The sequence below is a fragment of the Phymastichus coffea genome, unplaced genomic scaffold, assembly GCF_024137745.1.
Source record: "Phymastichus coffea isolate CEN01 unplaced genomic scaffold, Cenicafe_Pcof_1.1 PCOF00010, whole genome shotgun sequence".
Lineage (NCBI taxonomy): Eukaryota > Metazoa > Arthropoda > Insecta > Hymenoptera > Eulophidae > Phymastichus > Phymastichus coffea.
In genome coordinates, this window is record NW_026706821.1 from 7,344,213 (window position 1) to 7,416,301 (window position 72,089).

The following is a 72,089-nucleotide window of genomic DNA, read 5'->3' on the forward strand; positions in this document are numbered from 1 at the left end:
TTTTTATAAAAAAATTATCTATGCATGTTCCACTGTTGTTGTTGTCCAGCGAAGGTCTGGTAATCGTATTAAATCCTGGATGGTGTCCTTTTTCCATTAACATTTGCAAGAATTCTTGATCCCAAGGGTCTTGACTTAAAATGTCGCAGTTGAAATCGCCTATTAGTATTGAATTTTTTTTCTTTATGTGTTGAGTTATGTATGTTTTGATTGATTGTATGAATTGTGGTTTGTGTAGGTCATGTGATCTGTATATAGCCGCTAACAGTATAGTTTTTTCATTTTCTAACTGTATTGTAGTTTGTAAAATTTTTAAATTTTGTATTTGAATTATTTCTGTTGATTCAATTATGTCGTCTCTGATGTAGGTCACAACGCCATCAGCCTTGTTAATACTACTATTGTTATAGTACATACTGTATCCTTCAATATTGAAGACTAGGAAATGTTGTAAATTCCATGTTTCAGTACATATTATAACACTTGGTTTTTTTTGTAGGTTGTTTATAAATGTTAGAAGTTTGGTGTAATTGGCATTCAAACTTCTGATATTGACAGATAATAATTTCCTTTTCTGTTATTATGTGCTCATTTAATTCGTCAGTGTTATTAATAATAATTTCGTTGCTAATATTTTCATCGATGGGATGCATTTTTATTTGTATTTCGTATTGTTGTTACCATGTAAGTTGAGCGAGGATATGGAGGCTAATGACGCTAATGATGCGCCGCTTGATAGAGCAGGACGCGCGTTAATTGTTGGTTTTTCTGCAGCCGAGCGTTCTATTTTTCCGAAGTAGCGTTGGTGCGTTGGCATTATCGGATAGTCTGTCATTTCAATGTATTTGTTTATTTTTGTTTTTAAAATTTCACAAGATTGGCTGTCAATTGCACTGTGTTGAGTATCAAATTTAGTTTTGTATTTAGTATTGTGGTATGTGCAATTAGGACATGTTTGTGTTTTATTATTACATTGACTACCAGTGTGAATTATTATTATTATTATTGATTACCGCCGCATTTGTAACACGTGGCTTCATTTTTACATCGGCTTCCACTATGTCCAAACCTAGCACAGTTATAACAAGGGCTTGTATTTATAATGTCATAGACTTTGCAGTTTTGGCAACCAACAAAAAGTCTGCTTTTATTCTCTCTAATGTGTTTGTACAAATTAGCTGATACCTCCATTATAACTGTCATAGTTTGCAATTTCTCATTAGTGTATGAGTGTATTACTTTACCTTTGTCATCATAATTGTGGAAATTTCTTTGGTTTATATCTGACTCAATGTCTCGCATATTTTGAGTGAAAGATTTGCTGATGCCAGTAATTTTAACAGTTGGTTTCCTAATTTGCTCTTTTTCAATTTTAGCAAACGTGTGTATTTTTTTGTGTAATGTTTTTTCTATATTGTTAATACTCTCTTCATTCATGCAGTTAATTATGATAGTATCATTATTTACTATTTTAATTTTTTTTGTTTGTATTGTTTTATCTTTGATCAGATAATGAGCTACGGTATTTTCTAAATTAGTGGTATCATTTTTATTAGTTCGTTTGATAATAAGTCTTGGTACTTTTTTTGGCTTAGGCTTTGGTAAACTCAATGTTTCAGCATATGAATTTTTAAATATGTTATTTGGTTTATTTTTCTTTTCTTTTGTTTATAACTCATTCCTATTTTGCTTTTCTTTGATGAGTAATTCATTTAGTAATTCATTTTTTTCCTTTGTTTCTTTGTAGAGTTCTTTTAATAAGTTATTTTCAGCTTTTAGTTGTTGTATTTCATCTAATTCACTTACTTGTGTTAAATCCATATGTTCATCGTTATCATTCATTATTTGTTTCTCATGCACGAGTTCATTTAGTATTTCTTGTTTTATTTCCTCTCTGCTTACAAGTTTGAACTGTGCTATGAAAGCACTTGCTTGTTCACTCAAGTTACCATATGGTAAGTTTGAAGTTAGTGCAAAATTTGGATGTTCCTGGCATATTATGAACGAACTATTTATCAATTTAATTGCATTTCCTGCATTGATTTTTGTTACTATTTCACTCGTATGATAGAAATTTCCACATACTAGACACACAACTGCTCCTACTTTTAAATATGTTTGAAAAATTTAATTTTCTCCTTAGAGATTTTTTTAATTTTTTCATTTTCTGTTGTGATCTTGAATTTTTGTTTACGATCTAAATATTTTGCATGTTATCAACAACTAATTATTCAGTATATTATTTATTAGAAATTATGAGGAATCGGCGAAATTATACTTTTATGACGTTTCTTCGTGGGGATGTATGTGTAAAGATGTGAATGTGTTCCGTCAATTAACATGACTTTTCTACTTAATGGATTGACAGGAATGTTTTTCTATGTATTCAAAAGTGCTATGGCTTGTTTTAAAGTTTCGGTCAAAAATTCTCATAACAATGGTCGGTGCAGCGACCCGCGGCATGAATATAGGAGGTGGTAGCTATACCCGACGCAATTCTATATACAAAGGCTTCGAATGCACAAATACAATATTTTTATTTATATGTATAAATTCTCGTCAAATTTTACAAAACATCATCCTCTATTTATTCATACAAAACATTATTGGGTTAATTGAATTAGATAATTCTATTTATTGATTTTCAAATTTTATATCAATGTTTTAGTTTATTTAATAAAAGATGGTTCAATCACATGCTGTCATAAAATTTTTTTGTTTTACTGTAGGAAATCGTATCTGCTACGTTATTTACTTTGACAAGATAGATAATCACTGGTTTAAAGTTACTGATATATATATATATATATATATATATATATATATATATATATATATATATATATATATATATATATATATATATATATATATATATATATATATATATATATATATATATATATATATATATTAAAAAGAAATAATGTTCTAAGTGCGTTAAAGGTGCATGTATAATTGTGCTCCGAGTAATAGCTAAATCGAAATATATAAAATAATAAAATATATGTTAAAAAAATACATAGAGCTTCAGTGATAATAATACGTATACCTTATGTGACATTTTTTCCCCTTCCCTCTCGTTCGCATATATTTCAAGAAAGGTAGGACTGCCTGTCAAATAGCCATTGAGAATCGTCGAAATCCAATATGTCTATTCAAATATAACAGTCCGCTATTTCTACATACATTTTAGATTCGATTTAATGATTTCCCCTTATAAAAAAGTGATGGAAGCCATATTGAAGCATTTTATTCGTGGCCTGATTGGCCCAAAAGAAAAAAACCGCGAGAATTCAAATTGATTTTAGTTGATTTTTTATTTCAGATTTAATTTAATTTGTTTTTAGCAAAAAAATATAATATAAAAAATATAAACTTTCATTCATCATTTATAATCATAATGTAGTTCATTGTTTATCAGTTTTATCCTTTATAAAAAAAGTGATGGATGTCACGTTGAAGCATATAGTGATCTGATGGCTGAGATATAATTGCGTGATATACTTATGTGGCGGAAAATAAGTATATAGGTGTGGTTTTGAGTTGAGATTTTACTAATAAAAATTCAAATCATCATAATTTATCATACGGATAATTTTGAAGATAAGGAAGTAAAAAAGTAGACTGTAATATTGTTTATACACTCATAATATGAAACTAACAACGAAGAAATCGTTTCATACAAATAATATAGGTTGAAATTGCTCTAAATATTTTCTATTAATAATCGAAAATTTTGTTTTTGAATGTGTAAAATAAAAGTTGTAATGTTGCAATCTTCTTTATTCAAAAAGTAGAATAAAAATTTAATAATAAATTAACCCGTTGAGAAAAAAATAGTATAAGATTATATTTATTTCAGTTTTTGATATAATAAATCATAAATTTGAAAACGTGTTTCATCACTAATACACATTTTCCGCTGTGATACGGGTTTAAAAAAAAAATTGAAAAATCTACCTTTGAAAAAAGTAATTTGTTAAATATATTAATATTGATGTAACAATAAGAAATAAAAAAGAAGGTAAAAACGCGTAAAGCTTATCTCAACCTATATATTTTTATTTTCCTGTATGAAAAAGTGATGCTGAGTGAAGTAATTTTATTTATGACCTGGTTGACTGAATTTCGTCACGTGTGTCACAATTATGAGTAAATCGGTCATAATAATAAATCGAAGTACTTTACATCTATCAATACAAATAAGTATAATAATTTGTTGGCATTAAACTGTAAAATACTTCCACATTCTCTCAATGGCCTAACCTTAAAAAAATACGATAAAGTAATCTTGATGCTCTTCAATTGCATTTATTTATTGGACATATAAATTAATTGAATATATCTTTATTGTAAAGTTTAGCTTCGGATAAATATGATCAATATTGAGAAGAATAGTAAATTGATATTTTATATGAAATTCTGCGAATTTATTTCGGTGCAGTCGGCACCGTTGATTTATTTTAAATAAATTTTGAAATTTAATTTATAAATGTAAACAAACTCTCCAAATGGTTTCAGATGAACAATGGAAAAAACAGTTAAATTAAAATAATATATCTGTTGATATGCAGAAATCCTATGGAAAGCTTAATACCATGAACCAATACGTTAAAAAAGAAACAAAATTAAATTGTTAGGCGCAGCTGATGGTTCTATCCTATTCTTATCCTTGCCTTATATTTATTTTTATACTTTTTACATATTTTATTCCTATCTTATCTTTAAAAAAAGATGAGTCGCTGACATCCAGCGTTGTGATTCGTTGATGCAAAAATAGAACGCGAAATTTTGAATTTTCCTATACTTTGAAATATTATTATTATATATCAAAGAGTGTAAGATTTCTATTTTAGTGATAAATTCAATTTATGAATAATTAACATAGATACTAAACTGCAAGAATGGAAATATGTTAGTAAATTGGTTTAAGAACATAATACGTTATGTTTTGAAATTATTTGTACAAATTGTTAATTTTATAACCATCTCCGATACTACAATCAATATCGTTGTGTTAAAATTTGGTAGAAAGAAAAAAAGAATGAATAAAAATAAAATAGAGACTACATATTTATCTTTTGTATATTTTAAATTAAAACGTATGCGAACAAAGGAAATTAATTATCAAAATGTTAAACCCGTTAAATTAGAAGAATATTCACGAGTGTTTTCATAGTGGCAGCAAAAAGTACACGATGTTAAATGTATTACTCATACTAATATAAGATTGGAGCCATAATCACTACTATTGAATATGTAAGTTTAGTGTTGTATAATAGTATAATAGTATAATAGCATTATTGATCTTAGGTCGAATTAATCTTTTGAATAATTTTTCCGATATATCCTGAAATGAGTAAAAGTTCATCGATTTTTGCGAAAAAATGGGTGCATGTTCTATTTTTATTCATCAATAAATATTAACGTATGTAGTCTATTTTAAACAGCATGACTTATTCGTGTCCATTGAAATCTTAAAGTTGACATGTAAAAGGTTCAAATAATGTAATAAATAATAGTAAAACATTCAAAAAAAAGCGCGCGAAGCGCGCTAAATAACACTAGTATTATTTATATAAAAGAGCTGATCGATATTCTCCATGCAATCGACCGAACAATTGATTGCATATAAGACAATGTGGTAATAAATGAACAAAAATATAATTAATAAATGTGAAAATGAAGAAATAATTTGTTCATTAATAAATTGCAATATTAAAAGAAATATGTGTGTGTGTGTGTGTGTATATATAAAAGTATGTGTGTGAGTATGTATATGTATATGTATATATATGACGTATGATTTTATTTATTATATATTACGATGGCAGGACTTACCTGGGTTATTCATTATCAAAGGAATATTATTTCCAACTCTTACTTTCGTTGATAAATATCTTCCTATTAATCTCACTTTTTTCATATTATTTCATTTAAATTGATTTTGTAATTATTGAGGATATCTTGTATGGAAGTTGTAGAAATAAACTTTAAACACAATATTTAGAAACTTTAGTAAAATATTTCGCTTTATTTAATAAATAAGATTCACTCCGTGAGCGATAATTAAATTAATACAATAGAATTGTCGCACGTCACGAATCAACTGACTAAAAAAATCGGTACGCTCTTTTATACATTGACTTATTAGCCTACATTGATTTGTCGAGTAATCAAGAGTCAATATGTCAGTGTTTTGATTTCTGGGTTGGAATTCCACTGAGTTCGTTTGGTTTGACAATTTTGTGTTTCGTAAAAGGCGAAATACATTTAGTGCTTAATTTACTACTTTGAGCTTGCTTGATTGCCGTTGACTTCAAAATAAGTAGAGTTTGCGTATCAGGAGGTAACAATCTACTGTATCGTAAAACTTCTTAATGTGTGACATTGAAGATAAAGATAGTTTAGCAGATAATGTGCTTGAAAATTTTTCAAGCATTCATACTTTTTATTTATGAAGAAAGCTAACCGATTATAGTACGATGCTGATCCCCCGTAAAAACGTGATTTCAGAGCTTTACTAGTAAGCATCGTAATTAAATTTTCATTTTTATTGTTTGATGTTCTAGCTGCAAGTTTGTTTTGCTCGAGTGTTAAATAAATATTTCAAAGCATCAAATAATTTTATTTCTGAAAATTCTTTTTCTACCATTGAATCCTTATATTTTTCTGAATCCTTATTGTAGCCATACCAATCACCGTAGTTTGAATGGTCACTAAGGCAATGAAACGAAATATTTTTTATCGCACTACTCATTTTTTTCGTCAACATCATTCTGGGACACGCAGTAATTAGAGCATCGTTTGAAGTACTTTATTAAATTGTTTGTCAGTTCTTTGTGATCTTTTTTAATTTATAAAACCCTTTTGACACTCTTTAGCTGGTATGATTTTTATTATAATGTTGAATAACTTCATGATTAGAGCCTGCATGAATAGTTAATATTATACTACTGTCCTTATCTCCAATCATAATGCCAAGTTCGACGTTTTATTGCTTAAAAATTGGATTTTGATTATCTAATACAGCAAAAGTTGCAACGGTCATTGCTTTTACTTAGCCTTCAAAATTCATTTTACAGTCATGATCCCTATGCCCTGCTTGATCACGTCCTGTGTCACATAAACGACAGTTTCGATTTCTTAATATGTATAAAAGAACTTTTTTGAAAAAAAATCCAATTATACATACCACTCCAGACAGACTATCCTAATCACGATCAGTTCATATGTCGTAAGTAACAACTATATATGAACTGTCCTATCTGATGAAACATTTGTTACATCAGCATGATCTATATGACTTATTGTAGAAAAAATAAAATGATTTTTTAAGTTTTCAGGTCTGTAAGAAGAAATACAGGATGTGCCAATAAAAATAAATACACATAAATCGTCATTTTTTATTGCATGTTTATTATATAAACATATGGTATACCATAATTTTAATTACATTTTACTTAAGCTACTTATATTATACTTATATTAATTTAATTTTATTATAGTAAACTTTAATTTATTACTAAAATTATTTGAAACAATTTTATTTATATCTATAACAATATAATTGTGAATAATTGATAATGGTTAAAATTACATTACAGAAAGATATATAAATGAATTCCTTAAAATACGATTTCTTTTACAAAAATAATGTTTTATAAAATTAAACTTGTATAAGTAAATCTCAAATTCATGATAGTGTATTTTCGTCCTGATAAAGATACATCAAAATTTGTATGAAAAAAATAAAAAATTGTACTTAAAACTGTAATGCAGTGTATTACAAGGCTTTACCTGAGAGTGTTACACTGTTTGCAACACCTCAAGGGAGCCATTCTCGTCCCTTGCCGCCCCATAATCAATCTAATAATTATACCCGACTCGCGCTCTAACCGGCACACTGTTTTATTTTCATTTTCGTTCACCCACACCCGGGAAAACAACGCAACTAGTCAAAGAACGCGATCCGACGAATGAGTGAAAAACGGAGCGCACAACGAGAAAAATAGAGCGCGCACACACACACACTCCCGACCACGTGTTGTCGGCTGGAGGAAAAACACGGGAAACTTGACTAAGAAATGCAACGGAAATGTATGTTAGCGAAGCCCGTGGACACATTACACACCCAGGCACTAGCACAGACACTCTGAAGAAGGTGACACACCTGAGGCTACCAGAAAATGGTCGATGAAGCGGCAGCCAGCAATCAGCTATGTCAGGCTGCTGCGCACCATCGACGAAATCCTGAGTCCCACACACTGGTGAACACCCGGAGACACACACACAACACTCGGATACACACATACACCACACGACCGAGAGGGAGCGCTCCAGGAGGCGCTCCAGAGACCAGCAGCAGAGCACAAGGTTTACACGCGGGAGCTAGGGCCGCCATTTTGAAGCGCCGAGATAGACTAAGCGGGAGCGAGCCAGATAGACTAAGCGTGAGCGAGCGAAATATACTAAGTAGGAGCGAGTAAGATAGACTAAGCGGGAGCGAGCGAGACAGACCATATGACGGCGAGCGAACTAGAATAAATAGAATACGAATTCGAACGCAAACTCGATGATAAGGGCGCTACGAAAATGAAACTGACCTACTGTACTATTGTGTTGCAAAACACCTAGCGATGAGATTAAAAATGTGTAACTAATGAAAAATTGGAAATACTTGTACGCGACCGCTACAATCTCCTAAGCGTACTCATAAGCGACAATTAGCCTGACAAATTAAATTGATATAATTGATTGATGAAATTTGAACCTCCGACGAAACTTGCCGGTGACGTCACGACCAATAAGCGAATTAGATTAAATTTAATTTCCGTCCGCACCGAAAAATAAATAGAAGTAGATCTTTTTTATCTATCAATGCTGACCGACTTAATGGACGGTGAGAGAGGTAAATAGCGACGAAGTAGATAAAATTAGGGCACTGTTACTTTTCTAATATGCATATTGATCAATGACGGAATATTCGGGAAGCGCTACCAATATCCAAATTAACATATTGGCCAATAAAATGATTTCTTCTCGGAAAGAGGAGAAGAAAAGGATCTTTGATCGAGTAGAGCCGTTTTTCGTTCATTTTACCGTTGATCGTGAACTCCGATACACGCAATTCCGAGAATAGATGAGATCATTGAAGGACTTTGTATTTTTACCGAGTGAGTCTGTAGCTGTAATCTGTAAGTAGGCAAAGTGCCCCTCAGTAGTATTAGTTATGGGATGCTGTGCGTGATTCGTCGTACCCATAATTCCGTCGTGACGTGTTGATCCGTCGACGCCGGGAATAGAGTGCTCCGACCGAGTCGCGCTGACCAACCGCCATGTCTCTGACTAGCTCTAGTGTAAGAAGTATGGGATTTAGATAGCTAGGTGAAGTACTAATCGCCGTCACGAATTAGGGATCGCCCGTATAATTCGTCGCGTGTTTGATTCGCCGGGATGTGTGGATCCGTTACCGCAACGTGTAAAATCGCGTCGAACCACGCTGATCATCCGACATTCTGACCGACTCTGTACTCTAGCCATCGAATAAAAGAAATTGAAATGTAACCGATCTCTGTTATTTACGCCTCGTTGACTTTTCCCTCCCTGTATGCTAATTTTATTTTCAGCCGTGGGTGGTATGTAGCGACGATTCTTTTTCATTACTAGTTTAGAACGTTAGGTGACCTACGTGATAGATCTAGCAAACCCCCGACCAGAGACAAGGAGTTGCATCCTGAGCTGCCGGTACTTCCAGGACGCGAGAGTACGGAGAAGATTAATTATTGGTTGGTATCACGGCCTGAGGGAAAGATATCGGAGTGAGGTCATCAGCTTGCTCGCTCTGCGCAGTCGCACAGTGGGCAGATAAAGCCTACGCTCCGATTTCCGACCCTATCCCCGATGATCGCCGTAACCTAGGAAAGGTGGTCTGGCGCCCTTATTACTAGTCGGGGAAATGGTTCAATCAGGCCTTGTGGCGGAAGTATTTCGAGTGCGCGGCTGAGACCCCCCAAATTCCCCGCCACCAACTTCATTGAAGCCACCAAAAATTGTCTTAAAATAACCTTTTATATATCTACTTTCTGTGCCCTGTTGCCACTTCCTGGTAATAGCTAACCTGACAATCAGAAAAAATTTTAATTGTAGTGAATTATAAATATTATTAATTTAGCATTAATTAAGCATTCAGAATACGAACGATTTTTTTAAATGACAGCTCTCTCACTAATTAGTATTTTTTAACTTTTAGACCAGTTACTACTAAATAGTATCCACCAAAGAAAAAGAATAGCTAAATGATGTATTCAAAGTGCCTTACTACCAATCAGTTTGATGTATGCTGTATAACTTTATCAACAAAATCATAATCTTAATCAATTTTTTCTAGATATCCTGGAAAAATTGGTGAAAATATAATTATCAAACACTTCAAATTCAATAAAATTTTACGTATCATTCTAGCCTACTTTGGTAATTTTATAAGCTTTACTTATTATTATTATAAATAAAAACCTTATTTCTTGTGTTATCTTGTTTGTTTATATGCATAAAACTTTGCAACTCTTATAAGTATTTTATTATTACAAAGTACATTTATATACAATCATTATTTCTAATTTTTTATGCTTTCGTAAATCTTTTAGCTAGCATCAACCAGTAACATTTTATTTTGCAACAAAAATTATTTAAGCAGTAGTATATAGTAATTATTATATAGATATGATTACCAAATACTTTACTACAGAAACTTGAAATGACGAGTACCTGAAATTACAATCAGTTTGCAATCAACTCTGCTCCAGCTTCTTGTAACGCTTAAATTCCAAGTTGATCTTTACGTATAAAGATGTACAAAAAAGGCACATGGGTAATAAAGCAATGATGTTGGTTACATTTCGACGTCCACACAAAAATGCAGTTTCCATAGAAACGTGTTATAGGAGATAACTTAACATAACGTCACTCGTATGTATGCAAATATTCTAAACTAGTTTATTATATTTTATACATAAAAAATTATGTATTATTATTATTAGCCTACCTAATTATTCATATTAGCCTACCCGTCCAAGAGATCTAAGTCTGTTCGGTATTTTTTAAACTGACCAGTTTAGTGATAATAGTGATCGATCAATCTTGGAAATTAATGATCAGTTTAGTGATTATATTGATTCATTAATTCTTGGAAGTAATTGGTGATAATTAATGGTTTATAAGGAATTTAATTATTGATTAATGGTTTATAACAAAATATTTATGTAAATATGTAAGTAAACATAACTAAATATTTTTCTAAAAATAAAGAAGAATCGTGGACTGCACTGTTGATCGATCGACGATCCACATTATCGCGATACCGTTCTTATTAGAACTAGCTTCGAAGTTTCTTAGTCAGAAAAACGAGGTTGGTATCTAGGTAGAGTATATGAGTGACTGAAAGTCAACTATACATTTTCTACTGATGTAATGCGTAAGTTTTTTTCATCTTACATCAATTATTAGTTAAAAAATATAAAAAAACGTAATTAAAAATATTTATAATTGATAAATTACTACACGATACATATATTACTGAAAAATGAAGAGATTGAGAACTATTGAATGGCGGAGAAGGAAGATGCGCTATGAAAATTAAGATCCTAGTACCGAAGATATAACGAAGAAGATAGATTGTATCGAGAAGTGAGTATTTTTTGCTATAAAAAATTATTTCAATACAAAACATTAGCTAAAATTATCGAAGACTTTCATATTATTATATAGAAGATTAACTTTGTAGCATATTAAGTTTGTTTACCCTATAATTCTAATATAATTTACAGTAAGATACTGTATTTCTTATAATTATAAAATTATTACCTTGTGTTAGCTTGAGCGAATAACAGTCATTCAGTCATGAATGTTAAAATTCTTATTGGACAACAGTACTTTTTTGCTTCCTTGAAAAGGAAGCATTGGAATCGCAGTTTCGTAAATTTTTACATTTTTTATCCGAACTTAAATTTTTTTTTATTCATATTTTTTTATTAGTTTCCATACTAAGTAAGAACTGCTAAAACAGTGACTGCTACTATGTGGTTGGGAAAAACTAAGCCCAATATGCACGTTTTTCTTTGACCATATGTTGACATGATGAACATGTTATCGAATATTCGTGTTCATATCCGACTAAAGAATATAATTCAATTTATTAAAATACATGATGTTGCTGTGTTGATTTCGGTACTCGCGCTCCGATGCAGGGTATTGTTCAATACAACGGTCATTTTGGCTGTCCGTTGTGCTTGCGCCGAGATGTTTATGTACCAACCGTCAGAAAAAGTCGGGTAATGTACGTTTTATTAGCCGAACTACCACCTAAAATAACAAAACTGGAAATGTATCGACATATACAATTAGCATTACAATCTAACTCTACAAAGTTTAGTGTAAAAAAACCTACGTGCTCATAAATCTTGAAAAGTGTAACGTAACCTCAGAGTTTATACCTGATACTATGCATTGCTCGGATGAAAATATTGGTTAATAATTCGCAGGATATTGGGTTGGGTTTATACCAACAATTTACTATTTTCATTATCAAATGACGATATAGCAGTAGTTGACCGAATTTTTATGCAAATCAAATCGCCTAACTAAGTTACGCGCTTATTTAGAGGAATAAAAGACCGAATTTGGTGGAAAGCCAGGGAATGGCATAATTGGATTTAGTTTTATAGTATTCCAATTTTATCACAATTTTATCATATGGGAATTTATTTACAACACTGGTATTTTTATATTGAAGCTTACTATATTAACAATGAATATTGTGAACGTCTAGATCAATTGCAGTGCGCTCATTAGCTGTTTCTACAATTTAATGCTCAAACAGAATTGTTATATACACAACATAATATGACTTACAATTTACTTTAGTCTGAACACATAACTCAAAGTTTCGTTGATTGGGGACCGTCTTACAACCACAGTAGTAACTATTTAATTAATTAATTAAAGCGAAAATGGACAATTATTGCCAAAAATTCAAGTAGCAAAGGGTGTTTTATTTCAGTCATGCAGATCTATCAGTATGATTCAAAGTGAAATTATTCTTCGTCAGCATTTGGAAGCACAAAGATTCACACACCTGCGTGCATATATAAACCATTTAGAAAGTAAAAACGCTGTATGTTCATTAAAAGAAAATGAGTCAAGATGTTTTATAGGTGCTAATTTGTGTGTGTATAGACCCTTTTAGCAGTCGAGCGATCTCGGACACGGGCGGTTGCCAAACTCTACGGACACACCGACCCGTGCACGTACTTCAAATGTAAAATATTCATTTATAAGTGAAGCGGACAATATCACGATCCAGATCTTTTGACTTTATTTATTTTATTACTTATCATTAATACAAATAAATCGGGATTTTTATTAACTTAATAATTTAGAATTACGCGGTCCGGATTAATTAATAATCATTAATTTCGGACACAAACACGTGGATATCACTCATGCTTATAGAGCTATATGCAGTCGAATGTTAGAGAGAGAGAGAGAGAGAGAGAGAGAGAGAGAGCGAGAGAGAGAGAGCGAGAGAGAGAGAGAGCGAGAGTGAGAGAGAGAGAGAGAGCGAGAGAGAGAGATGTATATAATTCCGCTAACGAGAGTCTATTACACAGAAAAACTAGGTGAGTACTTGCTTCTTTTAATTATAGTTTAGATAGTATGTAGTACAGGGATCTAATGTATTTTTATTCGTATACTGTGCATAGGTATTCAATGCAGTAATTTTAATTTATTAGAATCCAATAAATTGAATAAATCAAGTAAGTGCAATAAATTCTATAAATCCATGAAATGCAATAAAATCTGTTTTTTTATACTGTATTTATATTTAACGTGATTCCTTCTATTTATTATAATCCAATAAACTCGCATATACAGGGCGAGGAAAAAGTATGGAAACCCTGGAAAATTCGGAAAACCGCATGAGGTTAGTCATGAAACAATACCCTATGTAACTTTCAACGAGGAACCCAACGGTGACCTCTGATTTGAACTTGAACCTCATTTTCAAGGTTATTTCAAGGTCAACCTTATTTTTTCATCTGTGAACCCTTATTTTTTATACTTGTGATGTTCGTATCACTTATAAATAATAATTCGTACTCTCGTATCTAGTTGCGTTAATGAGTAAGAATCCGTTTCTAGTAAAATTACTCTAATTGTCAATAAAATAAATTGATAAATCAAATATATGAGAATATGAACAAGGTTTCAAGGAAAGTCAGACTATGCCCTAGTTTTTTATAGTGCGAATTGTCCCATAAGCAGAGCTAAAGTCTTCCTTGGAGAGGATATAATTCAGCCCAAGTTTCTTACAGCGCGAGATATTCTTTAAGTTAAGCTCGAATTATAGGAAAGGAAAAGTCTTGCTCAGTTAATCACAATGAGAGAAAGAACTTAGGTATTAGCCAAGTTTATTTAATCTCATGCGCTCACCTTGCAAGGCTAGAAGTGAATACCAGCCTGTGCAATAGTGGGCGTATTTATACATAGATTTTCCCGCCTATTTTCGCAGGAGAGTTCTCTTCGAGAAGTTTTCGAATAATCGAGAAACATTCGTGAGTTTTGAGAAATGAATTTTTTTAATTTACAAGTAAATAAACATCACTACTGAACTTTCAACATATGTGAAGTTTACAGAATTAGTTATTGGTCGATTTAGTGTAATTTACAATTATCACAAATAGTATCGTCAAAAGTTATTAACTAATAAAGTTAATTAATGTAATATTACAATATTTACAATAAAAAATTATTAAAATTTTATATAACTTTATCGTTTATTAATTTTAGAAGTAATTTCCAAAAAGAAGTATTCAAATTAGTTAATAACATTTGAATTATAACAAATTTTCATATTTGTAACGGTTTTTTCTATAATCTTATAACGTAATTACTAGATTAATTATCTAAGATTTATAAATTATAGAGGTATCATTATTAAGTATAAAATAAGCGCTTTCGTTCTATATACAACTTATTGTTTAAATAAATTATTAATTATTTATTTATTAATAATAGTTATTATTAAGCTGTTATAAATGAAACTAATTCTTACTCATGTTCTTTAGTTATTCCTATTGAATATGGACTATTTACATTTTTCTAATAATTCATATTTATAGCGTAATAAATAAATTAACTTTGCATATTAAACTTATTATTATTTAATAATTAAACGCAATTCGTATTACTATATTCTAAATCTACATACTAAAATCTATATAAGAAATACTTTGTTATATCAAAATTGCATTTAATTAACATATTTTTCTCAAATAACAAAAATTATTATATCTATATCTATTACTTTGTGACGTCACGCTCCTTATTTGCTTATGAAATTAGACTCTTGTACTAAGACAATCGAATAATCGGTGAGGTGGCGCCGTTTAATGTGCTAATTTGTGTAAACAGATAGATGCGTTTTACGGGTTGCGGTGATTCAGTGACATAATAAACTAGCTCATAGATAGGACCGTTACATACTGGAATCAACAAAAGTGATAAATTTTACAGGTGAGAACGATTCAAAGATAGCGTGACCCCTAATCCTCCTTGAAACCATGTATTTTTAAAATCATCACACCTTAACGCTGGATAGCTGAAGGAATCTGATTCTACAAAAGTTATAGCGTTCAAATTTCCTATGATAAAAAGGGACCTATTATTATACCGCCTACCATTTATGCCGACATGTTTAATTTTTGAGGATATGTGTGTCTTTCTCTTATCCAATGAGAATTTTGTCGTACCAATATCTAAGGTTATGCCGATTGACTTCGCCATTTAATTGACATGTAGCTTCGTCTGAGAAAACAATATTTTTGTAAAAATACAAAAACAGGATTAATTTTTGCTAGAAAACGAATAAAAAGCAATTTGAAGATCTGTCTTTCTCCTCTTTTTTTAGAATTTTGAAAAAAGAAGACAACTCTTTTTTCACACTGCACAGTTAATCTGGATCTCATTTTTTTCGAAGTCTTCATATTTCATTTTAGAAAATAGAAAGTCACTACTTTGAGCATAAAATATCATTAAAATTGTCAAAAACTGAAAAGTCACGTTTTTTTTCGTTAAAAGTTACGTTTTCTCCTCTTTCATGGGCTGTAAAGCTAATTGTTTATTAGAAATGCAAAATTATTTTAAAGATATTTGAAAGAAGTGAAAATTTTTAAATAAAATAGAAGTGCTTTTACAAATAATAATTAAAAAATTGTTATCATTTAGATTCTTAAATCTTATTTATTCTTAACTTTTACTAATTAGAAGTTGAAACCATATTTTGTTGTTTTCATAGTAAATAGGCTCTAGAAAAAAAATACTTGATCAATAAAAAAAAACAAATTCGACAAATTCGTCAAATATTTCATAGTTTTTTTTAGTTTTTTTGTTTTTTTCAAACTTTTAAAATGTTTCATTTGTCTGAAAGCGAACGAATATCTCTTCTAATGATGAGGGGTTGGGGTGATCAGCAAAGGTCGTATACTAATGTTAATCTATTTAATAAAACGTTTCGAAACGGTGATGGCGAAACTCCTTCGTCTAAATCCACAATTTTAAAAACCTTAAGACGTTTTCAAGAAATGGGGTCTATTAAAAATCGTTCTCTTACTGGAATCATCTCGATCAGTAGCTTAACAATAGGAGATCGATCAAAAATCTGTTCTTAAAATTTTAAAGGTAAACAAGTTTCATCCTTATAAAATGAAACTTGTGCAGGAATTGAATAAGGATGATCCTGATCGTCGAGTAGAATTTTGTGAGATAATGATGCAAACGATTACTGAAAATCTAATATTTTTTCAAATTATTGTTTTTTCAGACGAAGTGACATTTCAATTAAATGGCGAAGTCAATCGTCATATCTTTAGATATTGGTCCAACACAAATCCTCATTGGATTAAAGAAAGGCAGACTCAATATCTTAAAAAATTAAACGTGTGGGCAGGAATAGTAGGCGATACAATAATAGGTCCCTTTTTTATCGAAGGAAATTTGAACGCTGTAAGTTATGAACAACTTTTGCGAAATTAAATTGTTCCAGCTATCCAGGCCTTAACAGGTGATGATTTTGAAAATACATTGTTTCAGCAAGGTGGTGCTTAAGCTCATTACGGTGTAAATGTGAGATAATACCTCAATGAAACATTTTTTGATAGATGGATAGGTAGAAGAGGTATAGTAGAGTGGGCTCCAAGATCTCCAGATTTGGACTATTTTCTCCCTTTGGACTATTTTTTGTGGAGATATTTAAAAGATCGGATATACAGAAGTAATTCACAAAATCTTGAAAAATTAAGACGTAGAATAGTTCAAGAAATGAATGCCATTCCACGGTAGATGATCCAAAATGCAACTCAATCATTCTACAATAGGATTGGTTACTGTCAAGAAGCGAATGGAGAACAATTTGAACATCTGTTGTAAATTCATTTACGTGAAAGGCAAGGGGAACTTACTAGTAAAAAGTACCCCGAAGTGAAAAGCAAGGGCAATTCACTATTAAAAAGCACCCCGAAGTTAGAGGCAAGGGGAACTCACTATTAAAATGCACCCCGAAGTGATAGGCAAGGGAAACTCACTATTAAAAAGTACCCCGAAGTGAAAGGCAAGGGAAATTCACTATTAAAAAGCACCCCGAAGTTAGAAGCAAGGGGAACTCACTATAAAAAAGCACCCCGAAGAGAACAGATTCCTTCTACGTCCACGTCTTTGTTCCTGGATAGCGCTAAAAGGAGGATTAGGAGTTACGATATCTTCGGACATGAATCGTTCCTACCTGTAAAATTTATCGCTCTTTTTGATTCTAATATAAAAAATAGTACAAATTCTGTATATTTCAGCACTCTCATGAACTCTCGCCATAAACAGACATGCGACAAGCTGAAGTCCTACTCTGCAAAATGCGATGAAGCAAACAGAACCTATGTAAAATTGCGGATATCGAAAACTGAAGAAAATTCGGGAGCTATAAGAACCTTGCAAAGTGTCGTAGCGAGAATTCGTAAGATTTCAAGTCAAAGAATGCATCTCAAACCTCTGTTCCACACCTATACGTAAATTTGGTGTATCTATATAGGTGTAACTATAGTTGTAAACGTGTCTAACATATTTTGTTAATTTTTAAATTGTAACGGAATTATTTAAGCCGACTATTCAAGGGAATATTTTGCTCGCGGCCGTCCGCACAGTATTTATCAAAAGGAGGGCTCGGGAGGCACGAATGCTCCCACGACTGAATGGCACACCGAGCGTGTGTGCCAATCGCGCACGAATTAAAGGAAAGTCGGAAAACAAACGGGTTGACGCAGTAACATATGACACATATATATATAACAAAATTTATTAATACAACACAATAAAAGAAAATAAAAGAAAAAAAACACAAAGTAATAAATAGACGGAGCACGCACGCTCCGTCTCACAAATCGGCCTAACACAAAATTCGCTAATCCGCTTAATCCGCTCAATCGGATTATCGGCAATCACTGCCCGATAATCCGACTAAGCCCATTCGCTCGCGAACGCACCCGCGACCTCAAAACCCGGCAACGGGGGCCGGCATCACTGCCCGACCTGCACCGTTGCACCCGCGAACACCCCCGGACATGCAAGAGAGCGAGAGAAAGAGAGGGAGAGAGAGAAAAAAACCGGCACCGACCTCGCCGACGGAGACTGTAACAAAAAATGGCCGCGCCCGGCCACCGGCTACTGCTGGCTACTGCTACTACCGCTGCTACTCGCTGTTGTTGCTGTTGTTGGCAACCGGCTGCTGCTACCCCTGGTTGTTGCTGCTGTCGACCGTTGTTGCCAACCGGCCGCTGCTGCTCGCTGCTGCCGCTGCCGTCGGCTGTTACCCAGCCGCTCGCCGAACGCGTGCGCGCCGGCGGTACGGGCTTCGCCGTTACCCGCGCACACCGGTGCTGGACAGCAAGGCTTGGCTGGGCGCGACTCAGCCACTCACTCCACGCACGAGAAACAAAACCACCGATGCGCGCCCACACACCGGATGCGCATCCACAAACAAAACGACGACGAAGTACCGCACCGCTTCCAAAACCAACGGAAAACCAACAAAATCGGCGACGAACGAAAACAACGCGCGCACGCGATCGGCCAGCCCAAACGATACTGCCGATTTTCCCCCCCGGCCGCGCACGCGTCGGATGCGTGCGCAGCCCGCGCTCTCTCCATCCCGCTCGCCCTCCCGCATGACGATCCTGGCAACGGATCATCGCCTCGTCGGCCGCCTCCAGCTCCGTCAATGTCCGTTCACCGCACCTCAAACAAAGAAAATGCAGGCATGAGAGTGTATACAAACACATTCTCAGCCCAGGCGCAACGAACGGACGAGAGAGAGACAAAGGAGAAGCCGGCAAACCGAAATTCTCCGTCACAAAATAAACTCTACTTGTTCAAAAAATATTAAATCAGTCCGTTTCTGTATCTTATAAACCTGATCTAGAAAACATCTCTACGACAAGATACCAGGCATTATAACAATTATTCATCGATCTCTCTGATTTCTTTTTACCAATATTTCTACACCGTATCTAACATACATATATAGAAAATATAATTGAGCTTTGTTTATAAAATTACATGTTGTTATGTCTTAAATGTTAGGCTTCACGGGTAGTTATCGCCCAGGACGTAACAGTTAATAATTTCTCTGAACAATATGGATCTAACTATAATGCTAAGATTCAGAGCGTTCACTTTGTGGCGTCAATAAAGCAAGTTTCTTTACACTCAGAAGCCTTTTATTACGTCAATTCTAAAACTCAAAAGCTTGAATCTATTTTATTTCACACAGCGTCAGACTGTCTCCACTGTGACGTCGGGGTCACTCTCAGGTACGCTTGGAGTAAGCGTAAACTCAGGGTTGCTCTGATTTGGCTATCGTGTAACACATAAGCCGGGACGAGCAATATTGTTGCGTTGAGAAAACTGTTTGTTAGTGCGGAATGTAATAACCAAATGTTCTTACGAACACACCAGACTCACGCTTAATGTGTTCTTAAGGGACTTTAATGAAAATTCACCAGACTCACGCTTAATGAATTTCCAAAAAAAGAGGGCGGATTGTTTAAAGAAAGAAAAGGATAGCCAGATATAAGATTTTACTTACTTTTATTTTATCAAATCACTTATTATTAAGGTAGCGCTCTCTCTGCTCTTTGGCCTCTTTCTCTCTCTATATACTCTGGATATACTTGGGTAACTTCTTAAATGAATTTTGGCTGACTTTTCTTCTTTGATGCTTCCTCCGGGACTCACTCACTGGTAAACACTTCTTATTAGGGACTTCCTGGTGCTCACTCCGCACTTCCACACTCTCTTTTCCAGTCTTGTACAGAGCTTTTTATAAGCCGTGGGTGGTTGGGTGGAAATCCCTTTCCTCAGGCCCATGAGGCGATAACGGCCAAATTTTGTATTGGTGGGAAATTTTCTAATCATATCCAGAATTTCTTTATTGGTCTGTGGACGTGAATTTTCAGAGAGAGAAAGGGCGGTCCCTTTTTAACTTGGGCCCTTTTCTCCAGAGATGGCTCTCGGAGTGCCACTTTTAAGAGCAAGAGTAACGCTATAGTTTATAATTCCTTATACATAATCGTACTAAGCTTAATTAATTATAACGATACATAGTGATTATTATAAGCATTCAGAAAAATTCAAACATTTTACGATGTATTATAAAATACATTATTGTTCTATTTATTGGTTATTCGGTGACAAAAAGATGCGAGTAGGTAAACTAGAGGGGCATCAACTCAGAGGGGTACTAGCTCACTGAGTTGAAGCGTGTGAGTTGAGGTGTGTGCATATTCACCTCACCCCCCCCCCTCCCGATCGGCCCGTGCACTGTCGATTCACCCCCCCCCCCCCTCCTACTGAGTTATACCGATGCGTTCTACGCACTCCCCCCTCCCCTACTGAGTTGATCTGATGTGGCGTATACCGGTGCGTTCTACGCACTCCCCCTCCCCTACTGAGTTGATCTGATGTGGCGTATCCGGTGCGTTCTACGCACTCCCCCTCCCCTACTGAGTTGATCTGATGTGGCGTGCGTTCTCTGCATTTCCCCCTCTCCCACTGATTTGATTCCTATGCACTACGCGCGTGTTCTGTGTTACGCGTTTTGATTGTTTTATTGTGTGTGTGTGTGTGTGTGTGTGTGCGCGCGTGTGCGCGCGTGTGTTAAAAATTTTTAGATTTATCTGAAAAAAAAACGGACGGATCGGGGGATCGAACGCGCGTCCTCCGGATCCGCAGGCCGATGCTCTACCGCTAGAGCTACAGCCACTGTTACCACGGGCAATACCGTATTGTGTATACTGGCTACACACGCGATTGATATGTGGGGGACGGCGGCGCCGGCGGCTGCTGCTGCTGCTGCTGGGGAGGGCCCAAGCGCTAATACATACAAATGATAATAAATTTTAATAAATATTTATTATAATTGGTATATAACGAATAATAATTTTTTATGTTCGATGTGTGCGCGCGGGCGCGCGTGTGTGCGTGCATGCGTGTCTCATCTACCGAAGATGGTTTAATAGAAAAAAACGTGCAAGTACCTGCTTACTTTCTTTTATTTGTAGACTTCGTGGTTGTAAGCTACTATAAATAGCACAGTGTAAGAATTATCGAATCTTTCATCAACCAGCATTCCAATAAAATGGATCGCTACTCTAAAGTAAAGTACTCTCGTCTTCCACAGGAAGACCCGGACGAAAAGAAGAACAAAGAATCATCGACATGGAAACAAAGTATTTCCAAATTTTCGAGCAATACTAAAAATTTTCCTGGACAAAAAGGCTATCAGCAGTTCAATAACGAAAAGAAGAAATAATCATATTTATACATGTCATCATTGTACACCACCTCAACTAATAAATAAACATTTTTTTGTCTAAATTCTATGTTGTATAAATTTTTTTTTGTTGATAAAAAAATACAAAATTTATTATAAAAAAGATGAACTGCTGCTGCTGCTGCTGCTGCTGTCATCGTCAGAGTCAGCGAAGAATTTCGCTTTTTTTTTTTTGTTGGATGGTTTAATAAAAAATAAAAGAATATTTTTTTGTATCAATTGAAACAAAATTTTTTTATTGATAAAAAATATATCTTATTCTACATGTTCTTAAAAAAAAATACATATTATTCTACAAAGTATTTACTTAAAAACAAAATCACTATAGAAATCCTTCAACGACTTCATCGCTCTCTTCCCAATCCATACAACAGCCATCAATATAAAACTTTTTCATTATTTTAACGTTTTGATGTGCACATGTCGTTACGTATTTGCCGTTATGATTAGGGCACACGGTAACTGATTTTAATTTTTCGAAAGGCGAATAGCCCCAATCATTCAAATCGAAAACTTTGAGGCCATATCGTTCTAACCACTCTTTTTTCAAATCTCCAGAAACGAAAATTTTTGTGGCATCTTTGAGTGTATCCGTGATGATGAATTTATGCTCTTCGTATTTATAATCGCCAGAGTTCCATGTTAATCCATGATAGTAGAGTTCTAACCAGAGATTTTCTCGCTTATATTTCTCCGTTAGCCTTCGCCATGGAAAGGGAGGTTTGAACAAGCGTACGAGCGGTTCTTCGTTGTAGTTTAGTGGGAGTATCGCTAACTCTTTCACGGCATAAGTTTTGCCAGGCATCATGAAGCCTTGCATATCCACTACGTACTCCATTGCGATAGAAAGCTACTACTGAGCTGCTTAAGGAAAGAGTCAATTCTTTAATACCCCCCCCCCCTCCTAAATAAGTTTCTTCACATCTCCATTTATCGGATTATACTGAACGATGCGATCGTGTAGAATAAGACAATACGCTGTAGTTCCTTCGGGAATATTTTCTCTGGTTTCGAACTCCAAGCGCACATCTACTGGAGCTGTCTTTAATGATTCGTTTTGTTTCGAACAGTCAATCACTACGAGTGGCATGTAATTTTTATATTCGAGTTTTTTGAGCATCGGTTCGGCATCCTTACCGTAGTATACGTTTTGAAAATTGGCATACATATCGTACAACATTGCGTACTGGTTCTTACTGAAATCAATGTTGAGATTACCGTGTGGATAGCACTGAGAGTTGAGGTACAGTTTTACATTTCTGATGTTACAATGATCAAATATACTAGCGTTAGAGTTTGGTTCATTTTTTCGATTGATTTGGAAGGCTAAGATGACGTAGCGTGGTTTCTCCAACTGATTTGTCGTTTTAACTGTCCAGACGTGATTTGTGTTTGCAGGCAGCGCTGGATATTCGTACAGTTCCCAACTACGAAAACTCATTGAAATACTTCGTTCGCTTTTTAGAAAGTCGAGTAGACGTATTTTCTTTGCATTCGATGCAGTCACATAGGGCATAAGCCATTCGGGACGTGTTACATTAATCTTGAATTCTTCGTAAGCTTCAACGTTGGCCACGGTCTTCTTCGTTTGATAAACTGCATTTAAATCAGTACTCGATCTTACGAGAATTAATTCATGTTTCATATTCACTAGCACTTTGCGATAGTCCTCAGCGAATCCAAGTATGAAGCTCAGAGGAATCAAAATGTCAAAGTCGCCATTCGCATTAGTTATTTTACGGTCCTCTTGTTCTAAGGTATTTATCCATCCGGCATTTTCCGCAATCAAGGTTTGACTTGGAGTGAGAGATAACCAGTTCTTCATAACGGTTGTGAGACCAACGTTCTTACATTTATCTATTTCTATAGCATTCAGCTCATACCTAATTTCTTCAAACATGTGACAAATGGCATTATTAACAAAATCAGTATTCGTTAACAAAGTGTTATTGTTGCTGCGTAATCGTCCACAAATGTGTAACGAGCTGCGAGATGGTAAAAGGCACAAGTCTTGATGTTGAATTGATATACGAATCTCGTCACTATTTTTGAACGATGAATTGGTGTAAGGTTGATGAGCGTGGATCTCGTAATGAGCCAAAGATTCATCGAAGACGACAGGTGACTGTATTTCGAGAATGTTCTCCATTGTTTCGTTGAAAGCAGCAGCAAAAAGAAAATATTAGGCAATTTATTTTCCACCTGGAACTACTCTTAACCCAAGACTTTTTAGGAACTTTATGCTTTGACGTGTTAAAGCTTTCGCTTTCCGATGACGATTGATGACTGGAGTTCGTCGTGTTGACGTTTTCAATTTCAGTCGACGACTGATGATGGGTTTGCATTTTTCAATGCTTATATAGTCCCTACCACTCTTTGAATCGTAAACAATTCCCATTATACGCTTTTGAGGTGTAATCTGATGGTTATGACTTCACCGCGAAAATTAATTAAATTTCCGTCTTGATCGACGATGCGTAATTGTAAATAATCTATAGACTTTTTCGTAACTGGAAGATAAATCACGCGAGAGGGAATTTCAATAATTTTATATCCAGGCGGTACTGCTGGAAAAAATTCGTGAATATCGTGAACGGTGTTTCCGTTCAAGTAAGCTCCAGCGGTTATATTACACTCGACTCTCACAGCGTTCACTCTGAGAATACTGACGGGAAGATCAGAGTTGTGAGAAACGTTTGCCTCTAATGTACGTTGTGAAAAACCCAACAATCGTCCGATAGAATTCTGCGGACGAAAATCGATAGGTTCGGAACACTTGATTGTACAATGTAAGGTGTTGTTGTTTGGTTTCAAACTAAATATTATATTATTATTATTATCAGTACGGAGAGGCTGCACAGCTTTGCGAAGAAATTTATCAATGTCGTCGATCTCGTAGGTCCCGACAGGTATGTCGATAATTTGATTTGCGACGTAAAATTTATTATTATGTACGTCGATATTAGGTATCGAGTTGAACGTTAGAAACTCGACTAAGCCCAACTTGTAATGTTTATGCTGTGATAGTTCGATTGGTGGGAAATAGTGCGCTTCCAACAGTGAAGAATTACCCGAGAGTGTCAGAGTTAACGAATCCTCCATGACTGTGTGAACATGACTACCGATATTTTCACGTTGCCTTTACTTTTATACCCTCGCACAAAAACTGTAAGCAAAGATGACCGCATACGTGAGAATTGAAATCTTGATATCTTTTCGTATTATATTTGATCTCAATATCGCCAAGATACATCATTAAATCAATAGGTGGTCTAAGATCTCCAAAGCTATCGAAATATGTGACGTTTTTTCCGATTTTGCGATAAGCCACCCAGTGCGTTCCTGCTCCTTCGACGCCGTCAAGATTGACTATAGCTGATTCGTGATAATATGGTCCAGAACTCGGTAAGTCATTTCTCATGAAGACTCCGCGAAAATTTGGTATACTCAAAACTTTTGCATACTTCATCAAGTCGGCATTTGTGAGGGCTCTATCTGGTAAATTTATTTCGAACTTTTTTTTTTTTTCAAACCTGATCCCAGATAAGGTTTGAGATAAAGTCCATACCCTTTTTTATAAGGTTTGAGATACAGACCTTTTCCCAGAGTAATGGTCTCCATCGTTTTGTTGTGTCTCTTGTTCTCTTCCAATTGCTGTTTTGCAGACTTTGCATCGTTCACGGCTTTTGCGATTCCCGCGGCGCCACCAGCTAGAGCGCCAGTTGCACTCAAGCCTGCAAAAAGTGGTATGAGGAAGGGCAAAGCTCCACCCATCTTAGTTGATATTGGCAGAATTCGTGGAACATTGATGTTTGCTTTTCCACCAGCTTTTTTAACGGTTGTACGAGCTTTTTTCAAAGCAGAACCGATGACTTTGCGCGCACATTTACCCTTGGACCATTTGAATGTGGCCGCTTTGATCACGCTTTTCAAATTAACTAACTTTTTCGTTTTCTTGCGTCCTTTCGTCTTGGTTTTCTTTCTTCTCTTCGCGAGACCCATACCAAACTTTGATTTTAATTTCATGGCGTTAGATATAGCGTAAGCAGCTGCTTTCTCATCAAAACTAGAATCCTTAGCGAAGACTCTTTTGATCGCTTTTTCAGCTAAAATTTTGTCTGCGATATTTCTAGCCTGGATATTTTCTCGATTTTTCGAGTACGCTATATCGTGTTGCTTGCAAGCTGCGTCGAGAGGATTGATTCCTGGATCGCCGCGAGCTAAACGTGTCTGTAACTTAGTTCCTGGTCCGCAATATTGATAGCCTGGAATATGGAGTTCAAACGGAAGTTTATTAATGATATTATTGACGAATCCTCGTCCTTTCTTTGCTCTTTGACGTTTGCATATGATCATCCCTCGACCAAGTCCAACACACGACTAACGTTTTAAACTATAAAAACAGGTATATATATAGCCATGTGGTCAGTTATCGTTCGAACTCTGTCTCGTGAGTATGAATTTCAAGAAACAAACTGTGAAACTTCCCGTAGAAAATTTTGACGTTATCGTGCGGGAGGATAAGCAACCAAAGCGTCATGGAGATTTACTGCCGAATAGCATCAGAGCTATTTTTTGTGGTCCGTCCAACTGTGGCAAGACCAACAGTCTTTTGGCGCTTATCACTCACCCCAATGGCGTTAGATTCGAAAATGTTTACGTGTACTCGAAATCGCTCGATCAGCCAAAGTATAAATTATTGGAAGAGATGTTAAAGCCGATAGACGGAGTGAAGTATTTTCCGTTCAAGGAGCACGAATCCGTGATCGATCCCGAGCATGCATTGCCTAATTCAATTATGATATTCGACGACATCGCCTGTGAGAAACAGGACAATGTACGCGCTTTCTTTTGTATGGGCAGACATAGGAGCGTCGACTGTTTCTATCTCTCGCAAACGTACGCGCGTATTCCTAAGCATCTCGTGAGAGATAACGTCAATTTATTAGCAATTTTTCGACAAGACGAAGCAAATATGAAACATATATACGACGATCATGTGAATTCAGATATGACGTACAATCAATTTAAAGAACTTTGTGCAAAATGCTGGTTGGATGATAAATATGGGTTTTTAGTGATCGACAAAGACAGTACTATAAATTGTGGAAGATATCGAAAGGGCTTTGATTGTTTTGTTATAAATATATCACGATAGTAATGCGGTACACAGTCTCTCGATGATCGTCGAAGCGTTAACATGGCTGATCATCAAAGGGAAAAACATGTGCTTTCTCAACTCGTAAAAGCGCAAGACGCGATAAGACGAAAATATAGTTTATTGAAGCATAACCGAGAGTATACCGACGAAGTCTTGAATAAGACATTCAAACCAATAGTCGATCCTCTTAAAGTCATAATAAGTGAGAAGGAACAAAAAAAAAATCTTCCCCCCGAAACTCCCGTTACAGTTATTAAAAAGCCGAAATTTCTAAACAAAAAAAAATTAAAATACGAAATCAATTCGGCTGATAATGTCGACAAGTACGAAACCGCTCAGTCTAGTGGCGGAGATAGCGATGCTACTGTCACGCACAATACTACACAATTTTATAACAGTTTATCCGACGAACCGAGCGAGGATGAGCATTTAGCTGGCGACAAGTACACGAATGCATTGGATAAAAGTGATTCGAATTTTGTGGACTTGATTTATGGAGTACGTAAAGAACGAAATCGATCATACACGCTTGGTAAATCTACGGTGATTTTTGACAAAGATAACGTAGACGTCGATGATTTCAAGTATCCAAAAACACAGGGTTTGATGGAGTTACTGGTTGCAAAGCAACCTGATCAAAGTTTAATCACTTCCAATGATCTCAAGAGCTACAAAGAAATCTTGGAGATATCTAATATTCATAGGAAGAAAAATAATCCAAACGAGGCTATACGAGCGCACAATAGTAATAAATTCAATAACATAATTGGTCCGTTATTTGGTTTGACTAAAAAAAATACAAAAGGAGGCGAGGGGCTGCTACAGACGACTGATACGTCTTTGCCTACCTACAAGATTGCTCGAAACAATACTTCTATGGATTACATATACTGGGATGATCCGAATGAGCTCGTTGATCGTCTTCGATTGTTATTGGCTGAGCAATCAGCTGGTAACAATAATCACATCAACGAAATTCATTCGATAATCGAAGAATTACGCGAGGGTGGATATATATATACTAAGAGCACACCTATCGTTCGAGCATTATCAAAATGAACGTCGACGTATTCGGACGTAAATATAAAGAGCAAGGAGTTCACGGTCTTCGCGGTCCGCCCGGTATTGGGTTCAAGCTCACGAGCGAGTACCATTACGATCTAGAGAATAAAAGATTGGAAAATCTTGCTCCTCCGCGGAAGGCTAAAGATGCTATAAATTGGGAAACTGCGGAAAACATTGTTCAGATGGCAATCAAATCTACGAGAGACGTGATCGCACGATTAAGGAGTGATCTTGAGGATTTGGATGCAATTATCAAAGAGGAATTACCACGAATAAAGTCAAGTGTTGAAAATTTAGAAAACAGTCGATTAGATGGAAGCGGTGGTGGAGGAGTTGCACAAACCAACGGTGGTGGAGGAGTTGCACAAACCAACGAGACGTAATTATCCAAGACGAAAGTACGACGTTCGAGGTATCGATGAGACGTGGCAAGCCGATCTCGTCGATATGCAGGCCTATTCTAGACAAAATCGCGGCTATAATTGGCTTCTCACGATAATTGATAATTTTTCCAAGCACGCGTGGACTGTGCCAGTGAAAAGGAAAACCGGTCGCGAAGTGACAGCGGCCATGAAATCTATTTTAGCGAAAGGTAGACGGCCAAAGAATCTTCATACGGATAGAGGCAAGGAATTCTACAATGCAGATTTTCAAGCTCTCGTGAAAAAATATAATATCAATCTGTATTCTACCAATAGTTCGCTCAAAGTTTCGATATGCGAACGATTTAATCGCACGTTGAAGAACGCTATGTGGAAAAAGTTTAGTCTCCGTGGGAACTACAAATGGTTCGACGTACTACCGGAGCTCACAGCTGCTTACAACAATCGCAAACACAAAACTATTGGTATAAAACCTATCCAAGTTACAGCGGCGAATCAAGCTCAAGTATTAAAAAAATTTATACAATACGTGGGAAGAAGAAAGCCAAAGTTCAAAGTTGGCGACAAAGTCAGAGTGAGCAAAGCGAAGCGAGTATTTGAAAAGGGATATACACCAAATTGGTCAACGGAAATATTTACAATTGTGCGCGTGGCACCAACAAATCCAACTACTTATCATTTGAAAGATTATCAAAATAAGCCTATCCTAGGTGGCTTCTACGAACAGGAACTTCAGAAAACCAAATATCCCGACATCTATCTAGTGGAAAAGGTTATTAAGAGGCGTGGTAATCGAGTTTTCGTAAAGTGGTTAGGATTTGATGATTCGCACAATAGTTGGATAAATAGAACCGTATTGTAGAGAAAAAAAGAAAAACTATGTAGATTGAAGAATTAATAAATAAACACACACACACACACATATTTTGATTTGAAAAAAAATATAAAGGAAGTTTATTCTCTTCTTTTTTTTCTTGTTATGCGTACATTGATATACATATATTTATGCAGTTGTAAATTCTATACAACCATTACCCTTATGGCTGAGAAATAATTTAAGTTTATTAGCGTAATCCGACATATCGTTGTACAGCTTTTCATTCACGATCAGCGCACTCGATACCTTGTTTGGTAGAAACAGCTGAAACTCCTCGTTCACTTCGGCTACGATTTTTGCACCGTATCGTGTTTCAACTTGTTTGAGTCTGGTGATCATATACTTGGATTCTGTGTCCAATTCACGAATCTTCATAGTGGGTTTGAATTGATTACAAGCTAAATTATTCAGCTGCGCGAGATCCATCTGTAGAAAAAAACAATGATATTTAAACTCAGTCGACTTGAAACAAAACACACACACACACACACACACACACACACACACACACACACACACACACACAAAATCACAATTACCTCGTGTAATTTTTTTATTTTTTTCTAATTTTATCGACGAACCGAGCTTCCAGTAACTTTCTTTTTCTCGGTGCAAGTTGACTAAGAATGAAATTCGAAGACTGCTGCTCGCTACTCGTCGTCGTCGTCAACGTTGCTGGTAACTTTGTCTCGATGAGAATGAGCTGCGAAGCCTCGGGCGTCGATTGATATAACCCGTCCCCCACTCCGCTCTTTTTCGGCGACGGCGGCTCGACAGCGGCGGCGGCGGCTCGACGGCGGCGGTCGGCGGCTCGACGGCGGCGGTCGGCGGCTCGACGGCGTCGGTCGGCGGCTCGACGGCGTCGGTCGGCGGCTCGACGGCGTCGGCCGGCGGCTCGATGGCGGCGGTGGCGGCTCGACGGCGGCGGTCGGCGGCTCGACGGCGTCGGTCGGCGGCAGCAGCGACCGTTGGCTCGACTGCGATCAATCCCAACGCCTCTATCCGCCCCTCCCTCTCCACCAACGGAATGCCGTAATGGCCCCAAGGAAGCGTATCGGTGGTTCCGGGCAGCAAGAAGCGTTTATCGTCGTGCGCGCTGAGCGCGATCTTTGTTTGTCTCTCGCTGTACAATTGATGATGACGCGATCTGATGAACTTTTGCTGTCGGCTCATAATCACATTTTCTCGGAGACATTTGACGTAGTCGGCGAACGTAATCGTGGTATTCAGCACCGAATTCTTGATCCCCTTTGCCTTCTTTATCGCATCTCTATTCCGAACTCTCACGCTGTACATTTTGCTTCTGAGTCCCACGAACTCGAGCATGAGCATTCCGGCGTTCTCGTCCTTCATCTTGCCGACCACCTTCTTATTGGCTCTGGGAATCGCGAAGCGATTCGGCTCTGGAAAATCCGACGTATCGAATTCGTGAATATCACGACGCATGACCTCGTACATGTCTACATTGGTGATCTCGTACACGAGACTGTCCGTGTCGGTGTACAGAAGCTTGCAACGCTCCTCGCCAATGGCGGCACCGAGCATGTAGTCGTAGTGGAATCGATACACGAGCGTCTTGGACAAGTCGAGAACAGCGAGACCTATGTAAATGGGTTTTCTCACGGTGATTTCCGTACGCAACAGTTGAATCGCCACCAGTTCGTCGTCGAAAATGTCGCTACTGTGGAAATTTGGTCGAGCTATCAGAGCCTCGGCACCGTATCGCCCCTCCCACTTGTTCACCAACTTCACGTCGATGTGTTTCTTCTCGTTTTCCATGGTCTTGCCGTACACCGCATTGTTGAACAGTTTGTACAGCATTTTTTCGAATTCGTTTGCCGCTCGCTTACGCAACTCGCTATTCAAATCGATGTACGTCTTGAGCCATGGGCTCTGCTTAAACTTTAAAACCCGATGTATCTTCGCGAGGTGCAAGCCATGCCCTATTGCTTGTTTCAGAGCTCTGTAGTGGATTACGTAACGCTCCTTATCATGGAGAGTCGTCATGAGCTTTTTCTGCTTGGATCCCGGAGCGGCTTTGTGCTCCGGACAAAATGGCATATCTCTGTGCGCATCGTGAATTTCTTCTGGATACTCCAAATCCACCTCGAGTATGTAACCGAAGGCTGAGTCATCGGGAATATCGAAGGAAAAGTTGGCGGTGGCGTCAATGTCGCACCATTCGAAATCACCGAGTGGAAGTGGCTCGGTCATACTCCAACCGTAAAGGTTATTGACGTCAAAATACATCAAATATTTGTCATCTTTCTGTGGATCGTAGTTGTCGTCGTCGTCGTCGTCGTCGTCGTCGTCCATGTATGGATTGTTCGCGGCAGCGTACCTATTACAACACTGGCTAACTCCACCGCGAATGCCGCGCTCGACAAACATGAGCATGTCGATATCCGTCAAGAGCTCCAACCTTACACCCGTATACTTCAACATGGCGTCCCAACTCAGTCCGGGCGTCGTATAGTAGTGGGCCGGATCCAAACGATACGCCGTTCGACACTTGGCTCTGAAATTTTCAAAAACTTCGGCCAACAAGAGAACGTCCGTCTTGAGATACAAATCCGAATAGTTGCCGAGATCGGCGATGTCGAACGTTCTCCAAACGTTCTCCGCGTGACTGTACTCTTCGTCGCTGATATCCGAATCGTACAGACTGCTGTAAAAATCTTGCTTTTGTGGAAGCGTCGTCGTCTCCTCGAGTTTTGTAAACGACGACACATAGTCATACGGAAATACACCTTTTCTCTTGAGTAGGGCAATCTGCGGCAGTGTGTATCCGTCATCATGCTGAAAATGTCGCTCTAGAATATCGTGTTTTTCCAAGTACGACGATAGTTTGTCGAGCGAGGACGCCATAAATCGAAACGAATCGACGAAACGCAGCTTTATATCGGTACCTTCCACGTACTTCGTAAAAGATATGTATTTTTCCTTGGTTTGAGGAATGAGGCTCACTCGACCGGGAAATTCGTTCGCGATTTCCCGGATAAATAGATGCGCATCGTATCCGCTGAGATTGTGAAAAAAAACGGGTATAGTTCGCGATTCTTGATAAGCAATGTTACACGTGCTGTGAGCAGCTCCACGATACTTTCCCGTAAAGTGACAATGATCGCGAACTTTTCTGTCTTTTTTTTTTTTTTCATTCTCGACAAAAGGCCTATTACATATATGACATAGCGTAGCACGAAGAAAGCTAAGTGCCTCTTGAAACGTTAAATTTTCCATAGGCTGCGGGCTTCTGTACAACTCTTGCAGATACTTGGCCAAATCGTGAAGATTGCGAACGAACCACTTGGCCGGACCAACGTCATCGACGGTTTTCTGTCTGTAGCTTCGATAACGCGAAAGAGAGTCATCGTAGCTACACTTGACGAAAAAGCCAACGCTGTATGGTTTGTGACGTTGATAGATCCGCTCGTCGTTGGACACCGCTTCCAAGAGACTCTCAAAATCGGCGTACACGACGAACGGTACCGCGCACTCATTTTTAAAGTTTTCAAATTGTAAATATTTATCCTTGACACTGGGAAGCACAATTTTACACATATTCACATTTTTACAGTCGATCTCGTGCGTTTTCAATCTCTCTTCAGTTAGAAAATAGTGCAAGCAACGATCGCATATGTACGACTTACATTTGCGAAATGACAACTGTCGATACATCAATCGAGATAAGTCTTTTATCCAAACGTAGTGCACTTTGTATGGTATACCGGGACGTTCCATTTGCTGCTGCTGCTGCTGCTGCTTTTCGTTTACATCGATATAATAATTTTCCACTAGAAGAAGATTCACATGCCTGTCTTTTTTCTCATCGGTCAAATGTTGCGGCAACACATCGTAGGATCCATTATTCAAATTTAAAAAGTACACGTTCACTGAAACGTTGTTTTGCTTTTCAAATTTCACGATTTCTTTCGGGTGTACCGGAAATGATAGATTTTTGAAATTATATTTATCTTGATGTGCAGTATAGGCAGTGACACGGCATGCATTCCTTGCGACTGGATGTAACGCCGAAAGGATGGCCCATTTGAAGCATTCGTTATCGTTGTTCCGCACGTTCACACAGGCTTTCTTATTTTTAACAGGCTTGGGCAATTCAACGTAAGAACCAACTCTCATAGGATTGTACTTGCTGATATTTACGGTTAAGTTTAATATAACGCGAAGAGACCAGCCTGAGTCTTGCTCTTGAAATTCTTCCGTGCTCTTACTAATTGGTTGTAAAACGTTTTCGACGAACCACTCGTCTATGTCTGTGGTTAGGTATATCGGCGCCATCTTCGTATTGAAATGCTTCACATCGAGCTTTTCATCGCAATTATTCTTTTCGACTGCATACTCGGCATCCAGTACGGCATTAACTTTTAAAGAACTATGTTTCTCCAAGGTCTCCTTAATTTGAGCATGGAATAATGGTTTGGCATGCCTCAAAAACGCATTCAAATCCAGATGTTTCAGATTGGTTATCACACCAGTCTTTATTCTGCCTTTGAACGCACTATTGATGTCGTTCCAGTGAACTGTTGAGTCTTGAGCTGGATTAACAACAGCCGGTGTAGTGGTAGTAGTAGAAGTAGTAGTAGTAGTAGTAGTAGTAGTAGTAGTAGTAGTAGTAGTAGTAGTAGTAGTAGTACTAGCCGGTTCGAGACCTTCACCAACTACATCTAAAATAACGAGAGGTTCGTATATGGATTGTTCGCTATGTTTGCTCACCACAGGTTCGGCAATCGATGAGGTGGCAATGGGGGGCTGTGCCAACAGCCTACTCTTGTATTCGTTTAGCAGATGTAAAACGCTTCTAATCATACACATAGCTGCCTGCAGCTTCTGTTTGCCAGACACGATCAAGCTAGGCGAACGAGAAAGCTCATCGGCTTTGCGCAAAGCCAATGAACCCAGTGTCAACCATCTTTCGATGTCTTCGACACTAGCATCACCTGCATTCGCCAGACGATGTGCGCGCAAGAGCAACAAAGCTGTGTTCTTGAAATACTCAGCCATGATGCTAGTTACTCAACTGAGCAGATTTAACAAATCCATCGCGTTATATTCATTACTCGTCAATGCTGATTGGTTGGAAAAAGTATAGAGGGGGGGTGAACGATTGTGATTGATCGAAAAATTATAGTGGGGCATCAACAAGTGCAAGCTCAGTATAAAAAGACATTCATTCGTCTGTATTGACGCAGTCGTCGACGTCGATTCCTCAGTTACTACGATGGATTTTGTTGTAGACGTACAGGGCTTCAAAACTAGCTTAAACGAATTCGTATTCAAGGAGATTGCTGTTTGTCCTCTGGAAGAAGATCCAACTCCATCGGTGCTTCTGTTTAAACCACCTTACCCATGGGAGTGGTTATTAAAGAAAAATCAGTGTGAAAACCGGTGGTTAGCGAGAAATTTTCATGGTATTCCGTGGGAATCTGGCGATTTACCGTACGACGATCTTGGAAAAATAATCAAAAAAACACTTTTTGGAGCAACTATTTTTGTCAAAGGTCTTGAAAAAACAAAATGGCTGAGAAATTTGTTGACCAATGCACAGTAAGTGTCTTTTCGTCGCGTATCATCTTAAAGAGAAAAAAAATGATATCTAATGATTTTTTTTACAGAACGACTGTGGTTAACGTTGAAGATTTGGGTTGTCCATCACTCAAGAATATTTCAAACGATAGCATTTCCGTATGCAGTAACCACAACGCGTATCTATCAAATCCACCGTGTGCCTTTAAAAACGCGCTGGCTATCAGTAGATGGATGCTCGCTCGCAAAAGTCGTGATATGTAATTTGATTTTTTTATATTTAAGTTTGAAAAATAAATTTTAAAAATTAACGTATCGATCAATCCTTGTTTTTACTCACTTATAATATATAAATTTTAGAAACAAAAAAATATAACATTAAAATACAAAAAAAATATTAGATTAAAAGAGAAAAAAAAAGTACACAAACATTTTTTAAAAATAATAGGAACTTTATTAAAACCAAACAAGAACAAATTTACGCAAAATAAGCACGAACGCGTTTGATAATAGTTTGACGACATATTGGACAATCGTCAATTCTTGATGCACATTCCATGCATACAGTGATATGTCCACAAGGTAAAAAAAGTACAGCGATCCTAGCATCCAAACATATCTTACATCTGGTAATTTCAAGTTGACGCAAAATATTGCCTATATCTCGCTGAGACTTTTCAACCCTTTCGCGAATTTTATTCATTTTTTCATTTTGTTTATCGATACTCTTCTTATAACCGCGTACAAATTCTTCGCAAACAGATACCATACCAACAGTTGCATTTGCTATGGTTTTCGAAGCACATTTCTCCGTCAAATGTAAATCGGAAAAAAGCTTTGTAACAAGACTCTCAATCGATAACGATAACGCAGGCTCGTCTGTACTCGAAGGTAGGCTAGTTGTTGCGCACGCTGTTGCTGCCCGATACTCGAGCTTATACGGTCCACAAACATCTTTACTTTTTCTTCGAGGAGGAGGTACCGGTACGGGGCTCAATCCGATCGGCACATTGCCACAACTTCTGTTACGAATGAAAAGGCAGCCGCCATCCCAGCGCTTATGTTCCGTCATAGGGTCGTCACCTTCTTCCCAACGACAGATTTCCATACCACATTCAAAACAGCGTACTTGATCGATCTGCCCCGTATAATAAAAGCCGGCCGCAGCAAGATCTGCTGGTCGTACGTGTGCGCATGTCCATTGAGACGTGAAGCTATCCAGCCTCGCTTGCTCAAATCTGCACAAATAAAAAAATTTTAAAAAAATATATAAAGTGTGTTCTATAAACAATAAAACAAATAATTACCTATAGTCAATCTTGTTGGAGCTCATTGTAGAATGTTCGTATAACCTTTCTTCTTTCACACTTTACACTAGTTTACTCTGGATGCGAATGCAACTGCTGATGAGATGCAGCTCATTTTTATAACGAACGATTGAGATTTCCCCTTCCATCCTCCATTAAAAAATTCCATACATGCCATACGTGCCATACATTCCATTCATTCCATACATGCCATACATTGCATAAAAAAATTCATTTAATTTTTATGAGTTATACATACACGTGCGCACGCGTATGCGTATGTAAAGCATACAACTTGTGGGGAATTGACTCAACGGCCTATGCGAGTGACGTCATTTAAAACTGTCGCATATACGCACTGATTTTTAATAACGATATTTTAATTATTTTTAATTGAGAAGAAATTACCTATCCTTTCTGTTGAATTTAATTGTTGACAATTTACGTATAAATAATTAATTGTCTACATCTAATACGCTATAAGAAAAAATTAGTAACATTATTTATCGAATTTTTTCTCGTAATAATCTTTCGGTAATATTAAAACTGTCGCATATACGCACTGATTTTTAGAGACATTTTTTTTTGTTGTTGTTATTTTTAATAACGATATTTTAATTATTTTTAATTATTTATCGAATTTTTTTTCTCGTAATAATCTTTCGGTAATAGATATACAGGAGAATCGAACCTAGCCTCCTTTGCATCTATACGACAGTGCTCTACCGTCTGAGTTATTGTCGCTCTTTCTAAAAATAATGCATACTAACTGTATATTATTTTATGATTTAGGAAAAAAAAATTATCGTTTTTTTTTAGTATTATTTTGTACACTGAATTAAACGAACTATTTTTATTGTGTATATTTTTTAACTAATTAAAAAAATACTTACCTTATACTTACCTGCTCGTTTCGCTGAAAATTGGGGGGGGGGGGGGGGGGGGGGTAAGAATAAAGAAAAACACAAGGTTGAATTTATTCGTAATTTCAAATTGTTATTGTTTTAGTACTTACCTTTGCGGCTACGATATATTTGCACATACGTTTGAATAGCACTTAAAAGTGCTGATTTTAAAAAAAATTATATAAGTTTTTTTTATTAAACAAATAGTTAGTCTATGTTATATTTAACCATACGTTTGAATAGCACTGAAAAGTGCTGATTTATAAAAAAATAATATAAATTTTTTTTTATTGAAAATTTAGCACTGATATATTTGCACATACGTTTGAATAGCACTTAAAAGTGCTGATTTATAGAAAAATAATATAAATTTTTTTTATTGAAAATTTAGCACTGCAAAAAAAGTGGCCCAGAAAAGGGAAAAAATACTTACCTTATACTTACCTGCTTGTTTCGCTGAAAATGGGAGGGGTGGGGGTAAGAATAAAGAAAAACACAAGGTTGAATTTATTCGTAATTTCAAATTGTTATTGTTTTAGTACTTACCTTTGCGGCTACGATATATTTGCACATACGTTTGAATAGCACTTAAAAGTGCTGATTTTTTAAAAAAATTATATAAGTTTTTTTATTAAACAAATAGTTAGTCTATGTTATATTTAACCATACGTTTGAATAGCACTGAAAAGTGCTGCTTTATAAAAAAATAATATAAATTTTTTTATTGAAAATTTAGCACTGAAAAGTGCTGTTTTAAATTGATCATGATATCGATTAACTGTCGGGATTGTACAGCTTCGTCAACTTGAAAAAAAAAAAAAAAAAAGTGGCCCAGAAAAGGGCCGATCGTTCGTTCGCTGCAACTTGTCACTGCCAACGGCTTGCCACCACCTACTCTTCGTCCGTTGCGTGAGAAATAAAGAGCGTACGCGCTATCGCGATCCTATATTAATACACATTGGCGTCTCTTCTCCGCACTAATCACATTTTCATTAGCTACTCCCACCACTAATTATGATTGTCTTATGCGTGCGACAAAATCAGTGCTGTCGCGTATCTCGCATCCCTACTCCCAAATCTTCGACCAATGACCGAAACGCGGCTAGTGTTTCAAAAGATGAATAAAAATTCGAACGCCTTGCAACGATACGTCATTGTGATTTTTTTGTCGTGGAGTTGTGAAGTGTTTAGTAAAATGAGTGAAGAACGGGTGAAAAATTTGTTTTCCTTGGACGATGCGTCGTGGCAAGACGCACTTAATGAAGCGATCGAGGCGTTCGGCGAGGACATCGATCTTTCCGAAGATGAAGTCTTCGGATTGATCGGTTTACCGGTGCAAGAAGCAGCGGTGGACGAAGTCGTCGTCGAGCAGCCGCGAACACCTTCGCCGAGGAGGAGGAACGACGACGACGACATCCACGAAGCGGCAACCATTCGGATGCCGCTGACACCTCCACCTTCAATATTGTAAGTACATTTTTTTCATTCTCTTTTACCCTCTCTCTCTCATTCTGTTTTTTTATAATTAATACCATTATACTAATAAAATGTTATTAGTTATACATAAATTTTTTAAAAATAATAAGAGCATATATGTTCTTAAATTAAAAAAAGAGGTTCTGTTCTTTTTTATACATAAATTTTTTAAAAATAATAAGAGCATATATGTTCTTAAATTAAAAAAAGAGGTTCTGTTCTTTTTTTTTCTGTATACTAATAACACAATTATATATCTAATAATATTGTATTAATAAATTGATAAAATTTTATATAGATAATTTATCAATTTATTAATGTAAAAGTATTATTCGTTATATAATATGTATGTACGTGTGTATATGAGAGAGAGTATATACTCCAATTTGAAATTTAACATTCTTTTCTCTCGCGTACTTAAAATTTCTTATTTTGCGATGTCCGATTTTCGTCGTCGTAGTCGCGTTATCGGCATAATATAAATATAAGTGTTTCCGATTACAGCACGCATCGGACAGCGCCACTCCAATTACCGCCACCGTCTCCATGCTCCCGATCATCTTCAACGGTGAATGTGTAAGTTGAATATTTATTATACAGATAGATATATGAAACGATTTTTTTTTCAAAATAAAGAATCTTTTTTTTTTTTTTTTTTTTGCAGGTCTGATGACGACGACGACGACGTGGAGATGGTCTGCGAGGTGATTGTCTCGCGTCGACCACCACCACCACCACCATCACGACGCGTGACATGCGTCGACCTGGTGACGCCTCGAGGAGCACCCGTGATGATGATCGACATCACAACGCCACAACAGCCGCTCTTGGTGAACTTAGTTTCACCACCAGCGATACAAGAGACGTCCTGCCGCCAACGAGAACAGGTATGATTCTTTTTTTCTCTTTTCTTTTTTTTTTTAATCGGCAGTAGTATGTTCTAAGTTTTTTTTCATTTTTTTTGTTGCAGGTCGGCGATCACAACAACACCATGCCAGTATGCGGGGGCTGGGAGTGCGCACACTGCGTCGCTGGTCGCTGCAGTCGGCAGCCGCAGTGGGTGGAATCACCACCGCAGCGCGGCAGCAGGCGGCACGTCGATCGGAACGGGCCGGTCAGACAGGTGGTGCGAAGATTATTCGCATCACGGTCGAGCAGTCCCGAAGATTCCCCCGCTGTGCGCCAGCCTTCTCGGTCGCCGTCGCCAGCTCCGTTGAGTAGGCAGCTTTCTAGATCGCCCGCGGAATTATCCACAACGGCGCTCATGCAGAGTCTCCGCATCGCGGGGAAAAAGCGCCTGCGCGTCACGGACGAAACCGTCGACGGCGCCCCGCGGTACAAAATAGCAAAATTTTTCACCGCTGACGACGACGACGACGACGACGACGACGACGACGACGACGACGACGACGACGACGACGACGACGACGACGACGACGACGACGACGACGACGACGACGACGACGACGACGACGACGACGACGACGACGACGACGACGACGACGACGACGACGACGACGACGACGACGACGACGACGACGACGACGACGACGACGACGACGACGACGACGACGACGACGACGACGACGACGACGACGACGACGACGACGACGACGACGACGACGACGACGACGACGACGACGACGACGACGACGACGACGACGACGACGACGACGACGACGACGACGACGACGACGACGACGACGACGACGACGACGACGACGACGACGACGACGACGACTACGACGACGACGACGACGACGACGACGACGACGACGACGACGACGACGACGACGACGACGACGACGACGACGATGATAATGATGATGGCGAAAAATAGGCGTTAGTTTTTTATACATTTTTGTACATTTTTTTGTATTTTTTTGTACATTTTTTGTATTTTTTGTAGATTTTTTATATTTTGTTATATAATAAATAATTATTAATAACAATGTCTTTTCTTATAAATAATTATTAATAATATATCTATATAATAAATATCTATTTATAACATTTATTAAAATTTATTGTATTAGCGCTTGGGCCCTCCCCAGCAGCAGCAGCAGTCGCCGGCGCCGCCGCCCCCCACATATCAATCGCGTGTGTAGCCAGTATACACAATACGGTATTGCCCGTGGTAACAGTGGCTGTAGCTCTAGCGGTAGAGCATCGGCCTGCGGATCCGGAGGACGCGCGTTCGATCCCCCGATCCGTCCGTTTTTTTTCAGATAAATCTAAAAATTTTTAACACACGCGCGCACACGCGCGCACACGCGCGCACACACACACACACACACACACACACACACAATAAAACAATCAAAACGCGTAACACAGAACACGCGCGTAGTGCATAGGAATCAAATCAGTGGGAGAGGGGGAAATGCAGAGAACGCACGCCACATCAGATCAACTCAGTAGGGGAGGGGGAGTGCGTAGAACGCACCGGATACGCCACATCAGATCAACTCAGTAGGGGAGGGGGAGTGCGTAGAACGCACCGGTATACGCCACATCAGATCAACTCAGTAGGGGAGGGGGGAGTGCGTAGAACGCATCGGTATAACTCAGTAGGAGGGGGGGGGGGTGAATCGACAGTGCACGGGCCGATCGGGAGGGGGGGGGGGGGGGGGGTGAGGTGAATATGCACACACCTCAACTCACACGCTTCAACTCAGTGAGCTAGTACCCCTCTGAGTTGATGCCCCTCTAGTTTACCTACTGATGCGCATTATAATGGCTTAAAAAATTCATGAAAATCTATTGAATATTACGGATATTTTCTTAAAAATCGGTGGGAAAAAAAGATAGATTGCATTTTTATGGTCCCTTTCCATTATCAGCGTGATAACACTTCACGATGTATACGCGATGATCGTAGGCCCCTGTCAACACATGCGTGTGGGACAAAGCAGGACAGAGCGTTGATTGTAAGCTTGAGTACGCAGGCTCGGGCCACTATCAAAGTTTATATTTCGAATGCGTTTTCATCGTGGGAAATTAGGAAGGTTCCCACTCCGTTCGTCATATTTAATAATTAAATTAATAGAGGAAAAAAAAAAACTAAGTCACGGCTGGCCGTCACACCACCATGATTCTTCAGCAGTTTGGGCACATCGTCAATTAATTTTAGATTTAATGACAAAATATGTATTAAAAATTAAAGTTTTACTTGCTAAGAATGACGGACTATCTTTACAATAAAAATAAAAGCCACATCTTTTTGTTTGACCATTTTTGTAAGAATGTCAATCTCGATTATGCTACATGGAACTTTATAACAGCAAGACACGGAAAAAGTTATACAGATGGTACTGGAGGCATGGTAAAGTGCTTATGCAATAGGATTGTACAATACAGCAAAGATGTCATTTGTGCTATAGATGTCAATACTGTTAAAAAAATCATCGAAAATATTAATGCGTTCTTAATCGTTGAATCTGATAAAAATGTTGTTAATTTGGAAAAATTCTGACTCAAATACCCGTTATTCGAATTATTTATCTTGTTCTAAATGTATCAATGAATCCATTTGTAAGCATTATGCTATGAATTCAGCTAAATTTTTTATGTTTTCAACTAAACCACTTACAGCTTATACACAGAGAGAGAGAGAGAGAGAGAGACAGAGAGAGATAGTAAAAAAAACACAAACAAAAATACAAAGGATTCCATACTGGAACATGCTAATACTAATATAGTTCAAATAAAGAATGCCTCCACTGGGACGATTGAGTCTTAGTTTCGACGTCATAACCGTATACCCATGTTTCGTCACCTGTTATAACCCTGTTGAGTAAATCTGGATCATCGTTGACGTCATTCAGTAGCTCTTAGGCGATGCTCATGCGACGTTTCTTTTGGTCGAAATTGAGCAATTTCGGAACAAACTTCGCTGACACACGTCTCATGTCTAAAACACTCGTCAAAATTGATTGGCACGAACCAAATGAGATGCCAATATCATCAGCAATTTCTCTAATGGTAATTCGACGATTTCTCAACACTATTTTCTTCACTTCTTCAACATTCTCATCAGTTGTTGATGTGCTGGGGCGTCCAGAACGAGGTTCGTCGTCGGTGTCTTCTCGGCCTTCTTGGAAGAGTTTATACCACTTGTAAACATTTTTTTGGCTTAAAGTAGACTCACCGTATGCCACTTTCAGCATTTCAAGTATTTTGGAACATTTGATTCCATTTTTCACACAAAATTTAATGCAAACTCGTTGATCCATGTTTTGAGACAGCAGCAAATCGTGGAGCACGCAAAACACTTCTAACCTTGATGCCTCTCACAAACAAACCAAACATACTAGAAAGCTGAAATTTGGAACGTATGTTCTAGACGAGTGTACCGACATAACCAAATAAAAAAGTCGAAGATCGAACGGACGTAGCCCGCTAAATTTCAAAATTCACCTTACTTTTTGATCACTCCTGGTATACTGTATATTGTCTGTTGTAGTGGTTTCTATATTCCCATAATCAATGTTACTGCTTTTGAATAGTAGAAAAAATTGAAGGTACATAAATAGTTTTATGCGTGTTGCATCATCCCTTATGTCTCTTATTTCTATGAAATTGTACTTTCGTTCAATTTCGTTTTTTAACATGAACAACATCATGCATTGGAATGTTTCCAATGGTGAAAACAAAGTTCGAATAAACTTTATACGTAAGAGTACTCGTCGGGCCTTCAAAATCAATAACGAAACAAAATCGTACATAGGTAGCTATGACTATTCCGGATTGAGACTGTACCTGATATAAGTATAAATTACAGTCTTTACATATCTTCATTTATACAGCTAAACGCAATATTTCCTGTACAAGATGTTATTTTACCTTTTCATATTATTCTGTATTGATAGAAGGAATAAAATATTTTTATTCGTAATATTAGGATAATCTTACATACCGTTTCAGTCGTCTTGATTTTCATTACGATGGGCCCGACGAGTACTGTTATACAGTTTATTCGAACTTTGTTTCTACGATTGATAACATTTCAACCCATGATGTTGTTAATGTTAAAAACGAAATTTAAAGAAATTACAATCTCTTAGAAATAAACGACATAAGGGATGATGCAACACGCATAAAACTTAAATTTTTTCTACTATTCAAAAGCAATAACATTGATTATGGGAATATAGAAACCACTACAATAGACAATATACAGTATATATAACAGTTCTTATTAATCGTATCAATCTACTGGTCTAATGTAAATGAGTGATTTCACATCGTTTTCTAGTTCATTGCAGGTACAAACTAACATATATATTTTTTTAGTATAATTATTTGATGTTGTAGCTATAATAAGTGGTGTTATTCAAATACAACATATATTTTTTATAAAAAACATGAACAAACAGCTATGGATCTGATTGTTCTTATGATTACAGCATTATATTTAACAAAAAAGGCTGGAATAAAATTGTTCGAGGAAACCAATATAGCAGGCAAAACTATTGAAGATAGAAGAACAAGTTTGAGTATAATGAAAAAAATTGTATGATTATCATGCCTACTTGTCTGCAAAAGTTTACCTCTCCCGAAAGGTAATGGAGCTGGGTGGGGGGGGGGGGGGTCATCATATACGCCTGTACCGGATATATTCGTCAACCTATGAGTGGGTGAGATAGCGTCGAAAATGTCGTAGATATTGTTGTATAATCTAATTTCCCACACGAAAGGGCTTAATTGGGCGTCGGGCAAGACAGTACACTCATTCCCACGAGCCTTACACCTGTGCATATACATATATGTTGGGTAGCTATAGTAAAACATAGGCCGAACTTATTTTTTTTTTGCGCTTCAAGTAAACTATTCCTATGTACATATTCGGAAATATCGCCCACAGTAATAGCCTTGAATCTATAACCTCGTATGTAATATTAGTTCGTGCGCATTCCAAGTATCAGTTGCCCTTAAAGATAAAAAAAACTACCGCTTAGCAACTGTTATAAATATAGAAGCCCATCATGGGACAGCGGTTATTCTTGTATAAGCGATCATAGAATAACGACGTCTCTCAGGAGCTCCGTCACTTTGAAATAAAGACTTTTTCAATATAAGGTTTATATATAAAGTTTATTCATATATTCATTTGTAACTATATCGACGTCCGGATTTCTGCAAGTACCCACACGCGCTTTAACATCGACCATCGCTACCATTGCGCGTAAAAATCTTGTGAAAAGTGTACGTCTAGTTTAATAGATGACATTGGGTCTGTGTAGCTCATAAAAGTAGTCGCTGATGCGGGCGCCACAATCACTGACTCCATTGATATATTGTTTACTTGATGAATAATTAGATTTCATTTGTTATAAATAAATATAAAAGTGTCTTCCTTTGTTCTGTGTGATAATGCTTATATAAATTAGAGGTTTTAATATCATTCAGTAATTTTACATGAATTCAGAGCTTGAAAATAAATAATATTCGCTTATTTTAATTTACTGTTTACACTTATTTTAAATTGTTGATAACTATTAAGTAAAAAGCAGTTATCAACTATTTAATTTCTCAGTTTCGTTATTGTTTCTTAATTAATATGTTCAATCTTTAACATTTTATAAATAAATAATTGTGTATAGTTGCAATTATTAATAACATTTGCTAAAAATGCATCTTAACGTTCGCAAATCATATCATTTGGAAATATTAAAATTTTAATTTTTTGGTTAACTTTTCATATTTTTGTGTTGCTTGTGTTTACATGTTCTCACTATTTCGAATGACGTTATGCTCCATATAAGGAATAGACTAGGCATGTTCATTAACTAACGCTTCACTTCTGCCGAAAACTAATGTTTTCGCGAATTTAATGCACAAAGGAGCTTCAAGGCCGTTACGCCCACACGTTTTCCATCATTCTCTGTCTCGAAAATTCTAAAAGGTGCTGATTGTGCAATGCAATGAATATTCTTTTTAGTTCCCTGATTCAGTCAGCATTTGATCACTGTGGTGTACAAACGTGCCAGCACTGCGCTTTACCGAAAAACTAAAGTATCAGTCAATCATTGGAGTAATAGTTAAATTCAAAATTTAATTTAATGAACTCCAAAACAAAGAAAACAACAGTGTAAATGGCCACTTAGTTAAGAGATGACAAGACCACTCCTCATAAAAAAAACGAAAACTTGAAAATCGTAAGCGACAAAAGAGAAAGAAACAGTCCAGAAAATCAAACTTAAAACATAAAATGAAAAGCACAACTTTCAGATTACTCGCCTCGGAAAAATATTGGCCAATTATTACTGCATTAAAAAACAAACACTCAATTTTATACTTACCAGCTCAAAGAAAAAAAGATTTCAAAGTTATATTTAGAAGCATTTATACTTCACTTGATATAGATGAATCGAAAAACGTCATAGAAGAACATGGATATAAAATAATTAGTATTAATAATATAAAGTATAACATCACAAAAATACCATTACCGCTTTTCACAGTTAAAATTGAGCATGATTATAAAAGCCAAGAAATTTCTCAAGTAAACCGACTGTTAAACACAGTAATCAAATTCGAGCCAGTAAACGTTTAAAGAGAAATTTCTCAATGTCAAAACTACCAAGAACACGGGCATACAAAAAACTATTAATACTATTAATACTAATACTATTAATACTATTAATATATGAAAAAAGATTAGTTTTGAAAAAAACTGTTTGTTGGTTTTTTTTACCTAATAAGTCGACAAGATTAAAAAAAACTGTTTTTTTAACATGTAATGGCTTTGCAGAAAACGTAAAAATTTTATCGCTCAGAATTTCGCACAACGAGTACCGTGGGTACCTTAAGGGGATTAACTTTAAATTTATTGAATGAAATTTTTTTTAAGAAAAATGAAGGTTTAAATGTTTCCATAGTTTCAGCAGAGGTGAGTCAGAAATGGCCTTTGAATTATATTTGATTTTTTTTTAATTTTTCCATATTTTCAGAAAAAAATTTTACAGGATTTTTGAATCCTAAAAAAATTTTCTTTTTCAATTTTTTTAAATTTTTAAAAAAGATTCTTTTGGAAATTTTTAGAAATTTTGAAAATGTTTTTTTGGATTTTTTTTATAATTAATCTTTAAAAAATACAAAATTGAGTAAAAAGTAAAAAAAATGAAATAATTGATTTTTATAAAAAATTAGGTTGAGTTTAAGGAACTAAGTGCCCTTAATTTTTTCAAAATTTCAATCAATAGATCCAGAAAAACCGCTGATCCGATCGATCTACCGATTTAGAGGGGCCTTTGAGGTAAAATTTTCTTCTAACCTAAGCTTTTCCCCTAATATTGTCGAAGATACAGTCGATTAACCAAAAAAAAGGCAAAATGACATTTTTTTGCTCTTTTTTCTCGTTAACGTTACAGGTGGAAAAAAATATTTTTTTTAAATTAAGCATGACAAATTTTTTTAGGAAATATTCTGCAGAAAAAGAAATTCCCTGTTCGCTCGTTGAGCGATTAGTAGTTCTAGAGATATTGGTAGTTGAGTGAAAAAGGATCCTTTTGTATTCAAAATTCGATATCTCGAAGACAAATGGTCGTATCCGAGTTCCGTAAAAATTAAATTGAAGCTGAATAAACTATCTATGTTCCCTATGATTGGTCTAGCTCGGAAAAATGTTTCTATGTCCGTAGAGCGAAAAAAAAATTTTTCTTTGTGTTTTATACAAGGTGTTCAAATTTCTTTATATATGTATATATTTGAATTTAACTTAATGGGGATGGGCAAATATTACAAATTATTAATAATATTAAGAATAGAAAAGCTTCGGGTTCTAATAATATCTCAGGAAAAATAAACAAATTTTATTACAATAACATACTTAACAATTATTTTCAATGCATGCTTGCGTCTCTGCTATTTCTCTTTCCCGTGGAGAGTAGCACAGATTATTTTAATACATAAACCCGGTAAAGAACCAGAACTAGTAACTTTATATAGACCGCTTAGCCTTTTATTAGGTTTATGTGAGCAGGAAGAAAAGGAAAGGAAGTTTAGGCTAGTACCCTCCCTCGTTCGTAAAAAAATATGAAAAACTTTTAAATTATTAGTTTCAAAATGAATATTTATTTATAAAAAATTCTTATGTTTTCACTCCTGATATTTGATGATTTTATTTTATTAAATTTCTGATCTTACAGGGATAACTCCTAAGATCAGAAATTTAATAAAATAAAATATTTATTTATTATTAAAATTAATCGTAAGATTATTACAATTATTAAAAATTAACGTTACATAGTTCTTGTCGTCTAATGGCAAATTAATTTTTCTTCTTTCTTCGTTTGAATTTGTTTCTTTCGGAAAATAATAGTGCTTAAATTGGGGAAACCATACTCGTCCCGTCTTTTATGATAGGCCATTAAGCGTCAGCACATGCAGTAGATCTGCGCGTAACTATACCTACTTTTACTTTCTGCACGCTTACCCCTACCTATTTTTACTTCCCGCACGCTTATCCCTACTTATTTTTACTTCCCACACGCTTACCCCTACCTACTTTTACTTCCCGCACGCTCTCGTAGCTCCTCCCTCACTCCGAATAACTGTATAGCAACACTACACTTCCCGTACAGAAAAGCGTGCGGGAAATCGAACTTCCCGCACGCCGTGTAGAATTATCTCCTTATTAGATTAAACGATAAATATATTCCACAAAACAATCAAGTACAATATCTAGGTATTTATCTAGACCGAACACGTACATGGAAAGAACATATATTTAAAAAACGTAAACAGCTAGGTCTAAAATGGAGAAAAATGTACTCGGTCATCGTAACAAAATCAGAGATGTCAATTGAAAACAAACTGCTGCTATATAAAGCTATACTCGAGCTAGTCTGAACATATGGCATTCAACTATGGAGTGCTGTTTCTAACTCGAATATCGAAATCCTGGAAAGATTTCAATTGAATGTCCTACGCAATATAGTACGGGCCTCACGGTTAGTATCGAGTAAAGTTATACGAAATTATTTACAGATACCTACAATTAAAGATAAAATTAAAAAATTCTACGCAAAATATAATTTCAGACTTCAAAATCAATTAAATAAACTTATCAACAAACTTCTGAAAACATCCGTCGCCAACACCAGACTAAAGTAATATAATCTTATGAATGCGTAAATTAATTAACATAATTATTTCAATCATACTGTAAAACAAAGACAGTATACTAACTGGAGTGACAGTATATATGTTATATATATTTACATAACTAATAGTAACAACATTTGCTTATGATTTTAATACGCGTGACAAATTTTAAATAAACTAGGAGGAATTACAAAAAGAAAAAAAAACAATATGTCGATATTTTCATAGGTTAAAATGTTCTTATTTGAAAATGTATCTGCATTAGATAATATACGTTTTAATTGGCAAGTATTAAGGTTTTTATTGTATTATTTCATTTAGCAGTCAGTCAACAGAAAGTTGCTATAGTTACTCCTGTAACTAGCACAATAGGAGCATAAAACTAGGCAATGTTGCTTTCTTGTGATAGAGATATGTGATTAAAAAGATAAACAAGTACGCGAATCGTGTAATCGCGTAATCAGTAAAAATGTACAACAAATCATAAGAACATTATTATTAGAAAGTAAAACGTGTCACGTAAAACTGATATAATCTGAGATTACATCAGGCAAGTATTGGAAAGACATTGCAAAAACTGTATCAAAGAAATAAAAACATGATTCTAAATGATATGAAGGCACACAATAGCATCCACAATCAAAAAGAAAAATCAAAAGTAGAAGGATAGAGTCGTGTACATTGAAACTCTTGGGCAAAAGTTGATTTGCATTAATTGTAAACAAACGTTTTCTTTAGTTGAAAAACAACTTAACGTAAAAACAAAGACAGTATACTCACTGGAATATACTGTTGTTTGTTATATATATATATATATATATATATATATATATATATATATATATATATATATATATATATATATATATATATATATATATACACACACACATATATATATATATGTATGTGTGTGTGTATATATATATATATATATATATATATACACACACACAGGGTGGACTATTTTAATCGAAGCACCCAAAAATCTTTTTCCAGGTAAGGATGCGTGATACATGTTTCAGACAAAAGTTGCTGGACTCCGAGGGGGACATAATCGGGTGACCTTGACTTTGACCTTGAGGGTCATTTTCAAGGTCATCCGAAGGTCAACTTTGTATTTTTAAATAGTGATAAATCAAGTTAAGGAAGAGAAGACGAATTAATTGAATGTGTTTTTATTCAAGTACTAGTGGTACAATATTCAAAGAGAATTGGTAAGAAACAGATAACGCAAGAAAGACTTCTTTCTTTTTTTTTTTGACAGAGCAATCTGAAGTTACTTTCGTAGAACAAGAAAACATTTATACAAACAAAAGAGAAAGCAAACAAACTATTAACACTGTTTGAATAAACTACCTCAATACTTCCGCCGTTTATTTCGAACTGGACGTAGCAAACGTAACACCGATACTATTGCATAAGATTTTGAATCGATCACGTGGTAAAGCTTTGGTGAACATATCAGCTTTTTGCTTATCAGTTGGAACATACTCAATATAAATCTCACCACTCTCATACACTGCCGGCCAAAAGTTTGGAAACACTTCGTTCGGATTTCGAAATATGTATTTTTCCAGGAGTTTTGCCTCGAAAAAAGTATTTTTTGCTCATAATGACACAGAATCAAGCCTTTCCAGGTAACTTGAGGGTTAAGGTTTTAGATAAAAGTAGTATGAACTTAGAATTTTTGCCAGTCCGTTTGTTTTCATAATATTGACGATATGAAAGTTTATTATCGATGAGAAATTTATTGTGATGTTCTACTTTTGTTTCCTTTTTTGGCTTTAAACTTTTATCCATATTACTTTGGTTTGTCAGTATTGTTTTTTTATAAGTCTTGTATTTGATTTCCCTCATTTGAGTCAAAACTGTAAGCGTCTTTAAGTTGTCTCGAATATTTTTTTTTATTTAGGAATTTGTAAAAGTTTTGGCTTACATATTTATATTATACGGCTCAGTCATGGGAAAACGTAAAGAAATTCCACTTGAAAAAAGGGGAGCTGTATTGGCATTACATAATGAAGGTATCTCATATCGTGAAATTGCCAAAAAATTGAAAATTTCATTGAAAGGTGTGCATTCAACGATCAAAAGATTTGAAGACACGGGTAATCATCACGATCGTCCTCGAACCGGACGTCCAAAAGTAACTACTTCTCGCGAAGGTAAGCATATAGTGGTTACCAGTAAACGGAATAGATGGTTAACAGCTCCCGAAATATGCGCAGACATCAACAGAAGTCGTGAAAAACCGGTTTCACTAACAACTGTAAAAAGAAGATTAAACGCTGCCGGACTCAAAGGATGTGTTGCAGTGAAAAAACCATTACTACGTAAAGAGAATAAAAAGAAAAGACTACAATGGGCTAAAAGGCATCGAAACTGGACGATGGATCAATGGAAAAATGTGCTCTGGAGTGACGAATCCAAGTATGAAATATTTGGCTCTCGACGTAGAATTTATGTGAGAAGAAGTGCGTCCGAAAAAATGACACCTCAGTGTATAGTGCCTACTGTGAAGCATGGAGGTGGCTCAGTGATGGTGTGGGGATGTTTTTCTGGCCATGGAACCGGAGATTTAGTGAAAATTGATGGAATAATGAGAAAAGAGCAATATAAAAATATTCTCGTTCGTCATGCGATTCCCTCTGGATTAAGAGGACCCGGCCGTGGTTTTGTCTTCCAGCAAGACAACGACCCAAAACATACGTCGATCCTCTGCCGCAGTTATTTAGAGCAAAAAAAAGCTGATGGTGTCTTGGAAAATATGACATGGCCGCCGCAATCGCCAGACCTCAACCCGATCGAACTTCTGTGGGAAGATCTCGATCGAAAAATAAGAACATGTTGTCCAACATCCGCTGGAGACTTATGGGAGAAGCTAAGAGAGGCGTGGGCTTCTCTGGAACAGGAAACTTTGGACAAACTTATCGAAAGAATGCCACGGTTGGTGAGAGCAGTCATCAAAAGCAAGGGTGGATTTTTTGATGAAAAAAAAATCTGATATATTAATACCTTTTCTTTATAGACTTTTGTATTTTTCTTTTTATGTCTAGATACACTTTTTCTTGTTGTCTAGATATATTTTTTCTTGTTGTAAAATATACATTTTTTGTTGTTATACTATGTTTCAAACAAGTGAATCAATAAATTTTCTAATTAATTCATGAATACATATTTTTTCAACACTGTTTCCAAACTTTTGGCCGGCAGTGTACTTCTCACGTATATAATGATATCGGACATCAATGTGCTTAGTTCTTTTATGGAATTCAGCATTTTTAGTCAGTTTAATTGTACTTTGATTGTCTATACGCAAAATTGTTGGTTTGTCACACGTATATCCGATACTTTTCATCAATTTTCTCAGCCACACAATCTGTCTAGCAGCTGTCGAAGCTGCAACATATTCTGATTCAGTAGTGCTATGTGTAACAATCTTTTGTCGTTGTGACGACCATGTAACAGGACCATTCGCCATACAAAACACATAACCAGACGTCGACCTTCTAGTCTCTAAATCGCTCGCATAATCAGCATCAGAGTAACCAATCAAATCGTAATCACTCTCGTCGCTTCGATACATTATTCCAACATCAAGTGTTCCTGATAAATAAGCAAATACACTTTTGACTGCATTCCAATGACTCGAATCATGATTATTTAAGAATTTACTCAAAGTATTGACTATATATGCAATATCAGGTCGCGTAAGAATGGCTAAATACATCAATGATCCTGCAGCTTCTCGATATGGTTTCACATCAGTATACTCAGCTCTCTTAGCACACTCGGCACTCTCAGAATCAAACGGTTTCAGAATTACATTCGGATCTGCTGGCACACATACTGATTTTACATCATTCATGTTGAAACGATCTAAAATTCGCTTTGTGTAAGAATTTTGGTGAATAAACATTGTCTTTTCAGTCCGATTTCGACGTATTTGTAAACCGACAAACATACTCGCATCACCAACCGTAATTTCAAACTCTACACTTAGATGATTAATAATTTCATTCAGCTCACGCATCGATTTACATGCAATCAATCCATCATCAACAAAAAGGGCAAGATATACGGTATGGCCATTGTATGTATCGACGAAAATACAATTATCCGCGTCAGTTTCTTTAAAATCGAACTTGTACAAAAATTCTTTGAACTTGTGATTCCAGCAACGCGGAGCTTGTTTTAATCCATATAGTGATTTTCGTAACCAACACACAACATCATTTGGATCATTCATGCTTGCATCCATCACACCTTGGGGTACTTCCATAAAAATCTCTTCTTCAAGATCGCCGTAGAGAAAAGCAGTGCGTACGTCGAATGATACCATCTCTAGATCTTCCTGCGTGATATGAGCCAATAATACACGAAGAGAGTCATACCTGACTACCGGCGAAAACGTTTCGACGTAGTCGATGCCCTCTCTTTGCTGAAAACCGCGAGCACAGAGTCTGGCTTTGTAACGGTCTGTCTTTCCGTCCTTGCTCTTGACGACTTTGAAAACCTACTTCGAAGTTATCGTTTTCATACCGGCTTGCCTCGGAACAATTTGCCAGGTTCCATTGGTCACGTGCGATTTTAACTCGTCGTCAACGGCTGTTTGCCATTTGGCAGCCTCTGTACCACTTACTGCTTCCTGAAAATTATTCGGAACATTAAATTCCAAAACATTTACATCATATCTCTGAGGTGGTTTGATATTCTCTCGATTTCTCAGCTGTCGTATTTTGGGAGCATTATTAACGTGAGGAGCAGGAGGAGGAGCAACTTGTACATTTCTATTACAGTTTGGTTCTTGTTCGATTCGGTTATCTTCGTGTTGTACATTGATCTGTTGTTGCATTGCTTCTGCTCTTATCTCTTCAGAATCAAAAGGAATTATTACTTCTGCGTTATCGGTGATTGCTGGATCACGAAGCATGTATTTTTCATTAAAGACGACGTGTCTAGAAACAGAAACTTTGTTTGTATCAGGAAAATATACTCTATAGTTCGATGATTCCCCATCATATCCCACGAGAATTCCTTTTTTAGACCTAGCATCAAATTTCGTAGTAAGTTGCTTCGGTACATACATAAAAGCTTCACAACCAAACACTCCTACATGTTCCAAATTGGGTTTCCTCCCGGTCCAGATCTCGTACGAGGTTCTGTCATCATTCTTCTTAGATATCGCTCGATTCAGCAGGTAGGTTGATGTGTTGACTGCTTCCGCCCAAAGACGTTTCGGTAAATTTTTAGCCTGTAACATGGTTCTAGAGCTTTCAACAATCGTTCGGTTGTCACGCTCAGCTTTTCCATTTTGTTCTGGCGTATATGGAGCAGTAGTCTCGTGTTTGATCCCAAGTGATTTTAGATAACTCACCATATTCTTATTGACATACTCTGTTCCATTGTCGCTCCTCAAAGTCTTGATTTTTCGGCCGAATTTATTTTCCACCAAGCGCTCAAACTCTTTAAAGCGATCGAAAACTTCCGACTTATGTTTCATCATGTAAACATGCCGGAAACCAGATGCATCGTCCTTGAAGGTTACAAAGAATCTCGCGCCTCCTAAAGACACCTCTGACATTGGTCCGCATACATCACTGTGAATGAGATCACCTGGTTGCACTGGCCTTTCAGCTGCGTCCTTGAAAGGGAGCTTGTGCGATTTGCCCAACTGACACGCTTCACAGAAAAAATTTTCACAGTTGGTTATGTTGACACCCTCGACAAATCCTTTCTCAGATAACTCTTTCAAGCTTCTCGGATTTAAATGTCCAAGCCTTTCATGCCACAGCTGCAAGCTCGATGAAGCGAGGTTAGCTTGACCAACACAATCAGGTTGATTGACGCGTAACAACATTCTATATATGTTGTTAGCCTGCTTGACACCCATGCTCACTGCATTCTCTCCTTGAGAAATGTAGACTTTTTCTTTGTCAAATTGTACACTATAACCTTTCTGTGTACAAGCACCAAATGAAATCAAATTCTTTCGCAAGGCCGGCACAAACCAAACGTTTACAATGTATGATTCTTGACATTTTCCGTCGACAAACTTTTGAATCGGAACAGTTCCCACTCCTTCAACCTTGCAAGCACAATCGTCACCTAGCGACACCGTTTTGTTACCTGTGCTCGAACGATAGTTAGTCAGCCAATCTCGACGATAGGTTATATGCGCAGATGCCCCGCTATCCAAAAGCCATGCGTCGTCATTGCTAGAATGTATCAGAATGTTTACTTGCTCTACCAGAGCTTGCGTATTGACCATTAACGCACAATTGCGCGATAAATCACTCTCATCGCTCTCCTGATGGTCTCGTCTCCCATTCGGACATTTACGGGCAATATGTCCTTTCTCATGACATTTGTAACATGTAAAATTTCTGAAATCTCTTTTCTCACCTCTGCTTCTATCGTCATTCTTTCCACCTGCAGTGCAGCTGCCAATATTCATTCGCTTCGTCATCGCAGCTAAGGCTGTAACTTCTCCACCATTTGTATCGAGGCGATTTTCCTCTTGAATCAGCCTCTCCCTCAAGTAGATTAGTGTTTGGCGAGTCGGTTCAACGCTATCCCAGGCAGTATGAAAGAAACTAAACTTTTCTGACAAACCGGTCAGAATTTTCGCCATAATCGTCGTGTCCGAGACATTCTCTCCAACATCGAGAAGTTGCCTTGCCAAATTCTGCACCTTCGTTATGTGTTGCACTAGAGTATCTGTGGAACACATCTGATAGGCATGAAAACGTTGTACGAGCAGTAATTTGTTTGATGCCGATCTTTGTTCAAACATAAGTATCAAAGCGTCCCACATTTCTTTCGCAGTAGAATACACAAGTAAACTCTCTAACTGAGCGTATTCCAAAGTGCTTGATATGAGAAACATCGCCTTGGCATTATCTTTTATCCATGTCTTACCCGCCTCTGATGTTACATCATTTGGCTTGACCCTTTTACCGAACACAACATCGTCGATATCGTAAGTCACAAACAAAACAGTCATCGGGAACTTCCAGCTGAGAAAATTTTACCCATCGAATTTCGTTACGTGCCTCGTAGAAATTTCAGTTGCCATTTTCTCGTTCTCTTCACTAAACTTCTTTCCGCGTGAATTTTTTTTTTAATTACGTAGCTGGGCCCATAACCTGATAAATCAAGTTAAAGAAGAGAAGACGAATTAATTGAATGTGTTTTTATTCAAGTACTAGTGGTACAATATTCAAAGAGAATTGGTAAGAAACAGATAACGCAAGAAAGACTTCTTTCTTTTTTTTTTGACAGAGCAATCTGAAGTTACTTTCGTAGAAAACATTTATACAAACAAAAGAGAAAGCAAACAAACTATTAACACTGTTTGAATAAACTACCTCAATAAATAGAAATCCCCATTTTTGACCTCGGATTCAGAAAGAACGGGAAATTCTAAGTTCAGATGACCTATTATACGTGGGGTCTAGGTGACCACCAAGGTCGCCCCCAACATCACATAAAGTTCAATATTATTTTTTTCTTAATCTTTCCACCTAACTAACCTAAGATCGGTATGGTTTAGAGAAAAATGATGTAGACGAAAGTTATTGCATTTTGAGAGGGGCATCTTGTGGTGACCTTAACTTCGACCTTGAGGGTTATTTTCAAGGTCATTTGAAGGTCAACTTTCTGTTTCTCGGAATAGCCTACTTTTTTATCACGGATTCGGAAACAACAAAGAATTCGACGATCTTGAAACATAACACATGTAGTATCTAGGTGACCCTTCCTGTAAGGATTTTGTTGTTTTCATAAACCCGTTCGTAATTCTAACTTGAGTAACATTATTTTGAAACGACATTTTTTGTATTTATTAAGATTTCTTCACAATGCTTTGTGATTCCTGATTAATTATTAATAAAAAAGATAATAAATATGATAATTTTATCATGATAAATAACACCAATTTGTGTACTGTACACTTTGGTGTGATTTATTTACCCTATCCAAGACACTCCCAAAACAAGTATTGTAGAAATTACGACTACTGTTACTACTAATAGAAAAGTAAAAACAATTTTGACCTTCAAATGACCTTGAAAATGACCCTCAAGGTCGAAGTTAAGGTCACCACAAGATGCCCCTCTCCCAAGATCCGTAATCTCTTTGATCATAGTACCGTCAGGTTCAAGAGCATTCGAAGGTCAAATTGAGGAAGATAGCCATTTAAGGAGGAATCACTAGTATTTGTATAGATTTGAGAGTCGCTGAATCCGAAATTGTAATCCATTTGACCCCAACACATTAGGTTCAAGGTCATTTGAAGGTCAAGTGGAACAAAGCCGTTTAGGAAGGAATTAATATTTCTATGCTTTTCAGGGTCACTAGATCCAAATCTGAGGCTTGCTTGATCCCATTGAGTCTAGATCAAGGTCAACTTAAGATCACATCAACGGGAAAGATATATTATATATATGCTAGTTAGAAAAATAGCTCTCTTACCTTTCGAGGATCGCTGTATCTGAATCTAGCGTTAGAAATGTTTCAAGAATACCCCAATCATGTTTGATAAGTAAAACAACATTTTAACAATGGAGGGTCCTATAGATATATAAAAATTTACACTTTTTTCTTTTGTAACGGACATTTTTATCATCAAAAAATCTATGCAGCGGATTTCTCTTCTATTTTTGCGTCTGTTGCTTGTTTCTTTTTTAAACATTAAGTAAAAATCCAAGAGATAAAAGAAAAGATTAGGCCAAGTATAAAGATTTTTTAACTGTCAATACGTGAATATTTTAATTGCAATAAACAATAAGTTTTTTGCAAATAACTTTCGACCTAATTAATATTTTTTAACGCTTGTGGTGGAAAATTTCGGGGGTCTTAACCGCTCTACCGAATCTCTTTCGCCACAAGGCCTGGTCTGATCTCCCTATCCCCGGTTATTTAGGGCGCCAGACCGCCGTCTAACTAAGGCGATCGTCGGGAGTAGGGCCTGTCGGTCGTCGCGTATCCCGGTTTGTTATCACGGCGACTGCGCAGGATGAGCAAACAGATGGGTATTCGCGATCTCCTCTGCTCCAGGCCTCGGTGTCCTAGAATTCGATTCCTCTTTATCCCTTCGTTTATGGTATGCCGGCAGCGCAGATGATGACTCCGTGTTTCAGGTCGGAAGTCCTTTCGGATTTGCGCGTATGTCACCTATAGAGGGGACCGAAAATATAACGAATCAGCGTTACCCGATTATAACCGCTCGCGGCTGAAAATAATCAGCATGCAAATGAAGCAGGGTAACAAAAGTAAAATTTTCATATAAAGAACAATCAATCACTTTTATTGACTTATTTTATAATTCATAAGCATGTGGTCGGATTAATTAGGGTCAGTATGACTCTGCATAATTATATGAAATAGCAAAGACACGATATAATCGAAATATTAATATTCTTCCGGTCGGTCTTTGATTGACAAAAATGGCGGAATGGTCAGCGCAAATAATTAAATCACGAGTTTTAATTCGTCTACTTCCAATATTCGCAATAGATTACTATTTTGGCAAAAGGTCAGCGCGAATATCTTAACCACTGGTTTTCTTTGTCTGATCCTAACACTCACGTTCGATTCTGCGAAATGGCGGACAGGTCAGCGCGACTAATAGGATCAATGATTTTATTCGTCTAATCTTACATTCACAATAACTACTATATTGGCGAAAGGTCAGCGCGAATAACCTAATGACTGATTTTAATCCGTATGATCCTAACACTCACGTTCGATTCTACGAAACGGCGGAAAAGTCAGCGCGAATCAATAGGCACCGGCATCGACGGATCCACGCGTCACGACGACCTACTGCACCGAAAAATTCACTCCCGCACTCCGCGATTATTACTAATGAGAGGCACTCTGCCTACTTACGGTTTTCCTGCTGATCTTCGGCTAACGGAATCAGCGTGAAAAGAAAGTGTTAGCGCAATTAATCCTGCGTAACGAAAAGTCTGTTGGCGCAATCACTCCTTCTGGCTGGAAGAACAGCGGCAAAATTGACGAGAATCGACTTTTCGCGGTCAAAGATCGCTTTTCTTCTCCTCTTTCCGAGAAGAAATATTATTATTGGTCGGTATCCTAATTCGGATATCAGTAGCGCCCTCCGAATATTTTATCATTGCTCCGTAGTAAATTAGAAGGATACAGCGCCCTCCTTGACTTTCCTACTTTCGTCGTTATTTACCCTCTCTCACCCCCCCCCCCCCCCACTAAGTTAGCTAGCATGAATTGATGGGAAAGATCTACCCCTACTCTTATCTATTTTTCTATCCGGACGGGAATCAAATTTTATTCTAATTCGTTTATTGGTGTTGATGTCACCAGCGAATTTCGTCAGAGGTTCGAATTCTGTCGGTTAATTTATCGATTAAATTTAACGGGGTATTTGTCGCTCGCTATTATAATAGGGGGTGTGTCGGTCGCATGCGAATTTTTATAATTCGGTATTTCTTTAATGTTCATTTTTTTTTTAATTTTTAATTTTAGTTCGTTGTGAATAAATATATAATGTAAGACGTCTCAATTGTAGCGCCCCCATCTTCGCATTTACATATAATTCTATTCATCATTTCATATAATCTGTCGCGCTTGCTCTTGTTTAGTCTATCTCGCTCGCTCTTGTTTAGTCTATCTTGCTCGCTCTGTCTCGCTCGTTCGCTCTCAGTCTGTCTCGCTCACTATTGTTTAGTTATCTCGTTCGCTCTGTCTCGCTCGCTCATGCGGCGCTTCAAAATGGCCGCTCGGTCTCTCGCGTGTACACCTCGTGTTCCCGTAACGGTCGTTGGAGCGGCTCCTGGGGCGCTCCCGTGTCGGTCAAGTGACGTTTTCCCGGATGTTTATGCGTGTTCATCGTTGTGAGTGTGTGTGACGCTCAGGATGTCGCCGATGTTGTTCGGCAGCCCGACACAGCTGATTGCCGGCTGCCACTTAATCGGCGATTTTCTGCACGCCGCAGGTGTTTCGGTATTTCGTGAGTGTCGATGTTAGTACCTGGGAGTGTAACGGATCTGCATGTGTCATCAACATGCATTTCCGTTGCACTTCCCAGTGAAGTTTCTGTGTTTTTTCGCCGGTCGGCAACACGTGGTTGTGAGTGTGTGCGTGCGCTCTCTTAGTCCGTAGTGCTCTCCTTTTTTTCTTTTTTTTCTTTTGAGTGTCCGTCGGATCGCGTTCATCGAGTTTGTTTCGCCAATATCTCCGGTGTGGTTATTCGGGCATGAAAAAGGGTAATCGTTTTTTATAAGGCGTGTTTGATTTTATTTTGTGCAACTGGTTACGGGGTGGCAAGGGACGAGAATGGCTTTCCTGAGGTGTTGCACATAATGCAACGCTCAGGAAAGGCCTTGTAATGTACCACATTACAGAACCCCCCACTAAGCCGGTACACTACCACGTGTACCGCTAGTTTGCTTTGTTCCCTTTTGTTTGCCGCCGCGTTTTCAGTTCTCGTCAGTTATATAGAAATCTTACCTGAAGGGGTTTCCCCCTTGATTCCGTGATCTATTCTAGTCAGAGTCCTGCATTCTCCCTTCTCCTTTGATCCATTAAGTTCATTTGCTGGGTCGGTAAGGATTGGTCAGAGGAGGTTAGTAATTCAATTAAGACGCAGGTCAGTCAGCTTAAGCCAGGGCTTGGCCCTGGCGTTTATTGCGGTCAACAAAAAAAAAGAAAGAAAAAAAAGAGGAAAGAAAATAAAAGGAAATAAAAGAATCAAAACAACAAAACAAAACAAAAAAAAAACTGGTGACTCGCTGGTGGGCTACTGATACCCACGCCTGCGGGAGTGATCGCGCCTCTCCATTTCTTCCATCTCTTGGAAGGCACGCTGGAGTTGTTGGAGCTCCCTCAGGCGTAGGTCCGTTTCGACTTTGTCATCGGAGGTCCTATGGTTATGGGACCTCCGGAGCAGCTCCCTCGCCCGCTCCTCCGCCGATGGTCTGGCAGATGAAGCGAAGAGTCCGGTGCGGCGTATAGCCCCGGTATTAGCCGTCGGCCTCTCCCTCTCCGACCTTTCACGGTGTTGAGCTCGGCCTCGGATAGGGTTGCCTCCAGGTAAGACGGTGGAGGGTCCTCCTTCTCCCGAGGGTACGAGCTCAGTTGGGCTGCCTGATCTTGGCCGCGGGGCTCCTGTGCTGGGTTTCGGTCCCAATCGGTCCCGGAAGAAGTGGACGCTGGTCTGTCCATCTCATCCCACCCACTCCGGCAGCTGGTGGTCGGTCGAGGTTTCGGTGGAGAGATGGTGTTCCCCACCGGGTTGTTCGAGTCCGAGGGGCGGTGTCGGCGGTGGTATGCCTCGGCACACCTCGGGCAGTCGAAAACCTCGACCCCCCCCCCCCCCACCGGCCACAATTTCCGCAGAACTGTCCCTCTTTGGGACGGGGGAAGTTCCCGAAATTGTGGTCGGTTTGCCAGCAGTTGAAACATGCTCAGAGGGGGTGGGGGGGGGAGGTCAACCGTCGGGTCGGTCGGGATTTCCCTTAGTTGCCCGAACCCAGCTCCGGTCCGGCGAGGGAGTCGACCCCAGGATGGCATCCTAGCCGCAGCAGCTGATCGTGTTGCTGCGCGGCTGGTCGGAGGTCCAGGTAGGTCGTTCTTTGACCCCTCGGAGGAGGGATCCCCTGCACCCACCAGGTCGTCCAGCTGCAGGTGGCGTCGCGGATTGTATTTGCGGCGCTTGCCGCTGGCCTTCCGGTAGTGCAGGCCCTGGACCTCTGGACGGTCGACGGGATCCATCATGGGTGTTGTTATTGCCGGGTGGTGGTGGTCCGGCCAATTGGAGTCGACGTCACAGGCAACCAGCCTGAGTGACCTTGACTCTTTGTGGCCGACGGCTGGACGGTGGTGGCGGTTGGTGGTGCGATTGTGGTGGCGGTGATTGCGGCGGTGGTTAGTGGTTGGTTGGTGGTGGCGGTCGGTGGCTGAGCGGTGGTGGCGGCGGGGGTTGCGGTGGTGGTTGGTGGTCGGTTGATGGTGGCGGTCGGTGGCTGAGCGGTGGTGGCGGCGGTGCGTTTGACGGACGACTGAGCTGTGGTGGCGGAGATGGTGGAGGCGGATGATTTTGCTGTCCCTGGGTGATGGAATGTGGGAGGCGGAGTTGATGGTTCAGCCGGTTGAGCGTTGGTGGTCTCCCCCTTCCCAGCTGGTACTGATTCCGCACCCCTACCCAGGTAATCCTCCAGTCCGTCTAGGGACAGCTGGGACCCCTTTGAGGTGTCCGAACAATGGGATTTGGAGGTCCCATGTTCGGACAGAGTCTCAGCTGTTCCGCCGTCCGCCTGGTCAGCTGCCGTCGTCATCTCCTCCCAGATGGCACGGATTACCTCCATCCGCTGGCGTTCCTCACGTCTCCAGTCCGCCTCGGGAACGCGGGTCTGGAACGTGAGGGCCCAGCGAAGGATGCTCTCCCGTTCTTGGCCCATCGGGAGGGGTTGTGGTGGTTCCCCTTCCATCACTTCCATGGCCTCCAAGCGAGCCTTCTCCTGCTCGATTTCCTCCACCATGTCCTGGATATACCAGGCTGACGGGTCTTCTGTCGGGCGGGGCTCGATGGTGGGCTGAGCCCTTACATGTTCCTGGTACCCAGGCATGGTGGCGAGTGCCCGCAGGCGAAGGCTCTCCTCATAGCGGTCGGGTTTCGGTGCCTGAGCTGGTATGGTCTCCCGCTTCCTGGTTCCCGTAATGGTCCTGGGGACAAAGGGATCTTCACCGTCAGGCTCAGGCCCTTCTTCTTCGCGACGAGGATCCTGGGGTCATGGTAGATCTGAAAATAAGTCAGGTCAATGCGAAGGTCTTTTGGTCGATGTCGGAATAGCACAGTGCATGCACTTATCTGCTGGTAGGGCGAGGGATGTAGCTTAGTCAACGACTACACCCCCCCCCCCACTTAGCCTGGAGAGACTAGCCCTTTCTGGTCCGGTCAGTGTTCTGCTAATGTATGCTATTGGGTGTTCGCCATTATCAAAGTTTTGAGTGAATACGGCACCAATTGCAAAATCGCTTGCGTCTGTCTGAACCGTGAATGGTCGGGTAAAGTCTGATCTTGCTAATACTGGGGCTTCTGTTAATGCTCGTTTCAGCTTGTCAAATGCTTCTTGTTTGTCAGTTTCCCAGTAGAATACTTGATGTTTCTTTAGAAGTTTTTGTAACGGTACCTTTATTTACGAACAATTCTTTATGAATCTCGAGTACCATTCGACAATTCCCAGGAAGCTACGTAGTTGTTTTACTGTTTTGGGTACTGGAAATTCTAGTACTGTTTTAGTCCGGTCTAATTCTAATTCGCAGTACTAATTCTAAATATTTTGTATGTTCATCGAAGGTCTCAGTTGCTATGATTATGTTGTCAAGGTAGGGAAATACTTGAGGTTTCCATTCAGGACCAAATAATGTGTCAGCTAATCGTTGAAAGGTCGCTGGGGCATTTACAAGTCCAAATGGCATAACTATGAACTCCCACAATCCTTCACCTAGGCTTGCAAAAGCTGTATATTCGCAACCGTTTTCATCTAGGACTACTTGGAAGTAGGCCTGTTTAAGGTCAATTTTACTAATATATTTGGCCTGTCATAATTTGTCCAGTATTGAATCCATGTTAGGTAATGGATATGCATCTTTCCTTCTGGCCTTATTTAAGTCGCGAAAATCAATGCAAAATCTCCAGGAACCGTCAGGTTTTCTTATCATTACTGGTGCGCTACGCCATGCACTTTTGGACGATCGGATAATGCCCATTTCGTACATTGTCCGTATTTCAGTTCGTATTATTTTTTGTATTGCGGGTGACATTCGTCGTAATCCTTGTATTATTGGTTGGCTATCACCTACATCTATATGTTTTACTATCGGTGTTCTTCCTAGTTTATCAGTCATGGGTGTTATTAAACGATCTGTTATTTCTTTTATTCGTTTAGTTTGGTCAGGTGTGATTTCTGTGAGGCCAGCGCATTCTACATAGAAAGCTTCTCGTTGTGTCAAATGTCTAGGTTGTAGGTGGTGCCATTTTTCATTATGTACTCTCCATTTCCTTTCTTGAAAGAGAATGAGCATATTCCATTGTGTCAGAAAGTCTAAACCTAAGATAATTGGCGGTCCAGGCAGGTTTTTCATTGCTTTAAATTTGAATTTCTGTGTATGTCCGTCAAAATTAATTTGTTGGGGAAGTTCGCCTATAGTTTTCTCGGGTTTTCCCGTAATTCTTTGTATCATAGTGGAATTAGGGGTTAGTCTTCCTTTGAATGTGTCTGTTATTTCTGGTCCTACCAGTGAGAGTTCCGCTCCTGAGTCAACTAAGGTATCATATGCTATATTACCAATAATAATCGGTATGAAACACCTACTGTCTATGCTTAATCCTCCTATCGATTGTGGGGGTGTAGTCAATATCACTGTCATGTTTTCGTCTTTATCCTCATCTACAGCTTCTTGGTGTCTTTTATTAGGTTTCTTAGCTGTTTATAGGTCTGATTATGAGGGTATTATCAGTTCTTCATCTTTTGTTTGTATCATCTCTTCCTTGCTTAGAAATTTAACGGTTTTTAATATTCCTTTAGGCATTCCTGCAAGCGTTCCTTCAGATTGTATTTCAGGTGCGACAGTATCTATTTTGTCTGGGATCTGATGGTCAATCTCGTTTGTTAATGTCACTTGTTCAGCTGGTGGAAATACTAGGTTTTCCACCAACTGTTCACTGTTTAGCGTCTCCCCATTCATGTCGAATAGTAACGTTTCTTGATCCTTAAGGCGTTTTAGCAACTTATTGAGTGGTTCTTCATCAATCCAGGATAGTTCTTGTCCATTTATTGGAGTGGTATGTCTGTCGGTAAAGTTTTCATCTTCATCTGATGTCTGGTCATTTATCCCTTTATCGTCACCTGATGATATTTCCCATATTGGGCAAGTATTTTTTTCCGAGTCTGTATCAATTTCTATGTGGGAGGCCATTTTCATGGCTATTTCCCTTGTGTGGTTATGTTGGCCCATTATTGAGAATCGGGGGGGAAGCAGTGAGCTCGTCTACTCCCCACCTAGCGCGTTTCCCAACAACTCAGAACGAATATGTTGGCAAAATTTGCAAAAGTCAAAGGGCGAACCTATATTTTTACAGACTTGGCAGTGTGTCTGTCTTATTTTCGGTCCCGTTTTTGGGAATAAAGATTCTCGTTTTGGGCAGGATGCTGCATAATGACCTGGTTGGTAACAGAAGAAACAAGGATTCTTTGGGCATTGTCGGTAGTTATGATCACCCTGGCAGCATTTGCATGGCTCTCTGTTTTGTCTGTTAGTCTGATTATCATTATTCATTGTATTATCTGTTTGATTGTTTTGAAATGGTATCAGTGAAGGCAAATTCCATCTTGTTTCCACACCATTCGATGTTTGTTGACCTTGACTGTAACCTTGTGTCTGTTGGTTCCGGTTATTCATTCTGCCATTGGTCTGATTGTTATTTGCTGTCTGTAATTTTTCTTGATTTGTCCATGTTCGTTCTTGTTTGACTGGTAGGAAGCCCAAGTATTGGTGAGGTCCTTGGTATGCTGCAATTTGTGCCATCATGGGTGCAGCATATATATTTCCTTGTTTGGTCTGTTGTTGTGTATTATTTTGTTTTGTTTTACCTGTATTGTCTTTTCCATTATTGTTTTGGGGGTTTTCACGTGTATTGTCAGATTTTGTTCCAATTTTCTGTACGGCTGAGGACTTTGCTGTTGTTTTATCGGTTTTTGGTGCTGCTGCTGGAAAGTGTGTCTTAGTCGAAGGTGGGTGGTAATTTCATCCATTTCCTCTAAATCTTCCCATTTTCGACCATAATATGTCAAATCACTGAATCTCTCTATCCGTTTGTCAGACATGTATTTTCGGTATGCCGGAAGGAGTCCTCGTCTAGCAATTTTAATTTGTTGTCGCAAGGAACTAGGACGTTTAAAATGGCTGGCTATATATCAAAAGGCGTTCAGGTAGTCTGTTATTGATTCACCTTCATTATGTGTTCGCCGTCTGAATTCTTCTTCAATGTCATCATCAGTCATTCGTCTGCCGTAGTGGTCTCGTAGGGCTCTTTTTAGGTCTCGCCACGAATAGATTTCTTTTGATATTCCCCGGTACCACGAATTGACTTCTTTGGAGAACACGGCTGTTATTGCTTGCAGTAGCTCATCACTTGACATTCTAACACGTCTTTTCTGGTCTTCGATTTGGCCAATAAATTCTTCAGGTCCGTCTGTGCCATTAAATCTTATTTTATGGCTTTCTTCTAACTTAATATTACGAAGATCTCGTCGGGCAGTGTCATTGTCATGTTTTCTTAGTCTATGTGAACGATGTCTCGATTCATATTCTGGTTCCGAAGATGAGATCGAGCTTTCAGTGTCAGAATAATATCTGGTCGGTTCTCGCCATTGTTCACGAGAATAGTTATATCCTGTGTGTTTATTCCTGTTTTTGGATTGCGACCGTGATCTTAATCGAGAGCAATAGTCCATTCGATGTTTTGAGCGTCTGTTCCGTGGCTCAATTTCATTTTCACTTTCCGATGAGTATCTGTTGTTTCTTCTATGTCGATGGATATGTCGTGATCGGATACGATCTGAGTGGTCGGGTCGTTGTGGTGCTCTAATGTAGCGACTGTTGTTGATGTATCGTCTTCGCTGTACGAATCTCAGTACCTATTTACACATCTTCTTTTTTCTAATTGTTTATTTCGTCTGTAGTTGTCTTTATCACTATGAGTTTCCCTTGATGAGCTGAAGGAACTAGACGGTCGGCGAGAATAACTTTTGTGGGGTTCTTTTATTTTTTTGATTCTTTTTAATTTATGTATTTCATTTATTCTGTCTGGTCGTACTGTTTCCCGTTGTTGGTTATCGTCGGAAAATTCTTTTTCATCTAAACATTGTTTCTTATGTCGGACTGGTTGAGCTCTATTTATATCTGCAGTGTCCTTTGATGGTTTCGCAATGAAGGAATAATTTTTGTCTAAATTTGTTTTTATTGTATTGTTTGGTCTGGTCCTTTTTACAAGCTCATCTGTGGTTGCGAGCTTTTACGGCTTAAGTGTGGCAAGGTCTGGTCTGTATACGTTATGGTCGATATTTGACGGACCGTGTATTTCTCTGGTTACACCCCAGGTTACTCGCTCCTTGGGTAGTGGTTTCGAACGCCTGCGTGTTTTTCTTTCAATCTGTGATGGTGATTCAGAGTTGCTATCGGACCACTTTGACTGTCTAGTACGCATTTTACGGGGTCTATTGTATGTCGGCGAACGTGGTGCTTGAGCACGGGAATAGTCATCATCTGATGTGATTTGTACAATTTCCATCGCTCTATTTCTGCTTATTTATCTATTAGTACTGCTGGGTTCTGTTTCATTGATCTGATTTCATGTCAATATTGGCGATGTTGAATGGAGTTGTTTTGGTGGCGTAGCTTGTCGACGAACGATATCTACATCGAGTGGTAGGTCAATTAGTTGATTCGTCTCTGCTGTCTGACGCTCGTCTGTTTCTAACTCCTCGCTTGCTGTTGACGTTGCATCTGTCGTGTTTGTTTTTGGAGGCTGCTTGGTGGTTTTGTTAGAGTCAGTTTCACGTTCTTCATTCCATAATATTCTAGCGAACGGTGGAAAACTGTCAATTCTTTGGCTGCGGGTCATGGATGGATTAGTTGAGAGTCTTTGTTCTCGAATCACCCATCTTGGTAGCTCTAGTCTGTCTGTATTATCATCGTTCGATATTCGCCATATTCCTTGGCGTAATTCATTACGAACTTCCGCCTCAGTGTTATCAGCTATTCTATTTGCTACATCTCGGGCTGTTTTGTTTTTCTTTAATATGTGTAGCAGGTCAGCATTTGATAATGGCGGTTTAATTGTTGCTCTGGCTGTAATGTCATCGTGAGTAACAATCACTTTTACCAAATTAGTTTATCAATTATCAGTTTCTTTTGTATATAATGTCCGTTCGCTCCTACTAAATTTTGAGTTTTTCAGTTTCTAAGCTAATTTCAAATTGTTGAATCAGTCAATATCAGTCTGGAAGTAGTCAAAATCCGACACCTTCCCAGAATCTGAGCTGTCAGAATCTGGTGCCAAATCCAAGTTATATACGAACCCCAAACAAACTTGAACCGTTGCAATTTGAAATAATGTTTCACGTCAGACTACAAACTGTCAAAGTCTGTGGCAACGTATTTGTATGGTCTAAGTCTGAACTGTCAGTACTTAAAACAGTCGAGTTCACTTCGTTGTGAGTCCGAAATTTATGGTCTAGGTTTTGGAGTTTCGGACTTGACTCTCAAACGATTATGCAGGATCGGTTAGATCTTATGTAATTTGGATTTATTTCTGATACTATATTGGTTGTCTTCAATAATACTGTTATTCGAAAATACTAATTATCAGTATCTATACTGATGGTTAGAAATACTAATTATCAGTAACTTGTACTGATGATCAGAAATACTAATTATCAGTAACTTTTACTGATGGTCAGAAATACTAATTATCAGTAACTTGTACTGATAGTCAGGACTACTAATTATCAGTAACTGGCATTACATACACATGCATATAATAGTTAATCACATATAATGAATATAAATAATTATCAATATAATAATAATAATGTATGATTGTGTATAATTATGAATATAATGGTTATAATTGATTCGTAAATTTCCGGTCAGTAACTTATGCGCGTAATCTGATGTTGGGCGCCACTTGTTACTAAACCACTAAACTGGCCCACTAAAATTTCGGGGGTCTTAACCGCTCTATCGAATCTCTTCCGCCACAAGGCCTGTCTGATCTCCCTATCTCCGGTTATTTTTACCTATGTTTATAAACAATTTATTCATGGGATTTGCTTGTCTAAAATATAACGAAAGTAATGTTCGAAATTCCTTACCTTTGACGGTACGGTCGATTTGCTGAATTATTCCATGTCATAACAAACCCCTGTTCCGTGGCCAACATTAAGAATAATTTGTAAGATCAATAATGACAAAATATAACATGATCGATAAAAGTCTGTTACAAATTTTTAAAAACTTTTTTTTTTAATATAACATTGTTCGTTATTGTGTCAAGAATGTGTATACGATTTTGAAGTCTTAATATTCATAAGAACAAAATAGAGAAAAAATTTAGTGGATCAATTCCGCGTCATAGTATCAATTTTGGCAACATTTCCGTTAATAACATGAAAAAAATTCACTGCTAGCTATATTTCGCAATATTCTATCTGAAAGATCAAGTTTTTATCTATAAAAGAATAATTTCCTGTAACGTAACTATTTAATTAAAATTTAGTAAATTGATAATTTCCTAAATTTTTTTCCAAAATCGTGTAATGTAATATTCAAATGTTAGCAGTATAATTAAACTTATGACTTAGCACTATTACATTATAATACATTCCGAACGTTTATAAGTATTATTATAAAAAAATTAAGTTATATTATTTGTTTGTAGCTTTTTCTGAGAATATGGATACCGAAAAGTATACAATATGCGATGAAGCGATACATGCGGAGGATGTTACTACGAAGGTACATTACAAAGGATTGCAGAACTTTAATGAGAAAAGTAAAAACCAAAATGACGAAAAATGGGGAATCTAGGAAAAATTTACTGAATACACCGTATTTCATGATAAGTGTCGAAAACGATATGCAGCCGCTTTGGATACGCTACAATCGCAAAGGAAATTATGAAGATTGAGTGAGCCAGATGTAACTTTAGCTATCGATGACGAGAGTTCAGATGAGTTATTCAATTATTCTGAACTATGCATTTATTGTGAAAAGCCATTGGATACTAAACACCATCAACTGCATAAGGTAAACCGAAACATACCTCAGCTGGCCATTTTTGATTGGATAAAGTTCGAAAATACTCCACGTGCCAAAGCAAGAGCCAGTCGTTTGGGATTTTTACTGAAAGAAGAGTGTACTCGTACTACCACTGGGTATTACCAAGTTAAATGCCGAACGTACATTGTCATTCGTTCGTTTTATTATTCGTTGTTAGTTTCATATTATGAGTGTATAAACAATATTATAGTCTACTTTTTTTACTTTCTTATATTAAAAATTATCCGTATGATAAATTATGATGATTTGAAGTTTTATTAGTAAAATCTCAACTCAAAACCACACCTACACGCTTATTTTCCAACACATAAGTATATCACGCAATTATACCTCAGCCATCAGATCACGAATAATATGCTTCAACATGGCATCCATCACTTCTTTATAAGGGATAAAACTGATAAACAATGAACTGAATTATGATTATAAATGATGAATGAAAGATTACATCTTTTATGTTTTATTTTTTTGCTAAAAACAAATTAACCCATTAACGACTAAAATGCTCAATTTTTTTATCGATTTTCAACGCGTTTTTTTCGGTAGTTATAGGACTAAGAAATTTTTGCAAACACGTATTTGGATGCGAAATTTAACGCTTTTTCAGAATCTTTTTTCAAAATTGCGATTGATTGCGCTATAAAAATGTTATAGCCAATTGAACAATAAAAACCTGACAAATTTTGCGAAAAATCAAGTTTGCGATTTTTTTTAGCAATGTTACCGCTAAAAAATCATCAAACAAATATGATCAGAGGTGATCACGACTATCAAAGTATCTCCAGGAATTTTGATGGAATTTTTGAACCACTTCTTCCAACAAAATGGTGGCAAAATAAAAAAAAAATCCATAAAAACTTTTCTCATTTTTTATCTCGGAAACCATTAAGTTTAGATGAAAAATTCATTGAACAAAAAAGTCTTAGAATTAAACTGTAAATACGCCTGAATTTTTTCAGAATTTTCCGAGGCGATTTTTGAATTTTCGGAGAATACGGAAAATTCATTTTTCGAAAATCATCTCCAAAAATTCTGAAAAAATTCATGCGTGTTCCTTAATAAATTCTAAGACTTTTTGTTCCATAAACTTGTTCTCCAAACTCAATAGTTTTCGAGATAAAAAACGTTCTTCTCTTAGCATGACCCAGAGACAACGACGAGGACGTAGTAGAATTTTGTCTCCTTTGGGGTGCTTGATTTGAATGAGTCCTCTAGCCTCTCACTTTTCGAGGTGCTTGATTTAGGTGAGTCCCCTTGCCTCTCATTGCAATACGAATTTTTCAATGTTTTTTTTGAAACATTCAACACAAATCGATAAATCATAATTTTCACAGATAATTCTCGTTTTTACGGGGTAAATAAGAACAAAGTTTGAGTTTTGTATGTTTGGACATATTGTGTTTCTCTTTTTTGCATTATCTCTGCGTCGTGTAATTTTTAGCTATTGAAAGTGCAAAATCTTTTGTTCCAACCCTTTTTTTTTCATCATTGACAGCATTGAATAGTACAGTAGCATTTACAATCGAAGCTTGAATTAGTCTTAAAAAAACTACCCACGTCCACTTTTTTGAACGAATACTCGGAAGTAAATTGTTACAATGTCCGTCGTGGACATCATTGCCACCCATAAAACTGTTATAGACGCTAATAGCCCTTGTAAATGGTAAATTTAGGAACCTTTGTTTGATTGCTGATTCTTCTTCAGACATGAGTGGCTTTTTGTAATACAAGAAAAGCAAAACAAAAGTTCTTTTATCTTACTTTTAGCGTTACCCGGAAACAACGACGTGGACGTAGTAAGTTCTGTTTATCGTGAGCCCCCTTGCCTCTCACGTCGGGGTGCTAGATTATCGTGAGTCCCTTTGCCTCTCACGTCGGGGTGCCAGATTATCGTGAGTCCCCTTGCCTCTCGCGTTGGGGTGCTAGATTATCGTGAATCCTCTTGCCTCTCACAATGGCTGCGGTTAACCACGGATAAATTGTTCAAAGTTTTCTCCGTTGGCTTGAAGACACATGCGTACACGTCTTTAAAAACTGTCCACAGTCCTGAGCAATGTTTCTCGAGGAATGGCTGCGCAAGCTGTACGGATTCGTTCCATCATATCCTCCCTCGAGGTTGGCCGTTGTGCAAAAACGACATTTTTCACGTACCCCCACAAGAAAAAGTCGCGTGACGTGAGATCCGACGAAGAAGCAGGCCATTCAATTGGTCCTCCTCGTCCAATCCACCTGCCATCATAACGATTATTTAAAAAGTCCTGTGCAATACGTGCAAAATAAGGCGCAGCACCATCTTGTTGAAGCCACATTCTTTGTCGCGTTGCCAAGTCATCATTTTCCAAGAGACCGGGTAAATGGTCCCTTATCAACGCTAAGTAGCTATGCCTGTCAACATTTTTATCAAAAAAGTAAGGTCCAATAAGATATCCGTT

At 37.7% G+C, this 72,089-nt stretch overlaps 2 protein-coding genes across 2 annotated transcripts; one reads left to right on the top strand and one right to left on the bottom strand.

Annotated features, from left to right (window-relative positions):
- Positions 1-38,525: 38,525 nt before the first annotated feature.
- Positions 38,526-42,130, top strand: LOC131671618 (uncharacterized). The gene is made up of 5 exons (XM_058948193.1): positions 38,526-38,646; positions 39,160-39,231; positions 39,320-39,542; positions 39,626-39,926; positions 41,940-42,130. The coding sequence occupies exons 1-5, from the start codon at positions 38,618-38,620 to the stop codon at positions 42,128-42,130; spliced, it is 816 nt and encodes a 271-aa protein (XP_058804176.1). The 5' UTR covers positions 38,526-38,617.
- A 19,405-nt stretch (positions 42,131-61,535) lies between these two features.
- On the bottom strand, positions 61,536-62,291 carry LOC131671645 (mucin-5B-like). Its single transcript, XM_058948238.1, has one exon. It carries the CDS (start codon positions 62,289-62,291, stop codon positions 61,536-61,538), a length of 756 nt encoding a protein of 251 aa, XP_058804221.1.
- Between the last annotated feature and the right edge of the window lie 9,798 nt (positions 62,292-72,089).

What these genes read in the sequence shown, in the direction of transcription:
- LOC131671618 (XM_058948193.1), top strand. Translation starts at nt 38,618, where the DNA reads ATGCCGCTGACACCTCCACCTTCAATATT. An exon ending in CCTGCCGCCAACGAGAACAG is followed by an intron (nt 39,543 to 39,625) that starts GTATGATTCTTT and finishes TTTTTGTTGCAG; the next exon opens with GTCGGCGATCACAACAACAC. An exon ending in CACAACGGCGCTCATGCAGA is followed by an intron (nt 39,927 to 41,939) that starts GTCTCCGCATCG and finishes ACTTTATAACAG; the next exon opens with CAAGACACGGAAAAAGTTAT.
- LOC131671645 (XM_058948238.1), bottom strand. Translation starts at nt 62,291, where the DNA reads ATGGTGGAGGAAATCGAGCAGGAGAAGGCTCGCTTGGAGGCCATGGAA.